At 44.5% G+C, this 69,765-nt stretch overlaps 5 protein-coding genes and 1 long non-coding RNA gene across 8 annotated transcripts; 1 reads left to right on the plus strand and 5 right to left on the minus strand.

Moving 5' to 3' along the window:
* Positions 1-1,769: 1,769 nt before the first annotated feature.
* LOC310701332 (uncharacterized protein) lies at positions 1,770-7,918 on the minus strand. Of its 2 annotated transcripts, XM_083492079.1 has the most exons (3): positions 7,534-7,918; positions 6,298-7,426; positions 1,770-3,900 (listed from the first exon to the last, which is right to left on the minus strand). In XM_083492079.1, exons 2-3 carry the CDS (start codon positions 7,334-7,336, stop codon positions 2,930-2,932), a joined length of 2,010 nt encoding a protein of 669 aa, XP_083348205.1. In that variant the 5' UTR covers positions 7,337-7,426; positions 7,534-7,918; the 3' UTR covers positions 1,770-2,929. The 2 variants fall into 2 exon arrangements, with proteins under 2 accessions (XP_083348205.1, XP_083348206.1); XM_083492080.1 differs by lacking the exon at positions 1,770-3,900 and adding an exon at positions 4,670-5,589 and having other exon boundaries at positions 6,298-7,918.
* A 6,115-nt stretch (positions 7,919-14,033) lies between these two features.
* Positions 14,034-20,722, minus strand: LOC310701796 (uncharacterized protein). 2 transcript variants are annotated; one of them, XM_083493186.1, is made up of 2 exons: positions 18,880-20,722; positions 14,034-15,270 (listed from the first exon to the last, which is right to left on the minus strand). In XM_083493186.1, exon 2 carries the CDS (start codon positions 15,178-15,180, stop codon positions 14,134-14,136), a length of 1,047 nt encoding a protein of 348 aa, XP_083349312.1. In that variant the 5' UTR covers positions 15,181-15,270; positions 18,880-20,722; the 3' UTR covers positions 14,034-14,133. The 2 variants fall into 2 exon arrangements, with proteins under 2 accessions (XP_083349312.1, XP_083349313.1); XM_083493187.1 differs by lacking the exon at positions 18,880-20,722 and adding an exon at positions 15,373-15,406.
* A 503-nt stretch (positions 20,723-21,225) lies between these two features.
* Positions 21,226-25,912, minus strand: LOC310701822 (uncharacterized protein). The gene is made up of 2 exons (XM_083493245.1): positions 25,892-25,912; positions 21,226-23,021 (listed from the first exon to the last, which is right to left on the minus strand). Exon 2 carries the CDS (start codon positions 22,960-22,962, stop codon positions 21,979-21,981), a length of 984 nt encoding a protein of 327 aa, XP_083349371.1. The 5' UTR covers positions 22,963-23,021; positions 25,892-25,912; the 3' UTR covers positions 21,226-21,978.
* LOC310700943 (uncharacterized protein) lies at positions 24,284-36,495 on the minus strand (the record flags this gene model as incomplete). Its single annotated transcript, XM_083490900.1, has 3 exons — positions 36,236-36,495; positions 26,301-27,444; positions 24,284-24,411 (listed from the first exon to the last, which is right to left on the minus strand). Exons 2-3 carry the CDS (start codon positions 27,352-27,354, stop codon positions 24,284-24,286), a joined length of 1,182 nt encoding a protein of 393 aa, XP_083347026.1. The 5' UTR covers positions 27,355-27,444; positions 36,236-36,495.
* On the plus strand, positions 30,239-34,675 carry LOC310700345. The gene is made up of 2 exons (XR_014522574.1): positions 30,239-32,914; positions 33,381-34,675. It is a non-coding gene; the product is annotated as an uncharacterized lncRNA (long non-coding RNA).
* Positions 36,496-48,059: 11,564 nt separating the features above from the next.
* LOC310701519 (uncharacterized protein) lies at positions 48,060-60,782 on the minus strand. Its single transcript, XM_083492524.1, has 2 exons — positions 59,812-60,782; positions 48,060-49,627 (listed from the first exon to the last, which is right to left on the minus strand). The coding sequence occupies exons 1-2, from the start codon at positions 60,647-60,649 to the stop codon at positions 48,819-48,821; spliced, it is 1,647 nt and encodes a 548-aa protein (XP_083348650.1). The 5' UTR covers positions 60,650-60,782; the 3' UTR covers positions 48,060-48,818.
* Between the last annotated feature and the right edge of the window lie 8,983 nt (positions 60,783-69,765).

Consider the following 69,765-nt stretch of genomic DNA (forward strand, 5'->3'; position numbering starts at 1 on the left):
GAATGGAGACAGAAGGTAATGGAATATGCAGAAATAGCCAAACTAAGAGGGAAAATTCGACAACAGGGTGAGGAAACATTTCAAAAAGAATTGGAAAAATTTATGTTGTATAAGGAAAGAAAAGATGAAATAGTAAAACTAGTAGAATTGGAAACAAACCTCATAATGGGAAAGATTAAGAAAAGTGATGGATAATGAAAATAATAAGTAGCAAAATGTATAAGGAAACTAATATAACTAACAGTAGTGGTAAATGAATACAGATTGACAACAAGAATTGTATAAACCTGAGAACTTATTTGTTTATGGATACACTATGCTCAAATGTGGAAAATGATAACAATATATAAAATGGAAGAAAATAATGCGATAAAATTATATGTGATATAAAAAACCAGAAGAAAGAAGGAGGCAAGTCAGCTGTGACGAGCAAGTATAAATGTAAAATGTAGTACAATATGTGTATGTGGAGTATCTAATTGAAAAACCAATAAAAACACAAAAGGCAAGAGGCTGCCTTCCGGACCCCACCCCATCTCAACTTCCCAGGGGAAGAAATCTCTCTCTTGCACCCTTCCTTGCTACCCACATTCTTCCTCCTGCACAGTGAGAAATCCTATGTTTTCACTTTCTCATTCTTCCAAAGGGCTGTCATCCTTTGACTCACCCAGGTCCCCTTGGGGCTAAGGACTCCCCCTTAAGCAATCATTGTGAAATATTTAATTAATGCAAAAGGCAAGGAGAAAGAAGCTACCTGCCCGACCCCACCCCAGTTTACCCATCCATGGGAAGAATTCCCTCTCTTGCACTCTTCCTTCTTTGACTCACCCAGGTCCCCTTAGGGATAAGGAACGTCTGCACTCGAGGCCCAGAGCAGGAGCCCCTTGGGAGATCAAGTCTGCATTTCAAATGCCACAAAGGAGAAGAAAGAGGGGAAAAACAGGGACCCCCAGTTCAGAATTTTCTACCCAATCCCAGCATGTCTTATCTTGAGTTCTTGGTAGGCTCCAGCTCACCCCTTCTGGTAGATATTGGTGAATTCACTGACTTTCCTTCTTCATCTCAAGCCCCTTCACTAACCCACTTGGGTGTTTGCTCAGATAAATGGGGCCAGGTGTTGATCGTTTATGTGGGAAGTGCAAAGGCTGCTGGGAATTGGAGTTCACAGAAAAAGAAACTGTGGCAGGGCGGAAGTGTGATCTGAAAAGAGAAATTATACAGCAGAGAGAGAAAAAGAAATGCCCTCTTTCCCCCTCTTGCACTTTGATTTATAGCTTTCTGCTTTTGTTTTTAAATTGTGGCTTGGTTTCACATATTGTCAACATAATAACATCAACCTTTGTGGTTTTCTTAAAAAAAGACTCCTCCGTGTGCCTCCGACACGAGACGCCAGGAGCCTGGCAACTTGAGAACAGGCCTTTCCTGAGGTGCCTCCTCACTCCTGGAACGCTCTTCCCAGGGAGGTTGTCCTAGTTCCTTCCTTCCTAATTTTTAGGCACCAGCCGTTCAGCCAATGAGTGAATGCAGAGCTGCGAGTGATTTGTAAGTGGTTTAGATACCAGGCAATAGGAATCCCCCGAGGCCTCAAAAGCTGCTTCTCCCTTCCTTTGAGTGTACTTATTCTGATCCTTGTGCCTGCTGTGTAGCAGGCAGAATTTCAACAGGTTAGGCTATTTCTCAAAGGGAAATATAACTTTAGTGAAGCTTTCACATGGTGTCACAATTTCAGTTGCAGGTGCAACCACTGATTTATGGTTGATAAAGTCTTCATCTATACAGAGGACCAAGTCTTACTGAATAAAATCCAGCTTGGCTTCTGCAATTCACCAATCTTTTAGGGTTCTTTGAGCAGCTCGGGCAAAGTGGTTTAACCATCAGTTTCTCCCCACCGCCCCAGTTATTCTGGAAACTGTAGCTCTGTGAGGAGAATACGAGGTCTCCTCTAATCCATATCAGCACTCTTAACAACCTTCAGCTCCCAGACTTCCTTGGGGGAAGCCATGACTGTTTAAAGCGGTATCCCATTGCTTTTACTGCATGGTGTGAATGGGGGCTGAGTGTGCTGGAAACTGCAATCTAAATTGGAAAGCTGCATCCATTTTTGTTCTGAGGAGCCAGTGAAAACAGAAGAGCACAAAGCATAATATTTACACAACTTTATTATTCAGGATCGGTAGTCTCAAAACAAATCTAAAAAGTAGAAGCAGCTACTGTGCCAATTTTACATTTCCAACGGGGAAGCCTCTGAAGCCTTTCAAACTTCCCTTCCTTCCTTGGGTCAATCCTTCTCTTTGGTTTCAAGAGCCTAAATTATCCCCAACTTGGTTAATTCAGCCGGATGAACAGAAGAGCCCTCACATTTATTGGGGTGCCAAGAGAAATTCCCAATGTCAAGAGAGAAAGGTGCTGGTTGAGTGTGCTCTGGCCAAGGAAAGAGCTGAGTTTTCTCTAGATTCTCCCAAGAGCAATTTCCATAGCCTAAATGATTACGATAAAGCAACTTTATTACACACACACACACACACACACACACACACACATACACACACACCTATCACATGGAATCTACACAAAGAATGGACCCAAAACCTGAGGCAATGTATTTTAGCCACTTAAAAGACTCAAGAACCCACCCAAAGCATGGATTATGTGTGTGTATTGGGAGATTCAGGGGGGATGTGGCCTCTGGGTGGCTCCTGCGATGCCCAAGAGATGGACGCCGAGACTGAGGTCACATCCGCACCAAACCTTTACAGCTCCTTTGTAGCTATTATATGGCTTTCTCAAAAGAATTTTGGAAACAGTAGTTTCAACCTCATAGGTCTAAATTCCGTACACCTTTACGAACACCTTTAAGTTCCCAGTATTCTTTAGGGGGCAGCTTTAAATATATTGTGTGGATGCGACTTTCTTAGGATAGTTGAGGAAGTTACATGGTTTCCATCCGTTGTGCGTTCTCACCTTCATGAGGTCTCGATTCATCATCTAAACGCTCACTGAGATTTGAATCCTGGTTGGGTGGCTCCCTTGTGTGGTGCTTTTGATGCCTCTGCAGGTCTGCTTTACGGGTGAAGCTCTTTCCACATTGTTCACACTTGTACAGTTTCTCTCCTGTGTGAGTTCTTTCATGTACTTTAAGGTTCGCGATCTGTGCGAAATGTTTTCCACACACAGAACATTTGTAGGGCTTCTCCCCTGTGTGAGTTCTTTTATGTACTGTAAGGTTTGAGCTGTCAGTGAAGCTTTTATCGCACTGCAAACATTTGTAAGGCTTCTCCTTTGTGTGAGTTCTTTGATGTTTAGTAAGGCTTGAGCTGACAGTGAAGCTTTTCTCACACGCCAAACATTTGAAAGGCTTCTCCCCTGTGTGGATTCTTTGATGTCTAGTAAGGTGTGAGATGTAATTGAAGCTTTTATCGCACTCCAAACATTTGTACGGCTTCTCCCCTGTGTGGGTTCTTTTATGTAGTGTAAGGGTCCATTTCCTGCGGAAGCTCTTTCCACAGTCTGCACATTTATGTGATTTCTGTCCTGTGTGAATCTTCTGATGGGCAGCAAACTGCTTCTGATTCCTGAAGCTCTTTCCATACTGCTTCACCTCTGTAGGGCATGTGGGGCTGTTTCCATTGTTTCTGCTCCCACTGCTTATTTCTCCAGACTCTGCCCTTTGAATTGTTTTCTCCTTTGTGGATGTTCTCAAAGCATCTCTGTTTTCTGGTTGTTCTCCTTGCTCAGTGAAGAAGCTACTTTGAGAAACGATGGATTTGTCTGTCTTCTGTTTTCTGTGGCTTCTCTTTTCCCTCCTTGGTCCATCGTGACTCAGGAGGTTCTGCTCCACCATCTCATCCTGTGCTGTTTTCAAAGTTTTCCTTTTGTTCTGTCTCCACTGCAAAACACCTGCTGGATAAGAGAGAAGGAAAACATGGATGTCAGAGAGAGAGAGATGGAAACTGAGACATTCAATGTAATATGTTTTGTCTTTTTGATTCACTTTTGGGCCATTGCTGTCTAAGCGGGCAGTAAGTTGCCATCATGGGTGACCTTTCTTTCCACTCTGCTCAATATCCTTAGTCAGGTTTTGCCGTTGCCTCAGATTCACCAGCAAATTTCTACCTGTACAGATTTTACTCTCGAGAGGAAATATTTTCTCAGTCTGCAGCTGGAAGCTTACATTAGATTTAGGAAGCAAAGCTATATTGTTTGTCCATCAAAAGGTTAGATCAAGATTTCTAATTCTTGATGTATTGAAACTTTTCTAATGCTCAAGAGCAGACAATACAGCAAAAGTAGCAGACTATGAACATAGGGAAAGTAGTTGTGAACAACAAACAAAACAACAAAAAGTACAAAGCGAAATTGAAAAATTGCTCCACACGGCTTATATATAAATATATACAACTCAAGAGCAGTACAGTTTCCCCAGCAAACAGAACCTACATAGAGTGGGTTCTATGTCCATTACTTTTAGTGGGTCTACTGTAAGTTGGTGTAGCATGGGATGACCTCAAAAATAGCCTTGTGTGCTTGTCATTAAGGCCTGGAGCTAAGAAGCAATTCTGCCTGGGGCTTCCCTCTCCAATATGCATTACCTGGGAGTCCTCCTTTGTAGCTATTATATGGCTTTCTCAAAAGAATTTTGGAAACAGTAGTTTCAACCTTATAGGTTTAAATTCCAGACACCTTTATGAACACCTTTAAGTCCCCAGTATTCTTTAGGGGGAAGCTTTAAATATATTGTGTGGATGCAACTTTCTTAGGATAGTTGAGGAAGTTACATGGTTTCCATCTGTTGTGCATTCTCACCTTCATGAGGTCTCGATTCATCATCTAAATGCTCACTGAGATTTGAATCCTGGTTGGGTGTCTCCCTTGTGTGGTGCTTTTGATGCCTCTTGAGGTCTGATTTACGGGTGAAGCTCTTTCCACATTGTTCACACTTGTACAGTTTCTCTCCTGTGTGAGTTCTTTCATGTACTTTATGGTTTGAGATATGTGCAAAATGTTTCCCACACAGAGAACATTTGTAGGGCTTCTCCCCTGTGTGAGTTCTTTGATGTGCATTAAGGTTTGAGCTGACAGTGAAGCTTTTCTCACACTTTGAACATTTGAAAGGCTTCTCCCCTGCGTGGGTTCTTTTATGTACTTTAAGGTTCCATTTATTGCAGAAGCTCTTTCCACAGTCTGCACATTTATATGATTTCTGTCTTGTGTGAATCTTCTGATGGGTAGCAAACTGCTTCTGATTCCTGAAGCTAATTCCAGACTCCAAACAAGTAAATCGCTTCACCTCTGTAGGGCATGTGGGGCTGTTTCCATTGTTTCTGCTCCCACTGCTTATTTCTCCAGACTCTGCCCTTTGAATTGTTTTCTCCTTTGTTGATGTTCTCAAAGCACCTCTGTTTTCTGGTTGTTCTCCTTGCTCAGTGAAGAAGCCACTTTGAGAAGTGATGGATTTGTCTGTCTTCCGTTTTCTGTGGCTTCTCTTTTCCCTCCTTGGTTCATCGTGACTCAGGAGGTTCTGCTCCACCATCTCATCCTGTGCTTTTTTCGAAGATTTCCTTTTGTTCTGTCTCCATTGCACAACAGCTGCTGGATAAGAGAAAAGAAAAACATGGATGTCAGATAGAGAGATGGAAACTGAGACATTCAATGTAATATGTTTTGTCTTTTTATTATACTTTTGGGCCATTGCTGTCTAAGCGGGCAGTAAGTTGCCATCATGGGTGACCTTTCTTTCCACTCTGCTCAATATCCTGAGTCTGGTTTTGCCGTTGCCTCAGATTCACCAGCAAATTTCTACCTGTACAGATTTTACTCTCGAGAGGATATATTTTCTCAGTCTGCAGCTGGAAGCTTACATTAGATTTAGGAAGCAAAGCTATATTGTTTGTCCATCAAAAGGTTAGATCAAGATTTCTAATTCTTGATGTATTGAAACTTTTCTAATGCTCAAGAGCAGACAATACAGCAAAAGTAGCAGACTATGAACGTAGGGAAAGTAGTTGTGAACAACAAACAAAACAACAAAAAGTACAAAGCAAAATTTAAAAATTTCTGCACAAGGCGTATTATATAAATATATACAACTCAAGAGCAGTACAGTTTCCCCAGCAAACAGAACCTACATAGAGTGGGTTCTATGTCCATTACTTTTAGTGGGTCTACTGTAAGTTGGTGTAGCATGGGATGACCTCAAAAATAGCCTTGTGTGCTTGTCATTAAGACCTGGAGCTAAGAAGCAATTCTACCTGGGACCTCCCTCCCCAATATGCATTACCTGGGAGTCCCATTACTTACCAGCATCCATATCTCTCTGAGCTGTGGCTTCACTGGGGGCTGTTGCTTGAAAAATGGGCTTCTGTCTAACCATTCCCTCATGCACAATGTAGGAGTCTTGTTCCTTGGTGGCATCAACAGCAGGCTGGAAGGTGGATTCATTGGGGCCTTTCCAATCTCTTCCACCAGCAATAGGTTTAACTACATCCTCCCCTGGGTGTGTTTCCTCAGGATACCCAATTCTGATATGGACTGTGTGCTTTTGTAGGACACCTTGGTCATACACAATGCAGATGTCTTGTCCTTTAGCAGCATCACCAACAGTCTGGGCTGGAGGTTCCCTGGGGACACTGGAGTCTAGTTTGCTGTGAACGGTACCCTCCACTGAAAGCGTTTCCTGCAAACACGCTTTTCTCTCACAGATGTTGGGGTTGTGCCAGATGTTTTCCTCACCCACAATGCACACATCCTGCTCCTCAGCAGCACCAGGAACTGTCTCCAACATGATTTCCCAGGGGGATCTGCAACTTCCTCCACGAAGAAGGGGTACATCCTCCTTCTCCTCAACTGGGTGGGCTTCCTGCTGACCCTCAGTTCTCTTATGGATGATGGGCTTTGGCTTGATGGGTTCCCCATAGACAATGCACAGGTCTGGCTCTCTAGAAATATCAAGCACCATCATCTTGGCTGTGGCATCAACAACAGTCTGGGCTGGAGTTTTACTTGGGACACTGGAGTCTCCTTTGCTGTAAACTGGACCCTCCCCTGAGCTGATTTTCTGCAAACACATATTTCTCTTGCAGGTGTTGGAGTACTGCCAGATGTTCTCCTCACCCACAATGCACACATCCTGCTCCTTAGCAGCACTAGGAATTGTCTGTACTGTGATTTTCCAGGAGGCTCCGGAACTTCCTCCATGAAAAAGGGGTTCATCCTCCTCATCAACTGGGTGGGCTTCCTGCTGACCCCCCGTTCTCTTGTGGATGATGGGCTTTGGTCTGATGGGTTCCCCATAGACAATGCACAGGTCTGGCTCCTTGCAAGTATCAAACATCATCATCCTGGCTGTGGTCCAACTGGGCTCCTTGCAACCTTCTTCGTAGGCAAGGGTGTCTTCTGCTTCATTTACTGGCTGCCACTTTCCCTTTGCCTATTTAGGAAAGTAGATTGTTTGAAACAAGGTATCTTGAGAAACAGGAAATACAGAGAATTACAAGCATAAGAAGTATCCTGTTCAGCTCAGCCTTCAAAGGATACATTGTGTGTCCCATATGTACACTAGACACCCTCCATCTTACTGTTTTAGGAAAATAGCTCCCAAATGAATCTTTTCCTTCATGTTCCTTCATGTACACAAAAGAATAGTAACTTTGGCCACTTAGCTCAGTACTGTCTACACTGACTGGAAGCTGCTCTCCAGGGTTTCATACAGGAAGCCTCTCCCAAGCCCTACATGGAGATACTGGGGATTGAATGTGCCACCTATTGCAATGTAAGGGAGGCACTCTACCACTGAGCTGCCTTCCTCCCTCCTAAGACTCTTTTGATCTTTGCTCCAGGAAATGTAGCAACCTCCACCTGCAGAAGCCCTAATACACATCCCGTCCCTCTTTTCCTTTCCGTTGTTGACTTTGGGTTGCAGGTCTGCCTTAAACAAGCTCCCCCTTAGTGAAAAATGTAAATATAAGAGAGACAGAAAGAATTACAGGGATAAAGTGTGGCGAAAAAGAATATAAGGTTAAAGCCTCCGCGGACAATCTAGTCTTGACAGTACAAGAACCTTTAACTTTGACAGCGGAAGCATTAAACGTAATTGAAGAATTTGGCATGTTGGTAGGATTGAAAATTCATAAGGGTAAAACAAAAATGATGGTGAAAAACATGAACATGGAGCAAACATATCACCTGCAAAGTAAAACGGAAATAACAGTTGTAAAGAAAAGAAAATATTTGGGGGTCTGGCTCTCCCCAAAAAACACAAACCTATTCAAGGACAATTATAAAACAGCATGGAAAGAAAGAAAGAAAGACAAATTTGGAAATATGGGACAGATTGAAAGTGTCCTTCGGGGGAAGGATAGCAGCTGTCAAGATGAGTGTCTTACCTATGATGCTTTTTTTTATTCCAAACTGTGCTATTGTTGCTGGATTAGGTCAATTCAATGAGTGGCAAAAAATGATTTCTAGGTTTGTATGGCAAGGGAAGAAACCTAGAATAAAGTTTAAACTTCTGACGGATAAAAAGGAAAGAGGAGGCTTCTCGTTACCGGATCTTAAAATATATTATGAAGCCACTTCTATAACATGGTTAAAAGAATGGCTTAGTTTGAAGAACACAGACGTATTAGATCTAGAGAGGTTTGGAAATAGATACGGGTGGCACACATACCTTTCGTATGACAAGGATGGAGTACACCACGACTTTCTAGATCATATTATAAAAAGATCATTGTATGTTGTTTGGAAAAGATATAAAGAGTGGTTTGAAAGGAAAACACCATGGTGGTTGTCACCCCAAGAAGCCTTCTCAGTGAAAAAATCAAATATGAAAGGAGAATGGCTAGTTCTCAGAGACATATTTATAGAAGAAAATAATGTAATAAAGATCAGGCCTTACGAGGAACTGAAAGATAAATTATCAGGTTGGATGGAGTATCACCAAATGAATGACATTTTCTCAAAAGAAAAAAAAGCAAGAGGTTTCGAACAAACCAAATCAATATTAGAAACTGCAATATTACAAAACACAAAAATATTGTCAAAGGTCTGTGAGTTTTTATTAGAATGGTGTACAAAAGATGAAGAAATCAAGAGCGTCATGATTAAGTGGGCAATGGACGTTGGCCGTAGCACTGAATATGAGAAGTGGATAAAACTATGGAACACTGGGCTAAAATTCACAGCATGTACTTTGTTAAAAGAAAATCTGTTAAAAATGATGTACAGATGTTACCTCTCTCCAATTAAACTGTTAAGGATGTACAAAACAGGAAACAAGAATTGCTGGAAGTGTGGGGTGAAAGAAGGTGATTTCTTTCTCTTGCAGTGGTCATGTGATAAGGTAAAAATGTACTGGGAAAATATATACAACGAGCTAAAGAAGATATTTAGATATATGTTTTTGAAAAAGCCAGAGGCATTCTTGTTAGGAATGTTAGGAGAAGATCTGGTTAAGAACGACCAGAAACCGTTTTTATATGCAACAAAAGCGGCGAGGTTCCTGTTAGCGTAGTTTTGGAAACAGAAGCAATTACCAACAGTAGAAGAATGGAGACAGAAGGTAATGGAATATGCAGAAATAGCCAAACTAACAGGGAAAATTCGACAACAGGGTGAGGAAACATTTCAAAAAGAATTGGAAAAATTTATGTTGTATAAAGGAAAGAAAAGATGAAATAGTAAAATTAGTAGAATTGGAAACAAACCTCATAATGGGAAAGATGAAGAAAAGTGACGGATTATGAAAATATTAAGAAGCAAAATGTATAAGGAAACTAATATAACTAACAGTAGTGGTAAATGAATACAGATTGACAACAAGAATTGTATAAACCCGAGGACTTATTTGTTTATGGATACACTATGCTCAAATATGGAAATTGATAACAATATATAAAATGGAAGAAAATAATGCGATAAAATTATATGTGATATAAAAACCAGAAGAAAGAAGGAGGCAAGTCAGCACTGAAAAGCAAGTATAAATGTAAAATGTAGTAGAATATGTGTATGTGGAGTATCTAATTGAAAAACTAATAAAAACACAAGAGGCAAGAGGCTGCCTTCCGGACCCCATCCCATCTCAACCTCCCAGGGGAAGAAATCTCTCTCTTGCACCCTTCCTTGATACCCACATTTCTCCTCCTGCACAGTGAGGAATCCCTTGTTTTCACTTTCCCATTCTTCCAAAGGGCTGTCATCCTTTGACTCACCCAGGTCCCCTTAGGGATAAGGACTCTCCCTTAAGCAATCATTGTGAAATATTTAATTAATGCAAAAGCCAAGGGGAAAGAAGCCACCTGCCCGACCCCACCCCAGTTTACCCATCCATGGGAAGAATTCCCTCTCTTGCACTCTTCCTCCTTTGACTCACCCAGGTCCCCTTAGGGATAAGGAACATCTACACTCGAGGCCCAGAGCAGCAGCCCCTTGTGAAATCAAGTCTGCATTTCAAATGCCACAAAGGAGAAGAAAGAGGGGAAAAGCAGGGACTCCCAGTTCAGAATTTTCTACCCAATACCAGCATGTCTTATCTTGAGTTCTTGGTAGGCTCCAGCTCACCCCTTCTGGTAGATACTGGTGAATTCACTGACTTTCCTTCTTCATCTCAAGCCCCTTCACTGTCCCCCTTGGGTGTTTGCTCAGCTGAATGGGGCCAGGTGTTAATCATTTATGTGGGAAGTGCAAAGGCTGCTGGGAATTGGAGTCCACAGAAAAACAAACTGGTGCAGGGCTGAAGTGTGATCTGAAAAGAGAAATTATACAGCAGAGAGAGAAAAAGAAATGCCCTCTTTCCCCCTCTTGCACTTTGATTTATAGCTTTCTGCTTTTGTTTTTAAATTGTGGCTTGGTTTCACATATTGTCAACATAATAACATCAACCTTTGTGGTTTTCTTAAAAAAAGACTCCTCCGTGTGCCTCCGACACGAGACGCCAGGAGCCTGGCAACTTGAGAACAGGCCTTTCCTGAGGTGCCTCCTCACTCCTGGAACGCTCTTCCCAGGGAGGTTCTCCTAGTTCCTTCCTTCCTAATTTTTAGGCACCAGCCGTTCAGCCAATGAGTGAATGCAGAGCTGCGAGTGATTTGTAAGTGGTTTAGATACCAGGCAATAGGAATCCCCCGAGGCCTCAAAAGCTGCTTCTCCCTTCCTTTGAGTGTACTTATTCTGATCCTTGTGCCTTTAACAGCTGTGTAGCAGGCAGAATTTCAACAGGTTAGGCTATTTCTCAAAGGGAAATATAACTTTAGTGAAGCTTTCACATGGTGTCACAATTTCAGTTGCAGGTGCAACCACTGATTTATGGTTGATAAAGTCTTCATCTATACAGAGGACCAAGTCTTACTGAATAAAATCCAGCTTGGCTTCTGCAATTCACCAATCTTTTAGGGTTCTTTGAGCAGCTCGGGCAAAGTGGTTTAACCATCAGTTTCTCCCCACCCCCCCAGTTATTCTGGAAACTGTAGCTCTGTGAGGAGAATACGAGGTCTCCTCTAATCCATATCAGCACTCTTAACAACCTTCAGCTCCCAGACTTCCTTGGGGGAAGCCATGACTGTTTAAAGCGGTATCCCATTGCTTTTACTGCATGGTGTGAATGGGGGCTGAGTGTGCTGGAAACTGCAATCTAAATTGGAAAGCTGCATCCATTTTTGTTCTGAGGAGCCAGTGAAAACAGAAGAGCACAAAGCATAATATTTACACAACTTTATTATTCAGGATCGGTAGTCTCAAAACAAATCTGAAAAGTAGAAGCAGCTACTGTGCCAATTTTACATTTCCAACGGGGAAGCCTCTGAAGCCTTTCAAACTTCCCTTCCTTCCTTGGGTCAATCCTTCTCTTTGGTTTCAAGAGCCTAAATTATCCCCAACTTGGTTAATTCAGCCGGATGAACAGAAGAGCCCTCACATTTATTGGGGTGCCAAGAGAAATTCCCAATGTCAAGAGAGAAAGGTGCTGGTTGAGTGTGCTCTGGCCAAGGAAAGAGCTGAGTTTTCTCTAGATTCTCCCAAGAGCAATTTCCATAGCCTAACTGATTACGATAAAGCAACTTTATTACACACACACACACACACACACACACACACACACACACCTATCACATGGAATCTACACAAAGAATGGACCCAAAACCTGAGGCAATGTATTTTAGCCACTTAAAAGACTCAAGAACCCACCCAAAGCATGGATTATGTGTGTGTATTGGGAGATTCAGGGGGGATGTGGCCTCTGAGTGGCTCCTGCGATGCCCAAGAGATGGACGCCGAGACTGAGGTCACATCCGCACCAAACCTTTACAGCTCCTTTGTAGCTATTATATGGCTTTCTCAAAAGAATTCTGGAAACAGTAGTTTCAACCTCATAGGTCTAAATTCCGTACACCTTTACGAACACCTTTAAGTTCCCAGTATTCTTTAGGGGGAAGCTTTAAATATATTGTGTGGATGCGACTTTCTTAGGATAGTTGAGGAAGTTACATGGTTTCCATCCGTTGTGCGTTCTCACCTTCATGAGGTCTCGATTCATCATCTAAACGCTCACTGAGATTTGAATCCTGGTTGGGTGTCTCCCTTGTGTGGTGCTTTTGATGCCTCTGCAGGTATGATTTACAGGTGAAGCTCTTTCCACATTGTTCACACTTGTACAGTTTCTCTCCTGTGTGAGTTCTTTCATGTACTTTAAGGTTCGAGATATGTGAGAAATGTTTTCCACACACAGAACATTTGTAGGGATTCTCCCCTGTGTGAGTTCTTTTATGTACTGTAAGGTTTGAGCTGTCAGTGAAGCTTTTATCGCACTGCAAACATTTGTAAGGCTTCTCCTTTGTGTGAGTTCTTTTATGTACTGTAAGGCTTGAGCTGTCAGTGAAGCTTTTCTCACACTCCAAACATTTGAAAGGCTTCTCCCCTGTGTGGATTCTTTGATGTCTAGTAAGGTGTGAGCTGTAATTGAAGCTTTTATCGCACTCCAAACATTTGTACGGCTTCTCCCCTGTGTGGGTTCTTTTATGTAGTGTAAGGGTCCATTTCTTGCGGAAGCTCTTTCCACAGTCTGCACATTTATGTGATTTCTGTCCTGTGTGAATCTTCTGATGGGCAGCAAACTGCTTCCGATTCCTGAAGCTCTTTCCATACTGCTTCACCTCTGTAGGGCATGTGGGGCTGTTTCCATTGTTTCTGCTCCCACTGCTTATTTCTCCAGATTCTGCCGTTTGAATTGTTTTCTCCTTTGTGGATGTTCTCAAAGCACCTCTGTTTTCTGGTTGTTCTCCTTGCTCAGTGAAGAAGCCACTTTGAGAAGTGATGGATTTGTCTGTCTTCCATTTTCTGTGGCTTCTCTTTTCCCTCCTTGGTCCATCGTGACTCAGCAGGTTCTGCTCCACCATCTCATCCTGTGCTGTTTTCAAATATTTCCTTCTCTTCTGTCTCCACTGCAAAACACCTGCTGGATAAGAGAGAAGGAAAACATGGATGTCAGAGAGAGAGAGAGATGGAAACTGAGACATCCAATGTAATATGTTTTGTCTTTTTGATACACTTTTGGGCCATTGCTGTTTAAGCGGGCAGTAAGTTGCCATCATGGGTGAACTTTCTTTCCACTCCGCTCAATATCAGGTTTTGCTGTTGCCTCAGTTTCACCAGCAAATTTCTACCTGTAGAGATTTTACTCTCGAGAGGATATATTTTCTCAGTCTGCAGGTGGAAGCTTACATTGGCTTTAGGAAGCATAGCTATATTGTTTGTCCATCAAAAGGTTAGATTAAGATTTCTAATTCTTGATGTATTGAAACTTTTCTAATGCTCAAGAGCAGACAATACAGCAAAAGTAGCAGACTATGAACGTAGGGAAAGTAGTTGTGAACAACAAAACAACAAAAAGTACAAAGCAAAATTGAAAAATTTCTGCACAAGGCATATATATAAATATATACAACTCAAGAGCAGTACAGTTTCCCTAGCAAACAAAAGCTACATAGAGTGGGTCCTATGTCCATTACTTTTAGTGGGTCTACTGTAAGTTGGTGTAGCATGGGATGACCTCAAAAATAGCCTTGTTTGCTTGTCATTAAGACCTGGAGCTAAGAAGCAATTCTGCCTGGGACCTCCCTCCCCAATATGCATTACCCGGGAGTCCCATTACTTACCAGTATCCATACCTCTCTGAGCTGTGGCTTCACTGGGAGCTCTTCCTTGAAAAATGGGCCTCTGTCTAACCATTTCCTCATGCACAATGCAGGAGTCTTGTTCCTTGGTGGCATCAACAGCAGGCTGGAAGGTGGATTCATTGGGGCCTTTCCAATCTCTTCCACCAGCAATAGGTTTAACTACATCCTCCCCTGGGTGTGTTTCCTCAGGATACCCAATTCTGATATGGACTGTGTGCTTTTGTAGGACACCTTGGTCATACACAATGCAGATGTCTTGTCCTTTAGCAGCATCACCAACAGTCTGGGCTGGAGGTTCCCTGGGGACACTGGAGTCTAGTTTGCTGTGAACAGTACCCTCCACTGAGAGCGTTTCCTGCAAACATGCTTTTCTCTCACAGATATTGGGGTTGTGCCAGATGTTTTCCTCACCTACAATGCACACATCCTGCTCCTTAGCAGTACCAGGAACTGTCTCCAACATGATTTCCCAGGGGGATCTGCAACTTCCTCCATGAAGAAGGGGTACCTCCTCCTTCTCCTCAACTGGGTGGGCTTCCTGCTGACCCTCAGTTCTCTTATGGACGATGGGCTTTGGCCTGATGGGTTCCCCATAGACAATGCACAGGTCTGGCTCTCTAGAAATATCAAGCATCATCATCCTGGCTGTGGCATCAACAACGGTCCGGGCTGGAGTTTTACTTGGGACACTGGAGTCTCCTTTGCTGTAAACTGGACCCTCCCCTGAGCTGATTTTCTGCAAACACATATTTCTCTCGCAGGTGTTGGAGTACTGCCAGATGTTTTCCTCACCTACAATGCACACATCCTGCTCCTTAGCAGCACCAGGAATTGTCTGTACTGTGAATTTCCAGGAAGCTCCGGAACTTCCTCCATGAAAAAGGGGTTCATCCTCCTCATCAACTGGGTGGGCTTCCTGCTGACCCCCCGTTCTCTTGTGGATGATGGGCTTTGGTCTGATGGGTTCCCCATAGACAATGCACAGGTCTGGCTCCTTGCAAGTATCAAACATCATCATCCTGGCTGTGGTCCAACTGGGCTCCTTGCAACCTTCTTCGTAGGCAAGGGTGTCTTCTGCTTCATTTACTGGCTGCCACTTTCCCTTTGCCTATATAGCAAAGTAGATTGTTTGAAACAAGGTATCTTGAGAAACAGGAAAAACAGAGAATTACAAGCATAAGAAGTATCCTTCTCAGCTTTCAAAGGATACATTGTGTGTCCCATATGTACACTAGACACCCTCCATCTTACTGTTTTAGGAAAATAGCTTCCAAATGAATCTTTTCCTTCATGTTCCTTCATGTACACAAAAGAATAGTAACTTTGGCCACTTAGCTCAGTACTGTCTACACTGACTGGAAGCTGCTCTCCAGGGTTTCATATGGGAAGCCTCTCCCAAGCCCTACATGGAGATACTGGGGACTGAACTTGCCACCTTCTGCAATGCAAGGCAGGCATGCCACCACTGAGCTGCCTTCCTTCCTCCTAAGACTCTTTTGATCTTTGCTCCAGGAAATGTAGCAACCTCCACCTGCAGAAGCCCTAATTCACATCCTATCCCTCTTTTCCTTTCCGTTGTGGACTCTGGGTTGCAGGTCTGCCTTAAACAAGCCACCCTCTCATCTTTGTGCTTTGATTTATGAGGTGAGCGGCAGCCCTTTTTGTACATTCTTTATATTTGCTATTTCATGATATGGCGAACCTCACCAGGAAAGAATCAAATATCTAAAGGAATTGCAGGAGAAACTGTAAATATTAATTGGATACATGGCTGCGTAGTCCCCGGTAGAGAGCCCCAATTAGAACTGCCAAAACAAGATCAGATATGAAAGCGGCTCAGGCTGAGGGGAAAAAAAATGGAGATGGCTGATGTGCAGGAAGAAAAAAATAATGGCCTCCCCTACCGGGCGTGGGGGGGGGGGGCTGGAGCTATTTGATGGACTATAAAAGGGGGGTATTTCACACAAAATTGGATTTGTCTGAATGGATTATTCTCATATATGGATTAAGGAGAAAGTGAGGTGACTCTTGGATTTCTGCTGGCTTTCCTAAGGCCTGTGGAAAGCTGGCTTGGATTTTAGAGGTACTGAAAACAGTCTCTGCATAGGAACTTCCGGGTTGACGCGATCTGGAAATGGCGGATTCCCTCCGAGCTCCGGAGGGAATCGGCTCCACTGAGGATGGGTCTTTGCCGCGCCGGCGACGCGGGGACCCTTAAAAACCGCAGGCGCGGAAGCCTGCGGACTGAAGACTCGGCGGGTGCCTTAAGCGCCCCCCCTGATTCGCAAAGAGCCTTTTTAAAGGCTGCGGAGGGGATACGGGGGTGGCGTGGCACTGAGAGTCGATCGCTACCTCGGTGGAGCGAAGCCGCGAGCCATGACCGGAGAGCGCTGACTTCCTTCCTTGAAAATTTGGACTGAAAGAATCACCCGTGAGTAAGACGGATTGGGACTTTATAAAAATTTTACCTTTAATTGGAGACGACCGGGGGGTGTGCTAAAAGGAAGTCCGCACCCCCCCTCTTGCAGACCATCTAAGCAACGACACAAGAGATAAGCTGGAGAGCCTACCCTTGGTGGGGTGAGTTAAAAAGGACACTAACTTTCAAGATTTTGCTAAAGGAAATTTTGTGCAGGAGAGTGGAGTTTTGGAAACCTTCCTTTTGTTTTAAACAACCCCCCCTCCCGGGCTCGGGAACGTCCTGCCTTTGTGCCTGCGTTAGAGCTGCGGAGTTTGACAGCTGTCAAAGCTGCCAAACGGGCGGTTTAAGTGAGAAATTGCCATTTAAGATTTCTATGGACTAAGACGAGTTATAATTGAGTTGAAACTGTTGGAAACAAAGTAATGATACTCAGTTAAAGGATTGTTGGTGAAAAGGCAAATAAGTAACCAGATTCCCCCTAGGGGGAACTCTGTGAAACTACAATGGATACAATGGCTGTGGAAGGAAAGTTACTAGTGGAAATCGAAAGGATGTTTCAATTGGTGGGAATCTTACAGGAGCAGAGCTTGGCCATGAACAAACAACTTGAGACTATGACCTTGGGAACAGGCAACTCTGCTCTTTGTATTGAGGACCTTAATGAGAAAGAATCCACAGCTGATTGGGAAACAATATCTACAGAGCTGGAAGAGACTAAACAACAAGAAAAAGAAGAAGTAATCCTGGGAAGCAACAACCAAAAGTTGACATCTGTGGAATACAAGCAAGGAGACGCTGGGAACATATCCACCACAAGTCTGCGAGAGATACAGAAGAAGAAGGAGGAGGCCCCAAGACAAAATGGAGTACAGGAATTTAAAATAAAGAAATATGATTGGGGCCTCCGTTTGGACTTAGACTTGGAAGAGATAGACTTTGTGGAAATACTTCAGCAGCTACCTTTGAATCTTTTTGTCGGAAGAGGACATACTTTGATGGTGAAAGAACTTTTCCCAGATCTGACGACTGCTATAAAGGACTACCAACAGGACAGGCGGAGAGGAACGGAAATAGATTTGAAAGCCTCGGACGTGAGGAACCCAGGCTGAGAACTTCGAACTTGGATTTTTATTGGGAAGGGACAAAAACCGGGGATGGGAGGGAGGGAAGAAGAGACTCTTAAAAACTCTTAAGACTTTTAGGTTTGGTTAAGATGACTCTTAATTAAGATAAAATGAAAATCGATGGAAGAGAACTTAAGTCCAACTTATGAAAATTAATTTTTATTATAAAAAAGGAAATAAGATGAATAAGATTGTTAAGAGGAGAAATATCAACTTGCTGACATAATCTTGAAACTGGGATGCATGGGGGGGGGTGGGGGGAAGTCAGGGAACAAGGTTATGAAATGGGGATTTGCTGATTTTATACATGTTTTTGTCTTTTGTTTTTTCTTTGTGTATGTGTTGTCTTTATAAAAGCAGAAAACCAAATAAAAATTTTATAAAAAAAAAAGAAAACAGTCTCTGCATAAATACTGATTGTGAAGTATGCTCCATGGCATTGTTTTTTACTGAAACATTGGCCCGTTAAGAGATCAGAAAGATCGCCGTGCCATAAAGTTTATCAGTTGACGGAGTCTTGGAAGAGAGCCCAGAGTCTTTGGAGCTAAAAGCAGTGGAGCGGAAGAAGGGGCCATTGGGAGGACTGTGTTTTATAAGCAACTGAAAGAGAACAACATGGCATAAAATTTGCCTCTTGCATGTTAACAGATATATGGACTTTGTTAAACAATATTGAGAGTCATACACCAGTGATTGTGAGATAAGGATGGTTAAGATCGGAAATATGAAACTGGAAAACAACAAGAGAGAAGAAAGCAGAAAATAAAAGACATTTTCTCTTGAGATCCAGAACATAGGAGGTCCCCTTCTGAATTTTTTTACAGTTGCACTGTATAATTGGCTGTGCTGTTTGTATTATGATTTGGCAAGATTTGATTTGTCACCAATTGGAAGGTTTTTAATTGAAAATGAATTAACAAAAAACAAGCCCCCCCTTAGGGAAATATTTCATTAATGCAAAACACGAAGGCAAGAGACGCCCTTGCCAAGCCCCACCCCATCTTAACCTCCCAGGGGAAGAAATCTCTCTCTTGCACCCTTCCTTGATACCCACATTCCTCCTCCTGCACAATAAGAAATCCCTTGTTTTCACTTTCTCATTCTTCCAAAGGGCTGTCATCCTTGGACTCACCCGGGTTCTATCTTGAGTTCTTGGTAGACTCCAGCTCACCCGTTCTGGTAGACATTGGTGAATTCACAGACTTTCCTTCTTCATCTCAAGCCCCTTCACTGACCCACTTGGGTGTTTGCTCAGCTAAATGGATCCAGGTGTTGATCGTTTATGTGGGAAGTGCAAAGGCTGCTGGGAATTGGAGTTCACAGAAAAACAAACTGTGGCAGGGCGGAAGTGTGATCTGAAAATAGAAATTAAACAGCAGAGAGAGAAAGACAGAAATGCCCTCTTTCCCCCTCCTGCGCTTTGAGTTGCAGCTTTCTTGTTTTTTGTTTTTGTTTAAATTGTGGCCTGGTTTCACATACTGTCAATATAATAACATCAACTTTTGTGGTTTTCTTAAAAAAAATTTTTGACCCTGGTAATGTTAGCTTGACCACAAGCTAGTCCAGCATTCTATTTTCAACAGTGGCTAATCGGATAGCTCTAGGAAGACCAGTTACTGGACGTAGAAGACCCAGAATCTGGTGTTCAGAAGTTGAGGGGTCCTGAACATGATGGTACTATTGTGCATCAAACCTTTTCTAGCAATGAATTTTATACACTGTAGGGTTGCCATATGTCTGGGGAAACCTGGACATGTCCTCTTTGGGGGCGCAACATGCCCACCTGGGCAGACTTTTTCTTTTTAAAGGAAATGTCTAGGTTTTGGGAGGGTTATTTGGGCTCAGGCAGCTGGAGACAGGCCTGCTGCTCCAATGGTTTTAACTGTTTTACATTTGTGTGTGTTTGGTTGTTCTCTGTTATTATTGAGGGAGTGGAGATGTGTCTGGAAGGAGAGGAGCTGGGAAGAATAGCAGAGTCCCCCATCACAGTGGTTCAGGGTAGGGGGAGGTGAGGGAGACCGGGTTATGCCCAGATGGCACACCCCCTGCTGGTGTTAACCCTTGCCAGTCCTCAAGCCATCAGGCTGAAGCCGGATAGACGGATAGGACCAGTGCCTAAGCCAATACCGCTCTTAAGTAAAGGTAAAGGTACCCCTGCCTGCACGGGCCAGTCTTGACAGACTCTGGGGTTGTGCGCCCATCTCACTCAAGAGGCCGGTGGCCAGCGCTGTCCGCAGACACTTCCGGGTCACGTGGCCAGCATGAGAAAGCTGCATCTGGCGAGCCAGCGCAGCACACGGAAACGCTGTTTACCTTCCCGCCAGTAAGCGGTCCCTATTTATCTACTTGCACCCGGGGGTGCTTTCGAACTGCTAGGTTGGCAGGCGCTGGGACCGAGCGACGGGAGCGCACCCCGCCGCGGGGATTCGAACCACCGACCTTTCGATCGGCAAGCTCTAGGCGCTGAGGCTTTTAACCACAGCGCCACCCGCGTCCCTGTACCACTCTTACCTGTAACCAATAAAGTTGTGACCAATTTTAGCCCATTACCCTTAATTATGGTGTCTTGTGTTGTTATTTACCACTGGTGGGAGGCGGGAACTCGCCACGCAAAGCCACTTCCGACCTTGGGAGGAGGTGGTGTTGCAGGCTCACGCCCCCAACACGTGCGCGGTGGCTGGCTTGCAGCCCCACGTGAACTGGGGAATCCTCGGGCCGCGTCATCCTCTGAGCCAGCCAATTGGCTGGCTCGGGGTGTGTGGTTTGCCCCATTTAAGGCAAGCGCAGCCCGGGGATCGCCCTCTTTCAGATCGCTCAGCTGACCGGTTTCCCACCCGCCCGCCCTTCAAGGTTTCCTTCTGACCTTGCTATGGACTTTGGTTGGTCGCCGTTAAGGGGCCTGGGAGGAGTTTTTTCCACTTAGCAAATTGGCACCGGCCATGTGGTTTTTTGCCTACCTTGTAGCAAATCGCCACAACTTCTCTGGTCTTGGCAGTTAGGCATTGGTAGGGGGATTGTTATGTAGATGAGATGGGGGGAGGAGTGCCATCCCCCAAATATTGAAGGGTAGTTCGGTGAAGGATTCCGGGGGGCGTTGCCTTGTCTGAAGCCTATGGAGGTCAGGGCCTAAAGTACACCCCCAAGCAGTGACCCCGGGGGGAGTGCCTAGTTGATGTGCATCAGTTCCTCTCCCCTAGTAATGCTGGAAACTGTAGCTCTGTGAGGAGAATAGCAGGTCTCCCCTAACCCATCTCAGCACTCTTAACAGCCTTCAGCTCCCAGAATTCCTTGGGGGAAGCCATGACTGTTTAAAGCAGTATCACATTGCTTTCACTGTATGGGAAACCCAGCAATATGGGTGGGGTATAAAGAATAAATTATTATTATTATTATTATTATTATTTATAATTATTATGTTGTGAATGTGCGCTAAGTGTGCTGGAAACCGCAACCTAAATTGGAAAGCTGCATCCATTTTTGTTGTGAGGAGCCAGAGAAAACAGAAGAGTACAAACTGTAATATTTATACAACTTTATTATTCAGGATTGGTAGTCTCAAAACAAATCTAAAAAGCAGAAGCAGCTACTGTGCCAATTTTACATTTCCAACGGAGAAGCCTCTGAAGCCTTTCAAACTTCCCTTCCTTCCTTGGGTCAATCCTTCTCTTTGGTTTCAAAAGAATCACGTAAATTATCCCCAACATGGTTACTTCAGCCGGATGAATTTATTGGGGAGAAATTCCCAGTGTCAAGAGAGAAAGGTGCTGGTTGACTTTGCTCTGGCCAAGGAAAGAGCTGAGTTTTCTCTAGATTCTCCCAAGAGCAATTTTCATAGCATAACTTATTAAAATGAAGGCACTTTATTATATGTAAAAAAACTTTTCAACTATCACATGGAATCCACACAAACAATAAACAACAAGCCAGTTGAGGCAATGAGTTTTAGTCACTTAAAAGACCCAAGAACCTGCCCAAAGCATGTATTATGTGTGTGTATTGGGAGGTTCAGGTGGGGACAGGCCTCTGGGTGGCTCCTGCGACGCTCAAAAGATGGAAACCGAGGCTGAGGTCACATTTGCACCACCCCTTTAAAGCACATTTATAGCTTTTCTATGGTTTGTTAAAAGAATTCTGGAAACAGTAGTTTGTACTTCATAGACCTACAATTGCCAGCTCCCTTAAGAACTGAAGTTCCCAGGCTTCCTTGGGGGGGAAGCTTTAAAAGTATTGTGTGGATGTGACCTTCTTACCATAGTTGAAGTTACATGGTTTAAATCCGCTGTGTGTTCTCACCTACATAAGGTCTCGATTCATCATCTAAACTCTGACTGAGATTTGAACCCTGGTTGGGCGTCTCCCTTGTGTGGTGCTTTTGATGCCTCTTGAGGTTCGATTTACGGGTGAAGCTCTTTCCACATATTGAGCATTCATGGGGTCTCTGCCCTTTGTGAATGCTCTGATGACTAGTAAGGTTTGACTTCTGAGCAAAACATTTATTACAGACTGAACATTTGAAAGGTTTCTCCCCTGTGTGAGTTCTTTTATGTTTAGTAAGGTTTGAGCTGTAACTGAAACTTTTCTCACACTTTGAACATTTGAAAGGTTTCTCCCCTGTGTGAGTTCTCTTATGTACTTTAAGGTATGAGCTGTGTGCGAAACGTTTCCCACACTGAGAACATTTGTAGGGCTTCTTATTTGTGTGAGTTCTTTGATGTGCATTAAGGTATGAGCTGCTTGTGAAACGTTTCCCACACACAGAACATTTGTACGGCTTCACCCTCGTGTGAGTTCTTTGATGTGCAGTAAGGTTTGATCTCACATTAAAGCTTTTCTTGCACACTGTACATTTGAAAGGCTTCTCCCCTGTGTGGGTTCTTTTATGTACTTTAAGGTTCCATTTCTTGCGGAAGCTCTTTCCACAGTCTGCACATTTATGTGATTTCTGTCCTGTGTGAATCTTCTGATGGGCGGCAAACTGCTTCTGATTCCTGAAGCTCTTTCCATACTGCTTCACCTCTGTAGGGCATGTGGGGCTGTTTCCATTGTTTCTGCTCCCACTGCTTATTTCTCCAGATTCTGCCGTTTGAATTGTTTTCTCCTTTTTGGATCTCAAAGCATCTCTGTTTTCTGGTTGTTCTCCTTGCTCAGTGAAGAAGCTACTTTGAGGAACGATGGATTTGTCTGTCTTCCGTTTTCTGTGGCTTCTCTTTTCCCTCCTTGGTCCATCGTGACTCAGGAGGTTCTGCTCCACCATCTCATCCTGTGCTTTTTTCGAAGATTTCCTTCTGTTCTGTCTCCACTGCACAACACCTGCTAGATAAAGAGAGAAGGAAAACATGGATGTCATAGAGAGATGGAAACAGAGTGATTCAATCTAATATATTTCGTATTTTGTTACACTTTTGGGGCCATTGCTGCCAAAGCGGGCAATGAGTTGCCATCATGGGTGACATTTCTTTCCACTCTGCTCAATATCCTGAGTCTGGTTTTGCCATTGCGTCAGATTCACCAGCAAGTTCCTAATCTTTAGAGCAAATATTTTCTCAGTCTGCAGGTGGAAGCTTACATTGCCTTTAGGAAGCATAGCTATATTCTTTGTCCATCATGAGGTTAGATCAAGATTTCTAATTCTTGGTGCTTTGAAACTTTTCTAGTGCTCAAGAGCAGACAATGCAGCCAAAGTAGCAGACTACGAACATAGGGAAAGTAGTTGTGAAGAAATAACAAAAAATCAAAAAGTACCCAGCTAAATTGAAAAAAAATGTCTACAAGGCTTACCGTATTTTTCGCTCTATAAGGCGCACTTTTCCCCTCCTAAAAAGTAAGGGGAAGTGTGTGTGTGTCTTATGGAGCGAATGCAGGTGGGAGGCTCTGCTCAGCACTCCCCTTAAAGAGCTGTGTGGAGCGTGTGTGCGGCTCTTGGGGGCTTTTCCCGAGGAGGAAAAGCGCTGCGATCCCGCTGGCTGTCCTGGCTTCTGGGATTCAGATTCCCGCCCCTTGTTTTCCTCTTCCAAAAACTAGGTGCATCTTATGGTCTGGTGCGTCCTATAGAGTGAAAAATATGGTGTGTGTGTGTGTGTGTGTGTGTGCGATCCCGCTGGCTGTCCTGGCTTCTTGCAGCCTCTCTCAGGCAGAGGTTGTGCGTGGCTACCCCATAAGCCAGGGCTGCACAGTGATCCCACTTACTTTCCTGGCTTCTGGGATTCAGAATTTTTTGCCTCTTGTTTTCCTCTTCCAAAAACTAGGTGTGTCTTATGGTCTGGTACATCTTATAGAGCGAAAAATACGGTGTGTATACACACACACACACACACACACACACTGTGTACAACCCAAGAACAGTACAGTTTCCCCAGCAAAGAGTCCTGCTGTTTCCCAGCAAGCAGAACCTAAATAGAGTGGGTTCTATGACAGAGCCAAAGTTTCATCAGTCTCCAGTTGCAAGTTTAGATTGGCTTTAGGGAGCATAGCTATGTTGTTGGTCCTGGTTAGAGCAAGATTTCTGATTCTTGATGCATTGAAACTGTGAGGGAACTGCCATCAGCTCAGAGGCGAGTGGTGGAAGAGCATTTGTGTTACAGGGAGCCTCCGAAGATCTTGCGAAACAGTTCTTCCTCTGCGAGGAGGGAAGCCCTGCTTCCAGTGGGGAAGGGGCGCAGGGCGCAGGGATCAGAAGATGCTAGGAAGAGCCCCAATACTGAGCCTGAGCAAAGGGGAGGGGAGGCAAGTACCCCTTTGCCAGTGTCCACGTTGTGCAGTAGGTTTGCACACACACAGAGAGGAGAAGGATGGGGGTCACATGACTGTTATGCTGGGTAAGGTATAAGGACCGCCCACTCCCAGATTCTGCTAGCGACTGAGCAGACATGGACTTGTGACGCTCTGCACTGTAAGATAGGTTGTACAGATAATAAAGCCTGGAAAAGACAGGTTGGAGTCTTGCTTGTTTGCTCTCGAGCAACCACACCATCACCTGACAGAAACTTTTCTAGTTCTTAAGAGTAGAATATACAGCAAAATACTATGAGCAACAAATGAAACATCAAAAAGTACATAGTTAAATTGAGAAATTTCTGCACAAGCCTTTGTTAGCAATTTCACTCTTCCGAGGCTGCATTTTGTGATTAGTGGAAATCACACGGTCTGTCGGAAAGGAAGCGTGAGAACCGGATATAATCCTATCTATATGTATTATGTGATGTACTTTCACTTTTGCCTGTTCTCTTTTGGAGCTGAATGAGAGAGAGCGTCATGATTCTGTGTCTGTGTAATATAGTGTAAATAAATACATAGTTTAGATCTACGGATGGTTCATTCTTCTTGCTGTGCATTGCCAGAAGATTAGCGTGCATAAATCAAGTTGGTTTATGTCGCTGGAGCGCCCTGGAGAAGAAGGGAATGCCTTTCCAGAGCTATGCTCTCCGAAGGACGCTCGGAGATCGGGGGGGGGGGGGGCTGCAGATAGCCCGGAACGCTCTCCCAGCAGCCTTACATATATATAAAACTCAAGATCCTGTTTTTATTCCAAATGATTCTGGTAATTAAAGGACCAGGGCAATTTATGGAATGACAAAAAGTACTACCGAGGTTCATTTGGCAAGGGAAAAAACCAAGGATAAAATCTAAACTTTTAATAGATAAAAAAAGAAAGAGGTGGATTCTCAATGCCATATATGAAACTCTATTACGAGGCATCCTGCCTGTGTTGGTTGAAAGAGTGGATAACATTGGAAAATACGGATTTACTAGACTTGGAAGGTTATGATAACAGATTTGGGTGGCATTCTTATCTTTGGTATGACAAAGTAAAGTTTATAAAGGTTTTCTAAATCACGTGATAAGAAAGTCAATTTATGAAGTTTGGGACAAATATAAAAATCTGTTAGAACGAAAAACACCATGGTGGCTATCTCCAGTAGGGGCACTGACTGTTAAAAAATTAAATATTGAGGGAAGGTGGGCCACCTATGGTGAGATATGGATGGAAACCGATAAAGGATTAAAACTTCAATCATATAATCAAATAGAAGAAGTACTTAGGGGTTGGTTGCAATATCATCAAGTAAATGATATATTTAATGGAGATAAAAGCAATTTAGATTTCGAAAATAAATAATCTAGATTTCAAACTGAATTGTTGGAGCTCAAAGTTAAATTGCTATCAGAGATGTATACAGTGGTACCTCGAGTTGTATACGCTTCAGGTTACAAACTCTGCTAACCCAGAAATAGTACCTCGGGTTAAGACGTTTGCTTCAGGATGAGATCAGAAATTGCTGTGTGGCGGTGCAGCGGCAGCAGGAGGCCCCATTAGCTAAAGTGGTGCTTCAGGTTAAGAACAGTTTCAGATTAAGAATGGACCTCTGGAACAAATTAACTACTTAACCTGTGGTACCACTGTATATAATTTCTTTTTTAAAATTTCTGCACAAGCCACACACAAACACACACAACTCAAGAGCAGTATTGTTCCCCCAGCAAAGAGTACCTACATAGAGTGGGTTCTATGACAGTCAAGGCCTGGAGCTCAGAAGGAATTCAGCCTGGGACTTCCCTCCCCAATATGCATTACCCAGGAGTCCCATTACTTACCAGTATCCATATCTCTCTGAGCTGCGGCTTCACAGGGGGCTCTTCCTTGAAAAATGGCCTTCTGACTAACCATTTCCTCGTAACCAATGCAGGAGTCCTGTTCCTTGGTGGAATTAAGAACGGCTTGGAAAGTATATTCATTGGGGCCTTTCCAATCTCCTCCGCCAGCAACAGGCTTAACTACATCCTCCCCTGGTTGTGTTTCCTCAGGAAACCCAATTCTGATATGGACGGTGGGCTTTTGTAGGACACCTTGGTCATACACAATGCAGATGTCTTGTCCCTTAGCAGCATCAACAACAGTCTGGGCTGGAAGTTCACTGGGGACCCTGGAGTCTAGTTTGCTGTGAATGGGACTCTCCACTGAGAGGGTTTTCTGCAAACACGCTTTTCTCTCACAGATGTTGGGGTTGTGCCAGATGTTTTCCTCACCCACAATGCAGACGTCCTGCTCCTTAGCAGCGTCAGGAACTGTCAGCACCGTGATTTCCCAGGGGGATCTGCAACTTCCTCCACGAAGAAAGGGTACATCCTCTTCCACCTCGACTGGGTGGGCTTCCTGCTGACCCTCAGTTCTCTTATGGACGATGGGCTTTGGCCTGATGGGTTCCCCGTAGACAATGCACAGGTCTGGCTCCCTAGAAGTATCAAGCATCATCATCCTGGCTGTGGCATCAACAACGGTCCGGGCTGGAGTTTTACTTGGGACACTGGAGTCTCCTTTGCTATCAACTGGACCCTCTACTGAGTGGGTTTCCTGCAAACATACCTTTCTCTTGCAGGTGTTGGGGTACTGCCAGATGTTTTCCTCACCTACAATGCACACATCCTGCTCCTTAGCAGCACCAGGAATTGTCTGTACCGTGATTTCCCAGGGGGATCTGCAACTTCCTCCAGGAAAAAGGGGTACATGCTCCTCCTCCTCCTCGACTGGGTGGGCTGGGTGGCCTTTCTTCTGACCCTCCGTTCTCTTATGGGTGATGGGCTTTGGCCTGATGGGTTCCCCATAGACAATGCACAGGTCTGGCTCCTTGCAAGTATCAAACATCATCATCCTGGCTGTGGTCCAACTGGGCTCCTTGCAACCTTCTTCTTAGCCACAGGAGTCTTCTGTTTCATCTACTGGCTGCCGCTTTCCCTTTGCCTGTTTAGGAAAGTAGATTGTTAGAAACAAAGCGTCTTGAGAAACAGGAAATACAGAGAATTAGATGTTCAGTTTCTGTTAATTGATTCTCATGGGAAACTTGCAGATTCTGGCGTCACACAATTAACTCAAGGCAGTGTCAATTTACTCTTGGCAGAAAGCCCAGGTCTGCTTGACCTAGAAACTGCTTACTCTGATTGGTTAACGACCAGCACTCAACTCTTATCTAGGGATTGCTAGCTCAGTTTGATGTGAGGTGTGTTAGGAGTAGAAGTGCTGTGTATGGTTTTGAGAGAGAGAGAAAGAGAGGATTTATTTTGCTTTTATTTGTATGCAGAAACTCTGCTGGTTTTATTTTCTCCTTTTAATAAATCCTGTAAATAGTTATTCTGAGTCTAGCTGACTAGTCATTACCGCCGCAACTAGCTTCTTTGCTGTGCAGGAAAACTCTGCTACGTTTGGGCTAAAGCCAATAGGGCTATGCCTGACACTCCAAAGTTCCATGAGGTTATGGGCATTGTGCTGCCAGCCTGAGTTGCGGTGGTGTCAGCATCAACGGCGTTGGTTCCAGTAGTTCCAGAGGTTGTTGTTCCTGGCTGGTTCCTGACCGTGGTGAGCTGGTGACGCAGCGGACAGAAGGACAACAGCTGCTGGGGAATGACTTTCTCAATGGGATAAAAGCAATCTATACGGAGCAAAAAGCGAAGCTAATAGTGAATAATGTGATCACGGAAGAGATAAAGATCTCTAAGGGAACTAGACAGGGATGCCCACTGTCTCCACTATTATTCATCATGGTCCTAGAGGTGTTACTGGATTCAATCAGAAAGAAGGAAAGTATAAAGGGGGTGACAGTGGGCCAAAATCAATACAAAGTTAAAGCCTTCGCCGACGATTTAGTTTTGATGGCGGAGGAACCGTCGGAAACTGCAACAGAGATACTGGAGGAAATTGAAAAATTTGGAGAGGTGGCTGGCTTTATAATTAACAGGAAGAAAACCAAAATCTTAGCAAAAAATATGGGAAAAATAGAGATGGAGTGCCTGCAACAAAAAACGGGAATAGAAATAGCCAAAAAAGTGAAATACTTGGGAATATGGCTTATGCCAAAGAATATTGATCTGTACCAAAATAACTATGTTTCGGTGTGGAAGGGAATTAAGAAAGATCTGGAAATATGGAACAGGCTTAAATTGTCTTTCTGGGGAAGAATCTCAATGATCAAGATGTCAGTACTACCGAAGATGTTGTTTCTTTTCCAGATGCTACCAATCTTAAAAGGAGTAGCGATTTTTAAAGAATGGCAGAGAATGATCTCTAGATATATCTGGCAGGGCAAAAAGCCGAGAATTAAATACAAACTACTAACAGATGTAAAAGAAAGGGGAGGCTTTGCCCTGCCGGATCTAAAGCTATATTACGAAGCGGCTTGTCTCTGCTGGCTAAAAGAATGGATTAAATTAAAGAATACAAAGCTCCTAGATTTGGAAGGATTCAATGCCAGGTTTGGATGGCATGCGCATCTCTGGAAAGAAAAGAAGAAAGGATACAGCTCATTTGAAAACCACATCTTTCGTAAATCGCTACTGGAAGTTTGGGACAGATACAAAAATATATTGGAAACAGGGGTCCCACATTGGTTATCCCCGTTAGAGGCTATGGGAGTTAAGAAAATTAATATGAGAAGTGACTGGGCCACTTATGCAGATTTGGTGAGGAAGGAAGGGGATAAGTGGAAGATTAAACCATATGAACAAGTAAAAGAATTAGTCTATGATTGGCTACACTACCGCCAAGTAAACGAAATGTTTAAAAAGGAAGAGAAAGAAAAAGGGTATAAAGAAAAAGACTCAAAATTTCAAACAGAAATTGTAAACAACGACGGTAAAATAATCTCTAAAATGTACAAAATCTTGCTGGAATGGCATACAATGGATGAGGAGGTGAAGGGAGTTATGATTCAGTGGGCTAAAGATCTAGGTTATAATATAGATTTGGACGATTGGCAAAAAATTTGGAATGAAAATTTGAAGTTTACCGCATGTGTCACATTAAGAGAGAATACAATGAAGATGGTCTATAGGTGGTATATGACACCAGTAAAATTATCAAAAATGTACAAGACTTGTAACAAGTGTTGGAGATGCAGGGAGAAGGAAGGCACATTCATGCATATGTGGTGGGACTGCAGAAAAGTAAGGGGGTTCTGGGAGAAGATATATGAGGAACTAAAGAAAATGCTAAAATATAGCTTTGGTAAGAAACCAGAAACCTTCTTGCTGGGGATAACAAGAAGGGATATAAGTAAGGGAGACTGCAAATTGTTTCAATATGCGATCACCGCAGCAAGGACACTGATAGCTCAAAGGTGGAAACAGGAAGAGGTCCCGAACCTGGAAGAATGGAGGTCAAAATTAATTGAGTATGCAGAACTGGACAAATTAACGGGGAAAATTAGATATCAGAAAGATCATAGATTCCTAAAGGACTGGGGAAAATTTACGGAGTATTTGGAAAACATATGTGAGGATGGTACAACGCTAGTGTGTTTTAAAACAGCTTTGTGAATAATAGGGAATATTACCAGAAGGTAAAGAAGATTAAAAATATAAAATATAATGGAAATATTGTTATAAAGGAATGTGTGGATAAGGTCTAAACTACGAATGATTGCCAGAAAAGTTGTGGGAGGTCCAAACAAGACAAACAATGTGATATGTAAACGGAGATGTTGAGTGTGTTTTTTTTGTGGAAAACCTTAATAAAAATTTAAATGCAAAAAAAAAAGAAGGACAACAGCTGCAGCGTGTGAGTGCTGGGTGCTGTGGTTCCTGTTTTCTCTCTCGGTGGTCGTGAGTAGCTGGTTCCGGGTTCCAGGGACATCGCTCTCAAGATGGCCTCACAACCAGTTCAGATGGCTTTTGAGCGTCTGAATGACTCCAATTACTTGCTGTGGTCGGAACGCATGCAGGCAGTGCTGCAGAGGGATCGTCTCTGGCAAGTGGTGAGTAAGTTTCCTGCGAAGCCTGATGATGAAGACCTCGATAAAGACCAAAGAGCAAGGGCCACAATTGTCTTGGGGCTGGAAGATTCCCAGTTGCCGTATGTGAGGGGAATCAATACAGCTAGAGGTGTGTGGCAAGCACTTAAAGAACTCCATGTGCGTGGGACAGCGGTTTCCAAGCTGTTCATTCACAAGGCATTGTACAAGGCAATGTTACAGCCTGGGGTTACAATGCAGGAACACCTACACAGTTTACAGTTAAAGTTTGCAGCGCTACAGGAAAAAGACTGTGCGTTAGACCAGCAGGAGAAGGTGGCTATTATTTTGAGTTCTCTCCCGGAAAGCTGGGATAATTTAGTTTTGTCTCTAGAAGGCATACAGGAGCATGATTTATCAGTCAGTTACGTTACTGGGCGTTTGATTGAAGAATGGCAGAAGAGACAAGAAAGGTCGTTGGCTGCAGAGGCTTCTACAGGCGGGCGGTTTGGAAGGAGTTCTCATGCCGTGCCAGAGGTGAAGCAAAAGCAGCGTACCGGTGAGGAGTCAGCGTTTGCTGTTAGGCGTTGTTTCCGATGTGGGTCCTCAGCGCATCTAAAATGACAATGACCGGAGTTGGTCAAGTCTCAGTGGCCGGTGCAAGAGCAGAGACGAGATCAGCAGCAGCAGCAGCGTAAAAAGAAATTCTTCAAACGAAAACAGTCGGCTCAGCTGGTGACCGGCGAGGTGAAGATTGCTGATGAGAAACAAGCTGTCTGGGTGGTCGATTTGGGAGCATCTCGCCACATCGTGAACTCAGATGACTTGTTTGTTTCCAAGAACTCAGCACAGCGCAGCCAGGTGGCTCTAGCAGATGGAAGTACTTCCGAAGTGATTTCAGGGGGTGCAGTTTTTGTTCCTTGTCTTCGTGAATGCCTGCAAAATGTACTGTGTGTGCCTTCATTAAGGAGCAATCTGATGTCTGTAGATTGTTTGCTAAAAGCTGGGTTTAAAGTGCATTTTGAAGGAGACAGTTGCATGATTAAGAAGGCTGGTGAGATTTTAGGCACTGCTAAGTCAGAGGGAGGCTTGTTTTGGCTTAAAGCAGGATCTCAAGTTGCAGCAGTAGTCAGTAAATCTCAGCCTGCAGTGAACAACAAAGCTATACATGACAACTGTGTGCACTTATTGCATAGGAAATTGGGGCATGCTGGCTGGAAAAGTGTACTAAAAATGTCTGAATTGGCTGATGGGGGTAATTTAAAGAGTTGTAACAAGTACCTTGATTGTAATGTGTGTAAAAAGGTTAAAACCCACAGAGTCTCTTACCCCAGAAGTGACAGAGATAGTGAGTCACCGCTACAGCTGGTTCACATGGACGTAATTGGTCCATTTGCTGTAAGCAGGGGTGGATCGCGTTTTTCACTAACAATTGTGGATGACGCTACACGTTATTCTTGGGTTTTTCCCATGAAGAATAAGGGTGATGTGTTCACTAAGTTTAAAGGCTGGGTGGCATCTGTGGAAAGATTTCTATCCACTAAACTTAAAAGGATTCAGACGGACAGAGGTGGCGAATTTATGTCAAATGCCTTTAGAGATTGGTTACAGAAGCGTGGCATTGGGCATAGAAAAACGAACGTTTTTCCCCCAGAGGAGAATGGCGCTGCAGAGCGAAAAAACAGATCTTTACAAGATATGATGTTTGCCATGCTTGAAGATGCTGATTTGCCCATGTCTTATTGGGGGGAGAGCATGCTCACCGCGTGTTATCTCCAAAATAGGCTCTTTCATCAAACAATAGGTACAACCCCGTACTTTAAATTGTTTCAGAAAAAACCCAAAATTGACCATTTGCATGTGTTTGGATCAAAGGCCTGGGTATTAATTCCGAAACAAATGAGGAAGAAGGGAGATCCTAAGACCAAACAGTTAGTGTTTGTGGGTTACCAGGAGCTGGGAAAAGGTTTCCGCTTTGCTGAAGGGACAAATGGCATTGTGATCTCCAGGAATGCCAGTTTTTGTGAACATAGTGGCTGGGAGAGACTACATGCCAATACTGAGGTTTGGTTTGAACCTTCCCAGGAGCTTCATGACTCTAAAGGTAGACACAGGGAGTCAGAGTCTGAGGGGGAGGAAAGTTCAGATAAGAGCTCTCAGGAAAGTGAAGTTAGCCAAAGACCAGTTGCTAAGCAACAAAAGAGAGGTCGTAGTTCTGAGGAGGAAAGTGGGTCAGAAGAAAAATTTTCTCCCAGAAGATCTAAAAGACAAAACAAAGGAGTGCCTCCGGTGCGTTTTTCTCCAGATACTGCAAATGTGTTTAGTGTGATTGCAGAGCCCAAGAGTTTTCAGGAAGTGTTAAAGTTACCAAAAGAGGAGGCAGAGTGCTGGAAACAGGCAATGGAGGAAGAGATGTCCTCTCTGAATGAGCACAAGGTTTTTACACCAGTAGCAGCGCCTGAGGGGGCAAAGATTGTAGGCTGCAGGTGGGTGTACAAACTTAAACCTCTGGTGACAGGAGAGTACAAATACAAAGCTCGTTTAGTGGCTCAAGGATATTCTCAGAGGCCTGGAAAAGATTATGACGAGATTTTTTCCCCTACTGCCAAGGGGGACAGTGTAAGGCTGATCCTAACGCTTGGAGCAAAGAGAAAACTCCTGTTAAACCATTTTGATATCCAGACTGCATATTTACATGCATCAATATCAGAAGACCTGTATCTAGCCGAACCGCCTGGTTATGAGACAGGTTCCAATAGAGTGTTGAAATTAAACAAAGCTCTATATGGTCTCAAACAGGCTGCAAGATCTTGGAACAAATGTTTCCATGAGGCCTTAGTGTCATTTGGTTTCAAGCAGAGTACAGCTGACAATTGTGTTTATGTACGTGGTACAGGCAGTGATCAAGAGTTTTGTCTGATTTATGTAGATGATGTATTGTATGCCTGCAAAACAGATAAACAAACTAAAAGGTTTGCCAAGCAATTGTCCAGTAAGTTCAAAGTGAAAGACTTAGGCCCGGTTAGGACATATCTAGGGTTGGAAGTGTGCTGGGCCCAAGATGGCAGCTGTCTAATTAGTCAGCAGAACAAAGTTAAACAACTACTGACTACATACAGGATGCAGGATTGCAAAGGGGCAGTGGTGCCTATGGATCCAGGTTTCATAAAAACACTTCATGTAGATGAGAGTCCTGAATTTGAACATCCTGATGTATATCACTCTGTAATTGGAAGTTTATTGTATCTAGCACAGTGGTCCAGACCTGATATTAGTTATGCAGTAGGCATATTAAGTAGATTGGTCTCAAAACCCACACTAAATGCCTGGAAAGGGGTAAAACAAGTTCTGAGGTATCTCAAACAGACAATTGGCTATATGTTACAATTAAATTCTTCAGAGGATGAAATGTTGAGTTGCTTCTGTGATAGTGACTGGGGAAATTTGCCGGATAGAAAATCTGTCACAGGACTAGTCATAATGGTCGGTGGAGCTTTAATCAGCTGGCGGTCACGCAAGCAAGACGTTGTAAGTGTGTCATCAACGGAATCAGAGTACGCCGCATTGAGTGAATTGTGCAACAAGGTGATTTATTTCAAGCATTTGTTAGCAGATTTAAATGTAAATTGTGGAGAACCAGTACAAGTTTACATTGATAATCAAGCTTGTATAACCTTAAGTAAAACAGAGGGTTTCAAATCGCGTTCCAAACATATCTCTGTAAAATACCAAAATGTACGTTGCTGTGTACAGGACAATATAATCACATGTACTTATGTATCAAGTGAAGAAAATGTAGCAGATGTATTAACTAAACCATTGGCAAAGGTAAAGAACAAGCGAATGTGCAAAGGTTTAGGTTTGCTGGAAAAATGATCTCCTACATAGGTGTATTTGATGTTAATTGTTCAGCAGAATCTGTGAGGGGGTGTTCAGTTTCTGTTAACTGATTCTCATGGGAAACTTGCAGATTCTGGCGTCACACAATTAACTCAAGGCAGTGTCAATTTACTCTTGGCAGAAAGCCCAGGTCTGCTTGACCTAGAAACTGCTTACTCTGATTGGTTAACGACCAGCACTCAACTCTTATCTAGGGATTGCTAGCTCAGTTTGATGTGAGGTGTGTTAGGAGTAGAAGTGCTGTGTATGGTTTTGAGAGAGAGAGAAAGAGAGGATTTATTTTGCTTTTATTTGTATGCAGAAACTCTGCTGGTTTTATTTTCTCCTTTTAATAAATCCTGTAAATAGTTATTCTGAGTCTAGCTGACTAGTCATTACCACCGCAACTAGCTTCTTTGCTGTGCAGGAAAACTCTGCTACGTTTGGGCTAAAGCCAATAGGGCTATGCCTGACACTCCAAAGTTCCATGATTAGAAGCACAGGAGCATCCCCGTATGCACACTGGACACTCACTGGTTTAGGAAAACAGCTCAGAAATGAATCTTTTCCTTCATGATCCTCATGTACACAAGAGAATAGTAACTTTGGCCACTTAGCTCAGTACTGTCTACACTGACAGGCAGCAGCTCCCAGGGTTTCATATGGGAAGCCTCTCCCAAGCCGTCCATGGAGATACTGGGGACTGAACTTGCCACCTTCTGCAATGCAAGGCAGGCACGCCACCACTGAGCTGCGTTCCTTCCCCCTAAGACTCTTTCAATCTTTGCTCCAGGAAATGTTGCAACCTCCACCTGCAGAAGCCCTAATACACATCCTGTCCCTCTTTTCCTTTTTGTTGTGGACTCCAGGCTGCAGCTCTGTCTTAAGCAAGATCCCCCTTCTTAGTGAAAAATGTGAATAACACAAAACACAAATGGCAAGAGGCTGCCTTCCGGACCCCACCCCATCTCAACCTCCCAGGGGAAGAAATCTTTCTCTTGCACCCTTCCTTGATACCCACATTCCTCCTCCTGCACAATTAGAAATCCCTTGTTTTCACTTTCTCATTCTTCCAAAGGGCTGTCATCCTTTGACTCACCCAGGTCCCCTTAGGGATGCTGCCGAGGGCAGTGTTGTGTCCGTGTGATTTGAAGTTTGAAGTAAAACAGACAAAGGAAGATCCCTAATCGTTAATAGGGAGAAATCTGTGCTTTCTACAAGGGACAGAGTGATTAAACGTGAGATTGTATATAAATGATCTTCTCAGTTACGTTTCTGAAAGTAAAGCTATTTGGAATATAAATAGTCTGGATATTGCACATGATCAACACACAAACACGCCAACCTTTTTTCACGATCCCCGCCTATCGCTGAACTTCATTCCTTCTGCCTAAGACTCTGATGATATTTGCTCCTGAAATGTAGCAACCTTTACCTGAAGAAGCCCCAAAACACACCCTGTCCCTCTTTCCTCTTCTGTTATTGACTCTGGGCTGCAGCTCTGCAAGGACTCTCCCTTAAGCAATCATGCTCCTACATGGACACTGCCCCTTAGTGAAATATTTAATTAATGCAAAAGCCAAGAGGCTACCCTCTTGACCCCACCCCAGTTTACCCATCCACGGGGAGAATTCCCTCTCTTGCACTCTTCCTTGCTGACCATTGTCCTCCTCCCACAAAACTGGAGAGCCCCTTGTTGTCACTTTCTCATTCCTTCAGAGGAATGCCAGCCTCCTTTGACACACCCAGGTCTTCTTAGGACTAAGGCAGGTTTACATTTGAGACCCAGAGCATCAGCCCCTTGTGAGATCAAGTCTGCATTTCAAATGCCACAAAGCGGAAGAAAGAGGGGGAAAAGGGGACCCCCAGTTCAGAAATTTCTACCCAATTCCAGCATGTCTTATCTTGAGTTCTTGGTAGGCTCCAGCTCACCTGTTCTGGTAGACACTGGTGAATTCACAGACTTTCCTTCTTCATCTCAAGCCCCTTCACTGTCCAACTTGGGTTTTTGCTCAGCTAAATGGATCCAGGTGTTGATCGTTTATGTGGGAAGTGCAAAGGCTGCTGGGAATTGGAGTTCACAGAAAAACAAACTGTTGGAGTGAGGAAGCATGACCTGAAAAGAGAACTCAGACAGCAGAGATAGATAGATAGAGCAATGGATAGATGATAGATAGATAGATAGATAGATAGATAGATAGATAGGTAGATAGAGATCCTCTTTTCCCTGTGCACTTTGATTTATTGCTTTCTTGTTTTGTTTTGTTTTGAATTTGTTGTTGCCTGGGCTATTGTCCTCCATCTTAGGATGATGCAGCATTCAGCCATCTAATTGGACATGTAGATGGCGCTACTTAACTGGCCAGCTCACCCCTTCAGACAGGCAGTGGTGAATTAACAAAATTTCCTTCTTTATCTCAAGCCCCTTCACTGTCCCTCTTGGGTGTTTGCTCAGAGAAATGGGGCCGGCTGTTAATCGTTTCTGTGGGAAGTGCAAAGTTTGCTGGGAACTGGAGTTCACAGAAAAGCAAACTGCAACAGGGAGGAAGCGTGATCTGAAAAGAGAAATTAAACAGCATAGAGACAGACAGAAATGCCCTCTTTTCCCCTCCTGCCCTTTGAGCTATAGCTTTCTTGTTTTTTGTTTTTGTTTAAATTGTGGCCCGGTTTCACATATTGTCAATATAATAACATCAACTTTTGTGGTTTTCTTAAAAAAATTTTTTGACCCTGGTAATGTTAGCTTGACCACAAGCTAGTCCAGCATTCTATTTTCTACAGTGGCCAATCGGATAGTTCTAGGAAGACCAGTTACTGGACGTAGAAGACCCAGAATCTGGTGTTCAGAAGTTGAGGGGTCCTGAACATGATGGTACTATTGTGCATCAAACCTTTTGTAGCAATGAATTTTATACACTGTAGAGTTGCCATATGTCTGGGGAAACCTGGACATGTCCTCTTTGGGGGCGCAACATGCCCACCTGGGCAGACTTTTTCTTTTTAAAGGAAATGTCTAGGTTTTGGGAGGGTTATTTGGGCTCAGGCAGCTGGAGATAGGCCTGCTGCTCCAATGGTTTTAACTGTTTTACATTTGTGTGTATTTGGTTGTTCTCTGTTATTATTGAGGGAGTGGAGATGTGTCTGGAAGGAGAGGAGCTGGGAAGAATAGCAGGGTCCCCCATCACAGTGGTTAAGGGTAGGGGGAGTGGAGGGAGACCGGGTTATGCCCAGATGGCACACTGCCTGCTGGTTTTAACCCTTGCCGGTCTTCAAACCATCAGGCTGAAGCCGGATAGACGGATAGGACCAGTGCCTAATCCAATACCGCTCTTACCTGTAACCAATAAAGTTGTGACCAATTTTAGCCCATTAACCTTAATTATGGTGTCTTGTGTTGTTATTTACCACTGGTGGGAGGCGGGAACTCGCCATGCAAAGCCACTTCCGACCTTGGGAGGAGGTGGTGTTGCAGGCTCACGCCCCCGACACTGGTGGGAGGCGGGAACTCGCCACACAAGGGAGATGCCTTTTCCAGAGTTGGGTGTACTGGAGGACACTCAGAGTTCCCCAACCTGGGGAATTGATGATGGTTGAGAGAACTGCTGGTTTTGGGGGACATCAATGTGAGCAATTTCACTCCTCCGATACTGCAGATGAGATTGTTGTAAATCACATGCCTGTTTGGGACGATGGTGGGAAAGGAAGACAGTCTTATCTCTTCTGCTGTGGATCCTATTATACTGTACTTTCACTTTTATTTCTTTCTGTTTGTTCTCTCAGAGCTGGAGAGAACAGACGTCATTATGCTTTTGTCTGTACCTAGTGTGTAAATAAATAGTAGATTAGCTCTACGATGTCTCACGCTTCTTGCCGTGTTTTGCCAAAAGCTTAGTGTGCATATATCATTATGATGCATGTCGCTAGAAGCACACTGGAGAGAAGAGAGATGCCTTTTCCAGAGCTGAGCGTACCGGAGGACGCTCAGAGTTCGGGGGGCTTGCAGGCACCCCCAGGGCATTTTCCAACCATCAGCACCAAGGTGACTGGCTGTGGATATCATGATGACCGTGGGTCTGTCTCCACATGTCACCACCCGAGGCATGTGGCCGGCCACACTCTGGTCCTTGCTTAATCAATTGGGGTTTAAGAGGGGGTTGCAAAAATGGGGAACCTGAGAACAGGCCTTTCCTGAGGAGCCTCCTCACTCCTGGAACGCTCTTCCCAGGGAGATTCTCCTGGTTCTTTCCTTCCTTATTTTTAGGCACCAGCCGTTCAGCCAATGAGTGAATGCAGAGCTGTGAGTGATTTGTGAGTGGTTTAGATACCAGGCAATAGGAATCCTCTGAGTCCTCAAAAGCTGCTTCTCCTTTCCTTTGAGTGTACTTATTCTGATCCTTGTGCCTTTAACAGCTGTCTTACTAAATAAAATCCAACTTGTCTTCTGCAATTCACCAATCTTTTAGGGTTCTTTGAGCAGCTAGGGCAAAGTGGTTTAACCATCAGTTTTGCTCCCGCAGTAATGTTGGAAACTGTAGCTCTGTGAGGAGAATAGCAGGTCTCCCCTAACCCATCTCAGCACTGTTAACCTTTAGCTCCCAGAATTCCTTGCGGGAAGCCATGACTGTTTAAAGCAGTATCACATTGCTTCCACTGCATGGGAAACCCAGCAATATGGGCGGGGTATAAAGAATAAATTATTATTAATATTATTATTTATAATTATTATGTTGTGAATGTGTGCTAAGTGTGCTGGAATCTGCAACCTAAATTGGAAAGCTGCATCCATTTTTGTTGTGAGGAACCAGAGAAAACAGAAGAGTACAAACTGTAATATTTATGCAACTTTATTATTCAGGATTGGTAGTCTCAAAACAAATCTAAAAAGCAGAAGCAGCTACTGTGCCAATTTTACATTTCCAACAGGGGAGCCTCTGAAGCCTTTCAAACTTCCCTTCCTTCCTTGGGTCAATCCTTCTCTTTGGTTTCAAAAGCCTAAAGAATCACGTAAATTATCCCCAACATGGTTACTTCAGCTGGATGAATTTATTGGGGAGAAATTCCCAGGGTCAAGAGAGAAAGGTGCTGGTTGACTTTGCTCTGGCCAAGGAAAGAGCTGAGTTTTCTGTAGATTCTCCCAAGAGCAATTTTCATAGCATAACTTATTAAAATGAAGCCGCTTTATTATATGTAAAAAAACTTTTCAACAATCACATGGAATCCACACAAACAATAAACAACAAGCCAGTTGAGGCAATGAGTTTTAGTCACTTAAAAGACCCAAGAACCTGCCCAAAGCATGTATTATGTGTGTGTATTGGGAAGTTCAGGTGGGGACAGGCCTCTGGGTGGCTCCTGCGACGCCCAAAAGATGGAAACCGAGGCTGAGGTCACATTTGCACCACCCCTTTAAAGCACATTTATAGCTTTTCTATGGTTTGTTAAAAGAATTCTGGAAACAGTAGTTTTTACTTCATAGACCTACAGTTGCCAGCTCCCTTAAGAACTGAAGTTCCCAGGATTCCTTGGGGGGAAGCTTTAAAAGTATTGTGTGGATGCGACCTTCTTAGCATAATTGAAGTTACATGGTTTAAATCTGCTGTGTGTTCTCACCTACATAAGGTCTCGATTCATCATCTAAACTCAGACTGAGATTTGAACCCTGGTTGGGCGTCTCCCTTGTGTGCAGCTTTTGATGCCTCTTGAGGTTTGATTTACGGGTGAAGCTCTTTCCACATATTGAGCATTCATGGGGTCTCTGCCCTTTGTGAATGCTCTGATGTCTCGTAAGGTTTGACATCTTAGCAAAACATTTATTACAGACTGAACATTTGAAAGGTTTCTCCCCTGTGTGAGTTCTTATATGTTCTGTAAGGTATGAGTTGTGTGCGAAACGTTTCCCACACTTTGAACATTTGAAAGATTTCTCCGCTGTGTGAGTTCTTTGATGTGCACTAAGGTATGAGCTGCGTGCGAAACGTTTCCCACACACAGAACATTTGTAGGGCTTCACCCCTGTGTGGGTTCTTTTATGTACTTTAAGGTTCCATTTGCTGCAGAAGCTCCTTCCACACTCCAAACAAGTAAATCGCTTCACCTCTGTAGGGCATGTGGGGCTGTTTCCATTGTTTCTGCTCCCACTGCTTATTTCTCCAGATTCTGCCGTTTGAATTGTTTTCTCCTTTTTGGATGTTCTCAAAGAATCTCTGTTTTCTGGTTGTTCTCCTTGCTCAGTGAAGAAGCTACTTTGAGGAACGATGGATTTGTCTGTCTTCCGTTTTCTGTGGCTTCGCTTTTCCCTCCTTGGTCCATCGTGACTCAGGAGGTTCTGCTCCACCATCTCATCCTGTGCTTTTTTTGAAGATTTCCTTCTGTTCTCTCTCCACTGCACAACACCTGCTGGATAAAGAGAGAAGGAAAACATGGATGTCATAGAGAGATGGAAAGAGAGTGATTCAATCTAATATATTTCGTATTTTGTTACACTTTTGGGGCCATTGCTGCCAAAGCGGGCAATGAGTTGCCATCATGGGTGACCTTTCTTTCCACTCTGCTCAATATCCTGAGTCTGGTTTTGCCATTGCGTCAGATTCACCAGCAAGTTCCTAATCTTTAGAGCAAATATTTTCTCAGTCTGCAGGTGGAAGCTTACATTGCCTTTAGGAAGCATAGCTATATTCTTTGCCCATCATGAGGTTAGATCAAGATTTCTAATTCTTGGTGCTTTGAAACTTTTCTAGTGCTCAAGAGCAGACAATACAGCCAAAGTAGCAGACTACGAACATAGGGAAAGTAGTTGTGAAGAAATAACAAAAAATCAAAAAGTACCCAGCACAATTGAAAAATTTGTCTACAAGGCTTACCGTATTTTTCGCTCTATAAGACGCACTTTTCCCCTCCTAAAAAGTAAGGGGAAGTGTGTGTGCATCTTATGGAGCTAATGCAGGTGGGAGGCTCTGCTCAGCGCTCCCCTTAAAGAGTCGTGTGGAGAGTGTGTGCGGCTCTTGGGGGCTTTTCCCCGAGGAAGAAAAGCGCTGCGATCCTGCTGGCTGTCCTGGCTTCTTGCTTAGCCGCACGCAGCATCTCTCAGGCAGAGGTTGTGCGTGGCTACCCCATAAGCCAGGGCTGCACAGTGATCCCACTTGCTTTCCTGGCTTCTGGGATTCAGAATTTTTTGCCTCTTGTTTTCCTCTTCCAAAAACTAGGTGTGTCTTATGGTCTGGTACATCTTATAGAGCGAAAAATACGGTGTGTATACACACACACACACACACACACACACACACTGTGTACAACCCAAGAACAGTACAGTTTCCCCAGCAAAGAGTCCTGCTGTTTCCCCAGCAAGCAGAACCTAAATAGAGTGGGTTCTATGACAGAGCCAAAGTTTCATCAGTCTCCAGTTGCAAGCTTAGATTGGCTTTAGGCAGCATAGCTATGTTGTTCATCCTGGTTAGAGCAAGATTTCTGATTCTTGATGCTTTGAAACTGTGAGGGAACTGCCATCAGCTCAGAGGCGAGTGGTGGAAGAGCAGTTGAGTTACAGGGAGCCTCCGAAGATCTTGTGAAGCAGTTCTTCCTCTGCGAGGAGGGAAGCCCTGCTTCCAGTGGGGAACGGGCGCAGGGCGCCGGGATCAGAAGATGCTAGGGAGAGCCTCAACACCGAGCCTGAGCAAAGGGGGGGGGAGGCAAGTACCCCTTTGCCAGTGTCCACGTTGTGCAGTAGGTTTGCGCACAGAGAGAGAGGAGAGCGATGGGGATCACAGGACTGTTATGCTGGGTAAGGTATAAGGACCGCCCACTCCCAGATTCTGCTAGCGACTGAGCAGACATGGACTTGTGACGCTCTGCACTGTAAGATAGGTTGTACAGATAATAAAGCCTGGAAAAGACAGGTTGGAGTCTTGCCTGTTTGCTCTCGAGCAACCACACCATTACCTGACAGAAACTTTTCTAGTTCTTAAGAGTAGAATATACAGCAAAATACTATGAGCAACAAATGAAACATCAAAAAGTACATAGTTAAATTGAGAAATTTCTGCACAAGCCTTTGTTAGCAATTTCACTCTTCCGAGGCTGCATTTTGTGATTAGTGGAAATCACACTGTCTGTCGGAAAGGAAGCGTGAGAACCGGATATAATCCTATCTATATGTATTATGTGATGTACTTTCACTTTTGCCTGTTCTCTTTCGGAGCTGAATGAGAGAGAGCGTCATGATTCTGTGTCTGTGTAATATAGTGTAAATAAATACATAGTTTAGATCTACGGATGGTTCATTCTTCTTGCTGTGCATTGCCAGAAGATTAGCGTGCATAAATCAAGTTGGTTTATGTCGCTGGAGCGCCCTGGAGAAGAAGGGAACGCCTTTCCAGAGCTATGCTCTCTGGAGGACGCTCGGAGATCGGGGGGGGGGGGGGCTGCAGATAGCCCGGAACGCTCTCCCAGCAGCCTTACATATATATAAAACTCAAGATCCTGTTTTTATTCCAAATGATTCTGGTAAATAAAGGACCAGGGCAATTTATGGAATGACAAAAAGTACTACCGAGGTTCATCTGGCAAAGGAAAAAACCAAGGATGAAATCTAAAATTTTAATAGATAAAAAAAGAAAGAGGTGGATTCTCAATGCCAGATTTGAAACTCTATTACGAGGCGCCCTGCCTGGGTTGGTTGAAAGAGTGGATAACATTGGAAAATACGGATTTATACTTGGAAGGTTATGATAACAGATCTGGGTGGCATTCTTACCTTTGGTATGACAAAGTAAAAGTTTCTAAAGGGTTTCTAAATCACGCGATAAGAAAGTCAATTTATGAAGTTTGGGACAAATATAAAAATCTGTTAGAATGGAAAACACCATGGTGGCTATCACCAATAGGGGCATTGAGTGTTAAAAAATTAAATAGGGAGGTAAGGTGGGCCACCTATGGTGAGATATGGATGGAAACCGATAAAGGACTAAAACTTCAATCATATAATCAAATAGAAGAAGTACTTAGGGGTTGGTTGCAATATCATCAAGTAAATGATATATTTAATGGAGATAAAAGAAATTTAGATTTTGAAAATAAAAAATCTAGATTTCAAACTGAATTGTTGGAGCTCAAAGTTAAATTGGTATCAGATATGTAATACAGTGATACCTCGTGTTGCATACACTTCAGATTACAGACTCCGCTAACCCAGAAATAGTACCTCGGGTTAAGACGTTTGCTTCAGGATGAGAACAGAAATTGCGGTGCGGCGGTGCAGCGGCAGCAGGAGGCCCCATTAGCTAAAGTGGTGCTTCAGGTTAAGAACAGTTTCAGGTTAAGAACGGACCTCCGGAACGAATTAAGTACTTAACCTGAGGTACCACTGTATATAATTTCTTTTTTAAAAGTTCTGCACAAGCCACCCACCCACCCACCCACCCACACACACACAACTCAAGAGGAGTATTGTTTCCCCAGCAAAGAGAACCTACATAGAGTGGGTTCTATGACAGTCCATTACTTTTAGTGGGTGTACTCTAAGTTGGTGTAGCATGGGATGACCTCAAACTAGCCTTCTGTTCTTGTCATTAAGGCCTGGAGCTCAGAAGGAATTCTGCCTGGGACTTCCCTCCCCAATATGCATTACCTGGGAGTCCCATTACTTACCAGTATCCATACTTCTCTGAGCTGTGGCTTCACTGGGGGCCCTTCCTTGAAAAATGGGCTTCTGACTAACCATTTCCTCGTACCCAACGCAGGAGTCTTGTTCCTTGGCGGCATTAGGAACGGCTTGGAAAGTAGATTCCTTGGGGCCTTTCCAATCTTCTCCGCCTGCAACAGGCTTAACTACATCCTTCCCTGGGTGTGTTTCCTCAGGATACCCAGTTCTGATATGGATGATGGGCTTTTGGAGGACACGTTGCTCAGACACAATGCAGATGTCTTGTCCCTTACCAGCATCAACAACAGTCTGGGCTGGAGGTTCACTGGGGACACTGGAGTCTAGTTTGCTGTGAACGGGACTCTCCACTGAGTGCGTTTCCTGCAAACACGCCTTTCTTATACAGTTGTTGGGGTTCTGCCAGATGTTTTCCTCACCCACAATGCACACATCCTTCTCCTTAGCAGCACCAGGAATTGTCTGCACTGTGATTTCCCAGGGAGATCTACAACTTCTTTCATGAAGAAGGGATACATCCTCCTCCTCCTCCTCGACTTGGTGGTCTTCCTGCTGACCCTCAGTTCTCTTATGGATGATGGGCTTTGGCCTGATGGGTTCCCCATAGACAATGCACAGGTCTGGCTCCCTAGAAATATCAAGCATCATCATCCTGGTTGTGGCATCAACAACAGTCTGAGCCGGAGTTTTACTTGGGACACTGGAGTCTCCTTTGCTATCAAGTGGACCCTCCACTGAGTGGGTTTCCTGCAAACACACCTTTCTCTCGCAGGTGTTGGGGTACTGCCAGATGTTTTCCTCACCTACAATGCACACATCCTGCTCCTTAGCAGCAGCAGGAATTGTCTGTACCGTGATTTCCCAGGAGGCTCTGTAAATTCCTCCAGGAAAAAGGGATACATCCTCCTCATCAACTGGGTGGGCATCCTGCTGACCCCCCGTTCTCTTGTGGATGATGGGCTTTTGCCTGATGGGTTCCCCATAGACAATGCACAGGTCTTGCTCCTTGCAAGTATCAAGCATCATCATCCTGGCTGTGTCCAACTGGGCTCCTTGCAACCTTCTTCGTAGGCACGGATGTCTTCTGCTTCATCTACTGGCTGCCACTTTCCCTAGGTCTGTTTAGGAAAGTAGATGGTTTGAAACAAGGCATCTTGAGAAACAGGAAATACAGAGAATTAGAAACAGAAGAAGTATCCTGTTCAGCTCAGCCTTCAGAGTATACATTGTGTGCCCCATATGCACACTAGACACTCTCCATCTTACTGTTTTAGGAAAATAGCTCACAAATGATTCTTTTCCTTCATGACCCTCATATACAGAAGAGAATAGTAAGTTTGGCCACTTAGCTCCGTACTGTCTACACTGAGTGGAAGCAGCTCTCCACGGTTTCATACGGGAAGCCTCTCCCAAGCCCTACATGGAGATACTGGGGACTGAAGATGCCACCTTCTGCAATGCAAGGCAGGCACACCACCATTGAGCTGCGTTCCTTCCCCCTAAGACTCCTCTGATCTTTGCTCCAGGAAATGTCACAACCTCCACCTGCAGAAGCGCTAATACACACCCTGTCCCTCTTTTCCTTTCTGTTGTGGACTCCAGGCTGCAACTCTTTCTTAAGCAAGATCCCCCTTCTTAGTGAAAAATGTAAATAACGCAAAACACAAATTGTAAGAGGCTGCCTTCCGGACCCTACCCCATCTTAACCTCCCAGGGGAAGAAATCTCTCTCTTGCACCCTTCCTTGCTTCCACATTCCTCCTCCTGCACAATGAGAAATCCCTTGTTTTCACTTTCTCATTCTTCCAAAGGGCTGTCATCCTTTGACTCACCCGGGTTCTATCTTGAGTTCTTGGTAGGCTCCAGCTCACCTGTTCTGGTAGACATTGGTGAATTCACAGACTTTCCTTCTTCATCTCAAGCCCCTTCACTAACCCACTTGGGTGTTTGCTCAGCTAAATGGGGCCAGGTGTTGATCGTTTATGTGGGAAGTGCAAAGGCTGCTGGGAATTGGAGTTCACAGAAAGACAAACTGTGGCAGGGCGGAAGTGTGATCTGAAAATAGAAATTAAACAGCAGAGAGAGAAAGACAGAAATGCCCTCTTTTCCCCTCCTGCGCTTTGAGTTATAGCTTTCTTGTTTTTTTGTTTTTGTTTAAATTGTGGCCTGGTTTCACATACTGTCAATATAATAAATAATAAAATAAATAATATCTTTATTGTCATTACCCCCTCTCGGGGACAACGAAATTACTTAACTTTTGTGGTTTTCTTAAAAATGTTTTTGACCCTGGTAATGTTAGCTTGACCATAAGCTAGTCCGGCATTCTATTTTCTACAGTGGCCAATCGGATAGCTCTAGGAAGACCAGTTACTGGACGTAGAAGACCCAGAATTTGGTGTTCAGACGTTGAGGGGTCCTGAACATGATGGTACTATTGTGCATCAAACCTTTTGTACCAATGAATTTTATACACTCTAGGGTTGCCATATGTCTGGGAAAACCTGGACATGTCCTCTTTGGGGGCGCAACATGCCCACCTGGGCAGACTTTTTCTTTTTAAAGGAAATGTCTAGGTTTTGGGAGGGTTATTTGGGTTCAGGCAGCTGGAGACAGGCCTGCTGCTCCAATGGTTTTAACTGGTTTACATTTGTGTGTGTTTGGTTGTTCTCTGTTATTATTGAGGGAGTGGAGATGTGTCTGGAAGGAGAGGAGCTGGGAAGAATAGCAGAGTCCCCCATCACAGTGGTTCAGGGTAGGGGGAGGTGAGGGAGACCGGGTTATGCCCAGATGGCACACCCCCTGCTGGTGTTAACCCTTGCCAGTCTTCAAGCCATCAGACTGAAGCCGGATAGACGGATAGGACCAGTGCCTAAGCCAATACCGCTCTTACCTGTAACCAATAAAGTTGTGGCCAATTTTAGCCCATTAACCTTAATTATGGTGTCTTGTGTCGTTATTTACCACTGGTGGGAGGCGGGAACTCGCCACGCAAGGGAGATACCTTTTCCAGAGCTGCGCGTACCGGAGGACACTCAGAGTTCGGGGGGCTTGCAGGCACCCCCAGGGCATTTCCCAACCATCAGCACCAAGGCGACTGGCTGTGGATGCCATGATGACCATGGGTCTGTCTCCACATGTCACCGCCCGAGGCATGTGGCCGGCCACACTCTGGTCCTTGCTTAATCAATTGGGGTTTAAGAGGGGGTTGCAAAAATGTGGGCTATTGACAGCAGTCCCATTTAGGGAACCTGAGAACAGGCCTTTCCTGAGGAGCCTCCTCACTCCTGGAACGCTCTTCCCAGGGAGGTTCTCCTGGTTCCTTCCTTCCTTATTTTTAGGCACCGGCCTTTCAGCCAATGAGTGAATGCAGAGCTGTGAGTGATTTGTGAGTGGTTTAGATACCAGGCAACAGGAATCCCCCGAGTCCTCAAAAGCTGCTTCTCCCTTCCTTTGAGTGTACTTATTCTGATCCTTGTGCCTTTAAGAGCTGTGTAGCAGGCAGAATTTCAACAGGTTAAGCTATTTCTCAAAGGGAAATATAACTATGGGGAAGCTTTCTCATTCTCTCTGTCACAGTTTCAGTTACAGGAGCGGACAATGATTTATGGTTGATAAAGTCTTCATATATACAGAGGACCGAGTCTTCCTGAATAAAATCCAGTTTGGCTTCTGCAATTCACCAATCTTTTAGGGTTCTTTGAGCATCTAGGGCAAAGTGGTTTAACCATCAGTTCCTCTCCCTCAGTAATGCTGGAAACTGTAGCTCTGTGAGGAGAATAGCAGGTTTCCCCTAACCCATCTCAGCACTCTTAACAGCCTTCAGCTCCCAGAATTCCTTGGGGGAAGCCATGACTGTTTAAAGCAGTATCACATTGCTTTCACTGCATGGGAAACCCAGCAATATGGGCGGGGTTTAAAGAATAAATTATTATTAATATTTATTATTATTATTATTATTATTATTATTATTATTATTATTATTATTTATAATTGTTATGTTGTGAATGTGTGCTAAGTGTGCTGGAAACTGCAACCTAAATTGGAAAGCTGCATCCATTTTTGTTCTGAGGAGCCAGAGAAAACAGAAGAGTACAAAATGTAATATTTATACAACTTTATTATTCAGGATTGGTAGTCTCAAAACAAATCTAAAAAGCAGAAGCAGCTACTGTGCCAATTTTACATTTCCAACAGGGAAGCCTCTGAAGCCTTTCAAACTTCCCTACCTTCCTTGGGTCAATCCTTCTCTTTGGTTTCAAAAGCCTAAAGAATCACGTAAATTATCCCCAACATGGTTACTTCAGCCGGATGAATTTATTGGGGAGAAATTCCCAGGGTCAAGAGAGAAAGGTGCTGGTTGACTTTGCTCTGGCCAAGGAAAGAGCTGTGCTTTCTCTAGATTCTCCCAAGAGCAATTTTCATAGCATAACTTATTAAAATGAAGGCACTTTATTATATGTAAAAAAACTTTTCAATTATCATATGAAATCCACACAAACAACAAACAACAACCCAGTTGAGGCAATGAGTTTTAGTCACATAAAAGACTCAAGAACCTGCCCAAAGCATGTATTATGTGTGTGTATTGGGAAGTTCAGGTGGGGACAGGCCTCTGGGTGGCTCCTGCGACGCCCAAAGGATGGAAACCGAGGCTGAGGTCACATTTGCACCACCCCTTTAAAGCACATTTATAGCTTTTCTATGGTTTGTTAAAAGAAATCTGGAAACAGTAGTTTGTACTTCATAGACCTACAATTGCCAGCTCCCTTAAGAACTGAAGTTCCCAGGATTCCTTGGGGGGAAGCTTTAAAAGTATTGTGTGGATGCGACCTTCTTAGCATAGTTGAAGTTACATGGTTTAAATCCGCTGTGTGTTCTCACCTTCACGAGGTCTCGATTCATCATCTAAACTCTGACTGAGATTTGAACCCTGGTTAGGCGTCTCCTTTGTGTGGTGCTTTTGATGCCCCTTGAGGTTTGATTTACGGGTGAAGCTCTTTCCACATATTGAGCATTCATGGGGTTTCTGCCCTTTGTGAATGCTCTGATGACTAGTAAGGTTTGACTTCTGAGCAAAACATTTATTACAGACTGAACATTTGAAAGGTTTCTCCCCTGTGTGAGTTCTTTTATGTTTAGTAAGGTTTGAGCTGTATTTGAAACTTTTCTCACACTTCGAACATTTGAAAGGCTTCTCCCCTGTGTGAATTCTTTGATGTCTAGTAAGGTGTGAGCTGTAAGTGAAGCTTTTATCGCACCTCAAACATTTGTACGGCTTCTCCCCTGTGTGGGTTCTTTTATGTACTTTAAGGTTCCATTTGCTGCAGAAGCTCCTTCCACACTCCAAACAAGTAAATCGCTTCGCCTCTGTAGGGCATGTGGGGCTGTTTCCATTGTTTCTGCTCCCACTGCTTATTTCTCCAGATTCTGCCGTTTGAATTGTTTTCTCCTTTTTGGATGTTCTCAAAGAATCTCTGTTTTCTGGTTGTTCTCCTTGCTCAGTGAAGAAGCTACTTTGAGGAACGATGGATTTGGCTGTCTTCCGTTTTCTGTGGCTTCTCTTTTCCCTCCTTGGTCCATCGTGACTCAGGAGGTTCTGCTCCACCATCTCATCCTGTGCTTTTTTCGAAGATTTCCTTTTGTTCTGTCTCCACTGCACAACACCTGCTGGATAAAGAGAGAAAGAAAACATGCATGTCAGAGAGAGATGGAAACAGAGTGATTCAATCTAATATATTTTGTATTTTGTTACACTTTTGGGGCCATTGCTCTGCTCTGCTCAATATCTGCTCAATATCCTGAGTCTGGTTTTGCCATTGCGTCAGATTCACCAGCAAGTTCCTAATCTTTAGAGCAAATATTTTCTCAGTCTGCAGGTGGAAGCTTACATTGGCTTTTGGAAGCATAGCTATATTTTTTGCCCATCACGAGGTTAGATCAAGATTTCTAATTCTTGGTGCTTTGAAACTTTTCTAGTGCTCAAGAGCAGACAATGCAGCCAAAGTAGCAGACTACGAACATAGGGAAAGTAGTTGTGAAGAAATAACAAAAAATCAAAAAGTACCCAGCTAAATTGAAAAATTTGTCTACAAGGCTTACCGTATTTTTCGCTCTATAAGACGCACTCCCCCCCCAAAAAAGTAAGGGGAAGTGTGTGTGTGTCTTATGGAGCGAATGCAGGTGGGAGGCTCTGCTCAGCACTCCCCTTAAAGAGCTGTGTGGAGCGTGTGTGCGGCTCTTGGGGGCTTTTCCCGAGGAGGAAAAGCACTGCGATTCCGCTGGCTGTCCTGGCTTCTTGCAGCCTCTCTTAGGCAGAGGTTGTGCGTGGCTACCCCATAAGCCAGGGCTGCACAGTGATCCCATTTGCTTTCCTGGCTTCTGGGATTCAGAATTTTTTTCCTCTTGTTTTCCTCTTCCAAAAACTAGGTGCGTCTTATGGTCTGGTACATCTTATAGAGCGAAAAATACGGTGTGTATACACACACACACACACACACACACACACTGTATACAACCCAAGAACAGTACAGTTTCCCCAGCAAAGAGTCCTGCTGTTTCCCCAGCAAGCAGAACCTAAATAGAGTGAGTTCTATGACAGAGCCAAAGTTTCATCAGTCTCCAATTGCAAGTTTAGATTGGCTTTAGGGAGCATAGCTATGTTGTTCGTCCTGGTTAGAGCAAGATTTCTGATTCTTGATACATTGAAACTGTGAGGGAACTGCCATCAGCTCAGAGGCGAGTGGTGGAAGAGCAGTTGTGTTACAGGGAGCCTCCGAAGATCTTGCGAAACAGTTCTTCCTCTGCGAGGAGGGAAGCCCTGCCTCCAGTGGGGAATGGGCGCAGGGCGCAGGGATCAGAAGATGCTAGGGAGAGCCTCAACACCGAGCCTGAGCAAAGGGGAGGGGAGGCAAGTACCCCTTTGCCAGTGTCCACGTGTGCAGTAGGTTTGTGCACAGACAGAGAGAGGAGAAGGATGGGGGTCACACGACTGTTATGCTGGGTAAGGTATAAGGACCGCCCATTCCCAGCTTCTGCTAGCAACTGAGCAGACATGGACTTGTGACGCTCTGCACTGTAAGATAGGTTGTACAGATAATAAAGCCTGGAGAAGACAGGTTGGAGTCTTGCCTGCTTGCTCTTGAGCAACAACACCATCACCTGACAGAAACTTTTCTAGTTCTTAAGAGTAGAATATACAGCAAAATACTATGAGCAACAAATGAAACATCAAAAAGTACATAGTTAAATTGAGAAATTTCTGCACAAGCCTTTGTTAGCAATTTCACTCTTCTGAGCCTGCATTTTGTAATTAGTAGAAATCACACGGTCTGTCGGAGAGGAAGTGTGAGAACCGGATATAGTCCTATCTATATGTATTATGTTATGTACTTTCACTTTTGCCTGTTCTCTTTCGGTGCTGAATGAGAGAGAGCGTCATGATTCTGTGTCTGTGTAATATAGTGTAAATAAATACATAGTTTAGATCTACAGATGGTTCATTCTTTTTGCTGTGCATTGCCAGAAGATTAGCGTGCATAAATCAAGTTGGTTTATGTCGCTGGAGCACCCTGGAGAAGAAGGGAATGCCTTTTCCAGAGCTATGCTCTCCAGAGGACGCTCGGAGATCGGGGGGGGGGGCTGCAGATAGCCCAGAATGCTCTCCCAGCAGGCTTACATATATATATAAAACTCAAGATCCTGTTTTTATTCCAAATGATTCTGGTAAATAAAGGACCAGGGCAATTTATGGAATGACAAAAAGTACTACCGAGGTTCATCTGGCAAAGGAAAAAACCAAGGATGAAATCTAAAATTTTAATAGATAAAAAAAGAAAGAGGTGGATTCTCAATGCCAGATTTGAAACTCTATTACGAGGCGTCCTGCCTGGGTTGGTTGAAAGAGTGGATAACATTGGAAAATACGGATTTATACTTGGAAGGTTATGATAACAGATCTGGGTGGCATTCTTACCTTTGGTATGACAAAGTAAAAGTTTCTAAAGGGTTTCTAAATCACGCGATAAGAAAGTCAATTTATGAAGTTTGGGACAAATATAAAAATCTGTTAGAATGGAAAACACCATGGTGGCTATCACCAATAGGGGCATTGAGTGTTAAAAAAATAAATATGGAGGTAAGGTGGGCCACCTACGGTGAGATATGGATGGAAACTGATAAAGGATTAAAACTTCAATCATATAATCAAATAGAAGAAGTACTTATGGGTTGGTTGCAATATCATCAAGTAAATAATATATTTAATGGAGATAAAAGAAATTTAGATTTTGAAAATAAAAAATCTAGATTTCAAACTGAATTGTTGGAGCTCAAGGTTAAATTGCTATCAGAGATGTAATACAGTGGTACCTCGTGTTGCATACACTTCAGATTACAGACTCCGCTAACCCAGAAATAGTACCTTGGGTTAAGAACTTTGCTTCAGGATGAGAACAGAAATTGCGGTGCGGCGGTGCAGCGACAGCAGGAGGCCCCATTAGCTAAACTGGTGCTTCAGGTTAAGAACAGTTTCAGGTTAAGAACGGACCTCCGGAACGAATTATGTACTTAACTCGAGGTACCACTGTATATAATTTCTTTTTTAAAATTTCTGCACAAGCCACACACACACACACACACACACAACTCAACTCAAGAGCAGTATTGTTTCCGCAGCAAAGAGAACCGACATAGAGTGGGTTCTATGACAGTCCATTACTTTTAGTGGGTGTACTCTAAGTTGGTGTAGCATGGGATGACCTCAAACTAGCCTTCTGTTCTTGTCATTAAGGCCTGGAGCTCAGAAGGAATTCAGCCTGGGACTTCCCTCCCCAATATGCATTACCTGGGAGTCCCATTACTTACCAGTATCCATACCTCTCTGAGCTGTGGCTTCACCCCTTCTGGTAAACACTGGTGAATTCACAGACTTTCCTTCTTCATCTCAAGCCCCTTCATTAACCCACTTGGTTGTTTGCTCAGATAAATGAGGCCAGGTGTTGATCGTTTATGTGGGAAGTGCAAAGGCTGCTGGGAATTGGAGTTCACAGAAAAGCCAACTGCAGCAGGGAGGAAGTGTGATCTGGAAAGAGAATTCAGACAGTAGAGATATAGAGATAGATAGAGATATAGATATAGCTATAGATAGATGATAGATAGATAGATAGATAGATAGATAGATAGATAGATAGATATAGGTAGAGATCCTCTTTTCCCTGTGCACATTGGTTTATGGCCTTCTTGTTTTGTTTTGAATTTGTTGTTGCCAGGGCTATTGTTCTCCACCCTAGGATGATGCAGCATTCAGCCATCTCATTGGACATGTAGATGGCGGTACTTAACTGGCCAGCTTAGTCCATTACCTTAGAAACAGAGTGGTCTGACTGGTTCAGCAGCGGCAGCAGCTTCTACTAGATTTTAAACTCACAGATACAGGATCGTAGACCTGAAAGGCACTCATGGGTTAATATGTGGAACAAAGCAATTCGAAACTTGGAGAAAGCGGATATCTAAATTTATCTGGCTGGGAAAAAAGCCCACGATTAAATATAAAATCCTGACTGATGCAAAAGAAAGAGGCGGCTTTTCCCAGCCAGATCTAAAAATTTATTACGAAGCAGCTTGTCTGAGTTGGTTGAGAGATTATATGACATTTGACAATGAGGAGATATTAGATCTAGAAGGTTTTGATAACAGGTTCGGATGGCATGTGGTACGGGAAAGTGAATGTACATAAAGGAGTTCTGCACCATTTTATTAGAAAATCCCTGTATGAAGTATGGAATAGACATAAAAACCTGTTAGAAAGAAAAACTCCATGGTGGATTTCGCCATTGGAGGCATTTGCTGTAAAAAAGAAGAATATGGGGAAGGAGTGGGCGACATATAGAGACTTAGGGGAAGAAGTTGACGGCAAACTAAAACTAAAATCATTTGAAGAATTGAGGGGAAAACTAACTGATTGGCTACAATATCATCAATTACAAGATGTTTTCAGGAAGGATTACAAAAGTAATGGATTTAGCAATACTAAATCCAAAATAGAAACAGAATTGTTGGGCAGTAAAAAGAAAGTGATGTCAAAAATGTATAAAGTATTATTAGAATGGAACACATAGGATGAGGAGGTAAAAAGCACAATGATAAGATGGGCACAAGATTTGGGACCCAATATTGCTTTTGAGAGATGGGAGGTAATGTGGAATAAAACAATTAAATTTACTGCATGTGTGGCTCTTCAAGAGAATCTAATGAAAATGATGCACCATTGGTACATCACCCCGGGTAAGCCGGCCAAAATGTATAGGCGCCAGGACAAATGATGTTCGAAATGTAAGGTGAAGGAAGTGAACTTCCTACATATGTGGTGGTCCTGTGCTAAGGTTAAGGCTTTTGGGGACATTATTTACAATGAACTAAAAAAGCTACTAAAATATAACTTCAGTAAAAAACCAGAGGCATCTTTATTAGGGCTAACTGAGGAAGAAATTTATAAAAAAAGATGTAAATTTATTTATGTATGCCACAACAGCAGCGAGAACCCTCCTGGCTCAAAGGTGGAAGCAGCAAGAACTCCCTACACTGGAAGACTGGAGAATAAAAATGGTAGAATTTGTGGAGTTGGTGAAGCTGACGGGGAGAATCAGGAATTGGCCCGAAGAAAAATATCAAAAGGACTGGAGCAAATTTATTATTTACCTGAAAGAAAATTGTACTCATTTAAAAACATTTGTAGCATTAACGTGAAATGTGTTGTAATATGAAATTAAGATGTTGATTTGTAAACATGAATGTGATATTTTAAGGTGACTATACGATAAAGAAATGACTTCGGGAATGCGAAAAATAACTTATAGACTATAGGGATGTCAGAAAGAGAGATAGAAGGAAGTCTAAGCTCATTTTGAGCAAATAATACAAGTTGTGAATATGTGTATTGAATTAAATGAAATATGGAAAAATTCAATAAAAATTATTCTAAAAAAATGAAAGGCACTCATGGGTATCATCCAGACTGACTTCCGCAAAGCCTGTAACAGTACATACAGTACGAGCGTAAACATATATACTTGTGTTGAGGGACCTGTGGCTCTTCCAATGTTTGTATGACCACAACATCCATCATTCTAACATTCATTAATTTTACAATATTTCTGTAAATAGTCTTTAAATTTCTTCCAATCTTCTTCCACCGACTCTTCTCCCTGGTCTCGGATTCTGCCAGTCATTTCCGCCAGTTCCATATAGTCCACCACCTTCATCTGCCATTCTTCCAGGTTGGGTAAATCTTGTGTCTTCCAATATTTTGTGATAAGTATTCTTGCTGCTGTTGTGGCATACATAAAGAAAGTTCTGTCCTTCTTTGGCATCAATTGGCCGACTATGCCCAGGAGAAAGGCATCTGGTTTCTTCAAGAAGGTATATTTAAATACCTTTTTCAATTCATTATAGATCATCTCCCATAAAGCCTTAATCCTTGGGCACGTCCACCAAAGGTGAAAGAATGTACCTTCAGTTTCTTTACATTTCCAACATATATTATCGGGCAAACGATAGATTTTTGCAAGCTTGACTGGGGTCATGTACCGCCTGTATACCATTTTCATAATATTCTCTCTTAAGGCATTGCATGCCGTAAACTTCATACCTGTGGTCCATAAATGTTCCCAGTCAGCCATCATTATGTTATGTCCAACATCTTGTGCCCATTTAATCATAGCAGATTTCACCATTTCATCCTGAGTATTCCATTTCAACAGCAAGTTATACATCTTTGACAAAATCTTAGTTTTGGGTTCTAGCAGTTCTGTTTCTAATTTTGATTTTTCCACCTGGAAGCCAATTTTCTTGTCCAAATTGTATGCCTCCATTATCTGATAATAATGAAGCCAGTCTCGCACTTTGTTTTTTAATTTCTCAAAACTCTGCAATTTCAGTCTATCTCCCTCTTGTTCCAGAATTTCCCAATATTTCAGCCACTTGGCCTCCATATTGAGCTTTTTCTGTGCTTTTGCTTCCATCGGTGACAACCACCTTGGAGTTTTGTTTTCCAATAAATCCTTATATCTTATCCAAACATTAAACAATGCTTTCCTAACAATATGATTCTTAAATGCTTTATGTGCTTTGACCTTATCATACCACAGATATGCATGCCATCCAAATACATTGTTAAAACCTTCTAGATCCAAAATATCTGTATTTTCAAGAAGCAGCCAATCTTTCAACCAGCAGAAAGTTGCTGATTCATAGTAAAGTTTAAAGTCTGGCAGGCCAGAGGTTGTGCAGCCATGTGCTATGAGAAAAGCCGTACCAAAAACCCCAAACTAACAATTTAATAAACGCTGCAGCAGCATATTTAAAACTGCAACCTTGACAGGAGGCAAGAGTAATAAAAAGAGAAGCAAAAGGAATAAAAAACATACAAAATTTATTGATGAATAGAGCAAACACATTAAAATACTTATTGAAGCAAGTCCCAAATAAAACATGCATTTAAAAAGAAGTACCATGACAGGGAAAATACACTGAAGTAGAAGAATGGAGAAACAGAAGCATTTGCAACATTTCTCTGCCTCTCCATTGCTGTCTTGTGCCGATTAAACTGACGTGAAATCATAAAAGCTTTCCCCATACTTGTGGGTTATTCAGTGGGAATTGCCTTGTGCTGATTAATTGGATATTTTAAAAAGAGTCTTGGATCAGCCTGAGAAGCTCTGCGATATCTCCTATTTATGCTTCAGTTGATGTAACCAAGGCTTCCGCAGGAACACTTGAAACATTCAAAACATTTCTTTTCAGGGCGGGTTACATTATGCTCAACAAGACTTGGTTCAGAAGCATGGCTCAGGCCCAAATCTGGCTCCTCTCCTCTATGAATTCTCTGATGTTCCCTAAGGGAGGTGGTGCACCTGAAGCTCTCTCCACATTCTGAGCATTTGTGAGGTCCTTCTTCAATGTGCATCCTGTTATGTTTAATGAGATCAAACGGAGAAGTAAAGTCCTTGTCGCATTTTGAGCATTTGTATGTTTTCCCTACTTCATGGGTTCTCTGGTGTGCGTTGAGCTGCGTGCTGAACTGGAGGCCCTGCTCACATTTTGAGCATTTAAAATGCTTCTCTTTCTTGTGGATTAAGCTTCTTTTTTATAAAAAAAAAGGCACAAGAAATCCACAGCACAAATGGACAACAAAACCTGAGGCAATGAGTTCTCGTCACTAAAAAGACCCAAGAACCCTCTCAAAGCATGGATTATCTGTGTGTATTTGAAGGTTTGGGGAATGTAGCCTCTGGGTGGCTCCTGTGATGCCAAAAAGATGGGTGCCGAGACTGAGGTCACATTCACACCATACATTTATAACTGTTGCCATGGCTTTATCCAAAGAATGATGGGAAAAGTAGTTTGTACTTCATAGACCTACAATTGCCAGCTCCCTTAAGAACTGAAGTTCCCAGGATTCCTTGGGGGGAAGGTTTAAAAGTATTGTGTGGATGCGACCTTCTTAGCATAGTTGAAGAAGTTACATGGTTTCCATCCGCTGTGCGTTCTCACCTTCATGAGGTCTCGATTCATCATCTAAACTCTCAGTGAGATTTGAACCCTGGTTGGGCGTCTCCTTTGTGTGGTGCTCTTGATGCCTCTTGAGGTCTGATTTACGGGTGAAGCTCTTTCCACATTGTTCACAATTGTACAGTTTCTCCCCTATATGGGAAGACCTTGTATGTCTGGAAAGACCTCCGCTCTCACTGAAGCTTTTTCTACACACCGGGCATTTGTAGGGTTTCTCTCTTGTGTGAGTTCTTTGATGTTTAAGGAGATTTGCCTCCTGACTGAAGGCTTTTCTACACTCCGAGCATTGAAAAGGTTTCTGTGCTGTGTCGGTTCTTTGATGTGTGTCCCCTTGAACTGAAACATTGACTGCACTTGGAAAATGCATAGACTTTGTTCCATCTGTGTATGATTCTCTTATGTCTAGTAAGGACTGACCTGCTGCTGAAACATTTTCTGTACCCTGAGCATTAATAAGGTTTCTCTGCTTTCTGTGGTATTCTTTATGTTTGGTAAGGTATGTCCACTTAGTATAGTTTTTCCTGCAAGCTGAACATTTATACCTTTTTTGTGTGAATTATCTGTTGACTAAGAAGATTTGAGCTCTTACTAAAGCTTTCTCTACCCAGTGATTACTTAAAAGGTGTCTTCCTCCTGTGAAGTTTTAGATATTTAGTAAGGTTTGATTTCTGACTGACACACGTACCACACACTGAGCATTCACGGGGTTTCTGCCCTTTGTGAATCCTCTGATGTCTAGTAAGGTTTGATATCTTAGCAAAACATTTATTACAGACTGAACATTAGAAAGGTTTCTGCCCTGTGTGAGTTCTTTTATGTTTAGTAAGGTTTGAGCTGTCAGTGAAGCTTTTCTCACACTCTGAACATTTGAAAGGTTTCTCCCCTGTGTGAATTCTCTTATGTACTTTAAGGTTTGAGATATGTGTGAAATGTTTCCCACACACAGAACATTTGTAGGGCTTCTCCCCTGTGTGGGTTCTTTTATGTACTGTAAGGTTTGAGCTGTCAGTGAAGCTTTTATCGCACTGCAAACATTTGTAAGGCTTCTCCTTTGTGTGAGTTCTTTCATGTACTGTAAGGCTTGAGCTGTCAGTGAAGCTTTTCTCACACTTTGAACATTTGAAAGGCTTCTCCCTTGTGTGGATTCTTTGATGTCTAGTAAGGTGTGAGCTGTAAGTGAAGCTTTTATCGCACTCCAAACATTTGTACGGCTTCTCCCCTGTGTGGGTTCTTTTATGTAGTGTAAGGGTCCATTTCATGCGGAAGCTCTTTCCACAGTCTGCACATTTATGTGATTTCTGTCCTGTGTGAATCTTCTGATGGGCAGCAAACTGCTTCTGATTCCTGAAGCTCTTTCCATACTGCTTCATCTCTGTAGGGCATGTGGGGCTGTTTCCATTGTTTCTGCTCCCACTGCTTATTTCTCCAGATTCTGCCATTTGAATTGTTTTCTCCTCTGTGGACGCTCTCAAAGAGTCTCTGTTTTCTGCTTGGTCTCCTTCCACAGTGAAGAGGCTACTATGAGGAAGGATGGATTCAGCTGTCTTCTGTTCTGTGTGGCTTCTCTTTTCCCTCCTTGGTCCTTTGTGACTCAGGAGGTACTGCTCCACCATCTCATCCTGTGCTTTCCCCAAAGATTTCCTTCTCTTCTGTCTCCACTGCACAAGGCCTGCTGGATAAGAGAGAAGGAATTCATGGATGTCAGAGATGGAAACAGAAAGATTCACTCGAATATGTTTTGTGAATTTGTTACACTTTTTGGGAAATTGCTGTCTATGCGGGCAATGAGTTGCCATCATGAGTGACCTTTCTTTCTACTCTGCTCAGTAGCCTTAGTCTGGTTTTCCATTCTGTCAGATTCACCAGCAAGTTCCTACCTGTAGAGATCCTATTCTTTAGAGCAAATATTATCTCAGTCTCCAGGTAGAAGCTTAAATTGGCTTTAGGAAGCATAGCTATATTATTTGTCCATCATTAGGTTAGATCAAGATTTCTAATTCTTGATGCATTGAAACTTTTCTAGTGCTCAAGAGCAGACAATACAGCCAAAGTAGCAGACTACGAACATAGGGAATGTAGTTGTACACAACAAACAAAACAATTTCTTCACAAGATTGGGTTCTATGTCCCTCCATTACTTTTAGTGGGTCTACTGTAAGTTGCTGTAGCATGGGATGACCTCAAAAATAGGCTTGTATTCTTGTCATTAAGACCTGGAGCTAAGAAGCAATTCTGCCTGGGACCTCCATCCCCAATATGCATTACCCAGGAGTCCCATTACTTACCAGTATCCATACCTCTTTGAGCTGTGGCTTCACTGGGGGATGTTCCTTGAAAAATGGGCACAATGCAGATGTCTTGTCCCTTAGCAGCATCAACAACATTCTGGAATGGAGGTTCACTGGGGACTCTGGAATCTAGTTTGCTGTGAATGGGACTCTCCACTGAGTGGGTTTCCTGCAAACACGCTTTTCTCTCACCGATGTTGGGGTTGTGCCAGATGTTTTCCTCACCCACAATGCACACATCCTTCTCCTCAGCAGCACCAGGAACTGTCTCCAACATGACTTCCCAGGGGGATCTGCAACTTCCTCCACGAAGAAGGGGTACCTCCTCCTCCTTGACTGGGTGGGCTTCCTGCTGACCCTCAGTTCTCTTATGGACGATGGGCTTTGGCCTGATGGGTTCCCCATAGACAATGCACAGGTCTGGCTCTCTAGAAATATCAAGCATCATCATCCTGGCTGTGGCATCAACAACATTCTGGGCTGGAGTTTTACTTGGGACACTGGAGTCTCCTTTGCTGTAAACTGGAGCCTCCCCTGAGCTGATATTCTGCAAACACATATTTCTCTCGCAGGGGTTGGGGTAGTGCCAGATGTTTTCCTCACCTACAATGCACACATCCTGCTCCTTAGCAGCACCAGTAATTGTCTGTACTGTGATTTTCCAGGAGGCTCCAGAATTTCCTCCATGAAAAAGGGGTTCATCCTCCTCCTCCTCCTCGACTGAGTGGGCTTCCTGCTGACCCCCCGTTCTCTTGTGGATGATGGGCTTTTGCCTGATGGGTTCCCCATAGACAATGCACAGGTCTGGCTCCTTGCAAGTATCAAACATCATCATCCTGGCTATGGTCTAATTGGGCTCCTTGCAAGCTTCTTCATAGGCACGGGTGTCTTCTGCTTCATTTACTGGCTGCCAGTTTCCCTTTGCCTATTTAGGAAAGTAGATTGTTTGAAATAAGGCATCTTGAGAAACAGGAGATGCAAAGAATTATAAAACCTAAGAAGTATCCTGTTCAGCTCAGCCTTTAAAGTATACATTGTGTGTCCCATATGCACACTAGACACTCCATCTGTTTTAGGAAAATAGCTCCGAAATGAATCTTTTCCTTCATGTTCGTCACGAACACAAGAGAATAGTAACTTTGGCCACTTAGCTCAATACTGTCTACACTGACTGGCAGCAGCTCTCCAGTGTTTCATAGAGGAAGCCTGTCCAAAGCCCTACATGGAGATACTGGGGATTGAACTTGCCACCTTCTGCAATGCAAGGCAGGCACTCTACCATTGAGCAGCTTCCTTCCTCCTAAAACTCTTTTGATCTTTGCTCCAGGACATGTCGCAACCTCCACGTGCAGAAGCCCTAATGCACATCTTGTCCCTCTTTTCCTTTCCTTTGTGGATTCTGGGCTGTAGCTCTGCCTTAAACAAGCCACCCTCTTGGAATTCTAGTTTCCTGGCCCTGGGAAATGGCTGCTTTCCTTATAACATCGGACCTCAACTGTGCAGGTTATAAGGGTTGATATGGCAGTAATTATCTCTGCTGACACCCCAGCGTAAGGGGGGACAGGCATGACCCACAGATCATCCGTTATCTGCCACTCGCTTCAGAATGTGGGGCCAGGGCCGCTGGGTGTGCCCTGCGTTTACTGGGAACTCTCCAGAGCCAGCCTGCATGAGCCAGGAGATCCCTGTTTTTAAAAATTATTGAATTTGGACTAAGAAACAGGCGTGTTCTGGAAAGAAAGAGATAGAAAAGATCTGCTAAACTAACCAATCACTGGATGCCAAGGTTTGGACTTGAAAAGGACTGTCATCTTTGTGCTTTGATTTATGAGGTGAGCGGCGGCCATTTTTGTACATTCTTTATAATTTTTATTTCATGATATGGCGAACCGCGCCAAGAAATAATCAAATATCTAAAGGAATTGCAGGAGGACGTGTAAAAATTAGTTGGATACATGGCTGCCCAGTCCCCGGGAGAGAGCCCCAATTAGAACTGGCAAAACAAGATCAGATATGAAAGCGGCTCAGGCTGATGGGGAAAAATGGAGACTGCTGTTGCACAGGAAGAAAAATAAACGGCCTTCCCTATTGTGGGGTGTGTGTGTGCGCTCGAGATATTTGATGGACTAAAAAAGGGGGGGGGGTATTTCACACAAAATTCGATTTATCTGAATGGATTATTCTCATATATGGATTAAGCAGAAAGTGACGGTGACTACTGGATTTCTGCTGGCTTTCCTAGGGTCTGGGAAATACTGGCTTGGATTTTAGAGGAACTGAAAACAGTCTCTGCATAAATACTGATTGTGAAGTATGCTCCATGGCATTGTTTTTTACTGAAACATCGGCTAGTTAAGAGATAAGAAAGACTGCCGTGTCATAAATTTTATCAGTTGAAGGAGTCATGGAAGAGAGCCCAGAGTCTTTGGAGCTAAAAGCAGTGGAGCGAAAGAAGGGGCCATTGGGAGGACTGTGTTTTAAAAGCAACTGAAAGAGAACAACATGGCATAAAATGTGCCTCTTGCATGTTAACAGATATATGGACTTTGTTAAACAAGATTGAGAGTCATACACCTGTGATTGTGAGATAAGGATGGTTAAGATCGGAAATATGGAATTGGAAAATAACAAGAGAGAAGAAAGCAGAAAATAAAAGACATTTTCTCTTGAGATCCAGAACATAGGAGGTCCCCTTCTGAAATTTTTAAAAGTTGCACTGTATAATTGGCTGTACTGTTTGTATTATGATTTGGCAAGATTTGATTTGTCACCAGTTGGAAGGTTTTTAATTGAAAATGAATTAACAAAAAACAAGCCCCCCCTTAGGGAAATATTTCATTAATGCAAAACACAAAGGCAAGAGACGCCCTTCCCAAGCCCCACCTCATCTCACCCTCCCAGGGGAAGAAATCTCTCTCTTGCTCCCTTCCTTGCTTCCACATTCCTCCTCCTGCACAGTGAGAAATCCCTTGTTTTCACTTTCTCATTCTTCCAAAGGGCTGTCATCCTTTGACTCACCCAGGTCCCCTTAGGACTAAAGCAGGTCTACATTTGAGACCCAGAGCAGGAGCCCCTTGTGAGATCAAGTCTGCATTTCAAATGCCACAAAGAGGATGAAAGAGGGGGGAAACAGGGACCCCCAGTTCAGAATTTTCTACCCAATCCCAGCATGTCTTATCTTGAGTTCTTGGTAGGCTCCAGCTCACCCCTTCTGGTAGACATTGGTGAATTCACAGACTTTCCTTCTTCATCTCAAGCCCCTTCACTGACCCACTTGGGTGTTTGCTCAGCTAAATGGGGCCAGGTGTTGATCGTTTATGTGGGAAGTGCAAAGGCTGCTGGGAATTGGAGTTCACAGAAAAACAAACTGTGGCAGGAAGAAAGTGTGATCTTAACAGAGAAATTAAACAGCAGAGAGAGAAAGACAGAAATGCCCTCTTTTCCCCTCCTGCGCTTTGAGTTATAACTTTCTTGTTTTTTGTTTTTGTTTAAACTGTGGCCCAGTTTCACATACTGTCAATATAATAACATAAACTTTTGTGGTTTTCTTAAAAATTTTTTTTGACCTTGATAATGTTAGTGTTAAGTCGTGGGTTGACATAGCAGCTGGCACAGCGATTTCTTCAAGTAGCTCTTTATTATGGTAAGCTGGAATAGAACTGACTGCGAACAGCTCAGCCGGCCTGTATTTATAGGCAGCCGGCTGTCAACATTGTAACCACAACAGCCCAGAGTTCCCGCCTAAAATAACTGCCGCGGACCTGAGTGAAAACTATCTACAGACCTGAGTGAAAACTATATACAGTATCCCCCTGTTGGCCCAGGGTGAAACTACACTACATAACACCCCTCCCCACCGAGATAAGGTGTTAGTTACAATCGTAATGGTTTCCTTATATACAGCACTACGCGTAATGGTTCAATTAAGCACAAAAGCATATCGGTTACATTTCCCATACTTAGACCAACAGTGATACCTGTCCAACAACATAGTCCTTTAAATAAGTTGGGCGCTTGGAAACTCTGCCAGACCGCCGGGGACTGGTAGCCAAGTCCGGAGGGCCACACAGTTCTCGCTGAGGCTGTGGTGCGACCCTAGGTGGCGTTGGAACCAACTCCCCTGGATCCGCTGCTGTGGGTGGAGCCTCCGCAAGTGGAGTGGTCTGAGTCTGTTCTGAAACGGCTTGGTTCGGCTCCACGCTGGCAGTTTGCGAGGGAGGTGTAGGTGGGGCCTCGCCATCTGTACGTGTCTCTTCTGGAGCCGCAAGCGCAGTTGGGGGCACCTCGGTAGTGTCCAAGTCCCCAACCCTGCGCCTAAGCTGGTCTATGTGCCGTCGCCACAAGCGTCCGTCTTCGAGTGCCACCTGGTACGAGCGAGGTCCAGTGACTCCCACTACTGTGGCTGGCACCCAAGGGATGTCCCCCACATAGTTCCGGGCAAAGACCTGGTTTCCTGGGACAAATGACCGTGGTGCGTTGGCACAGCCTGGGGGTTCAGCCACGGCAAAGTCTGGGTGTAGCCGGTCGAGCGGTGACCTGAGGCGGCGGCCCATAAGCAGTTCAGCAGGACTCCTCCCTGTGGCCGCATGAGGGGTGATGTGTTGCACGAACAAGTATTCGGCGACCCGCTCATGCCAGTCTCCCCGGTCCAGGCGTGCCAGTGCCTCTTTTGTCGAGCGCACCATTCTTTCCGCTTGCCCGTTGCTGGATGGATGAAAGGGTGCCGTTAGGGCATGGCGGATGCCCAGTCCCAAAAGATACCGCTCAAACGTGCCTGACGTGAACTGCGGTCCGTTGTCAGAGACAAGGACATCAGGACACCCATGCGTTGCAAACAGGCCTCGCAGCACCCGGATGACAGCTTCGGTAGTGGTGGAGGGCATCAGGGCGACCTCCAGCCATTTGGAATAGGCGTCCACCACTACCATAAAGGTCCGGCCGTGAAAGGGGCCAGCCAGATCGATGTGCACCCTCGACCAGGGTGTCTTTGGCGTCTCCCAGGTGTGTCCCTTAGCTGCCGGTGGTGCAGGCCACGACTCCTGGCACGCTTGACAGGCGGACACCCAGGCAGTGATGGCATCGTCCATATTAGGCCACCAGACGTAACACCGAGCCAACGCCTTCATTTTGACCATTCCCGGGTGGCCAACGTGCAGAGCCTCCAGGACGCGCTGACGGAGTCCCTGGGGAATCAAGACGCGGTCTCCCCACAGCAGGCAGCCGCGATGAGCTGAGAGTTCATGTTGTCTGGTTGCGAAGGGCTGGAACTCCGATGCAAAAGGCCCTTGTGGCCACCCCCTCCACACCCAGTTGAGCACCCGGCTGATGGTGCGATCCTGGGCAGATGCGGAGGCCACAGTGGCAGCCGATACAGGCGCTGCCGGAAGATCCTCAATCAGAAGGAGCGATGAAGCTGGAGCCGGGTCTTCCACAAATGCTGGAAGAGGGCAACGGCTGAGGGCGTCGGCATGGCCCATCGATTTCCCCGGGCGATGGATGAGCCGGTAGTGGTAGGCAGCCAGGAAAACAGTCCATCGCAGCATGCGTGGTGAGAGGACCGGTGGAGTTGGACGATCACCGGCGAGGAGGCCCAGGAGTGGCTTGTGGTCAGTGATGAGGTCAAAAGTCCTGCCATAGAGGTATTCATGGAACCTCTTCACTCCAGCCACAAGTGCCAATGCCTCCTTGTCGAGCTGGCTGTAATTCCGTTCCGTCGGAGATAGTGTCCTGGAAAAGTAGGCGAGCGGTGCTTCTCTTCCATCTGGAAAACGGTGACTAAGGACAGCACCGACGCCAAAAGGTGAGGCGTCACAGGCAAGGACCAGCGGCCTGGATTCACTGTACTGTACCAGCACACTGTCTGAAGAAAGGAGAGCCTTGACCGCGTTGAAGGCCGCCGTCTCCCGATGACCCCAGGCCCAAGGCGTCTTAGTGCTAAGGAGTCGGTGAAGAGGCTCAGCCACTGTGGCTTTGTGGGGCAGGAACATGTTATAAAAGTTCAGCAGCCCCAGGAATGCCTGCAACTCCATTTTGTTCTTTGGGGTGGGGGCCTGCTGGATAGCGCGGATCTTGGATGTGGTTGGATGAAGACCGGAGGCATCGATAAGATAGCCCAGGAATTCTACCTGTGGAACGGCGATCTGGCACTTCTCCCTCTTTACCTTGAGCCCGGCCTCCTGGAACCTGGTCAGCACGGCACGGAGGCGCTCGAACAGCTGCTGGTGTGAGTCTGCAGACACCAAGACGTCATCAAAATATGGTACCACGCCCGGAAGCCCTTGCAGGAGACGCTCCATAAGGCTTTGGAAGATGCCAGGAGCCACACTCACCCCGAACTGCAACCGGCGGCAACGGAATGCCCCCCGGTGGGTGACGATCGTCTGGGCTTCAGCAGTGGTATCATCGACTGGCAGTTGTTGATAGGCTTGGGCAAGGTCCAGCTTAGCGAAGACCTTACCCTCACCCAGGGAATGCAGCAGGTGTTGGACAACAGGAACCGGATAAGCGTGCTGCTGAAGTGCCTTGTTGATCGTGCACTTGTAGTCAGCGCAGATTCTCACCGACCCATCTGGCTTGACAGGCGTGACGATGGGGGTTTCCCACTTTGCGTGGTCAACCGGCTCCAAAACTCCTTGGGCGATCAGTTTGTCCAGTTGTTCGTCCACCTTAGCCTTGAGAGCAAAGGGAACCCGGCGTGGCTTTAGCTTGATGGGGGCGACTTGTGGATCAAGGCTAAAGGAGATGGGCGTACCTGTATATTGTCCCAAGGTGCCGTCAAAAACCTCGGCAAAGTCTTTGACCAGACCCTCAGTCTCTGCGTTAGAGATGCAGTTGATGCCGGTGACTTCCAGGCCGAGGGCATCAAACCAGTCTAGCCCTAGGAGGCTTGGCCGCTGACCTTCGACCACCACCAACCGGAGCAGGCCCGAAAAATCCTTGAAGGCGATCCGGAACCGGCCAACGCCTACCACGGGAATGTCGTTTCCCTGGTAGTCTCTCAGGTGTACGCGGTGAGAGTCGAGTTGCCTTTTGGACACTCTGGGTACCAGTCTTTTGATGGTGCTCCATGACACGATGGACAGTGCAGACCCGGTGTCAATCTCCATGTCACATGGAGCTCCTTCAATGAGCACCGTGACGTTCAGCTTGCGTCGCGTAGGCGAGTCGGTTTGGCCAATCGTGGTTCCAGACGGGTAGCGGCAGTTGGTGAGAGCGAAACAACTTTCCTTGGCAGACTGGAGTGAAGACTTGGACTTGCGAGTCGATGAAGGGGGGGTGTCAGACGGAGCCGATCGGCAGACCTTAGCGATGTGGCCCCTTCTGGAACACTTCCTACAGATGGCGTCTCTGAATCGACACTTGGCACGGGAATGGTTGCCTCCGCAGCCAGCACATTCCGGTTGGCCCTTGGACTTCTGTTGGAACTTCCTGCGCTCCCGCTTTGTCTGGTGCACGTCATCGTCTTCACTGGAGGATGCCTCCTCACTGCTGGCCTCTTCATGATGCACCGGAACTGGCTCCCTAGCAAGACGCGGGCTGCTGGACTTGCGGATCTCCTGGGCGGAGCGTTCAGCAGCTTCTGAGGCCACAGCCTCCTCAATGGCTTTCTGTAGCGTGAGGTCTGGCTTGGCTAGGAGGCGCCGTTGCAGATGGATGTCCCGGACCCCGCAGACAATTCGATCCATCAGGGCATCGTCTAAGTCTCGGAACTCACAGTGCATTGCAGCCTGTCGCAGGGCGGTGGTGTAGTTGTTGATTGACTCCCCCTCTGCCTGGTTCCGGTGGTAGAACGCATGGCGGGCAGCAATCTTGGACGGCTTTGGTGCGTAGTGGTTGCGGAGCTTATCTTGGATCGTGTCCCATGGTGTTGCCTGGACTGCTTCAGGCGCAACCAACGCTCGGGCCGTCTCAAACACCTCAGGCCCACAGAGGCTGAGGAATAGGCCCCGCTTCCGATCCTTTGATACTGCTGTCAGCTCGTTGGCTTGGAGGTAGCAGTCGAACCGAGCGAGGTAGGAGTCCCATGATTCAGAGGCTGGCGCAAACGGCGGTAGAGGCACAAGTGAAGCCATGATTCCGATGCCGGCGTGAAGGGCGATGGATGGAACACAGTGCTCTAGCCAGAACAGTCAGCTCTGAATTGATTCTGCCCAGTGATTTCGCTCAGTGATTTCGCTCTGTGATTCAGCTCAGTGATTCAGCTCAGTTCAGAGGCTGGCCGCATCTGGCTGTGCTCTGATGTCCATCAATCCCATCCTCGTCGCCAGTGTTAAGTCGTGGGTTGACATAGCAGCTGGCACAGCGATTTCTTCAAGTAGCTCTTTATTATGGTAAGCTGGAATAGAACTGACTGCGAACAGCTCAGCCGGCCTGTATTTATAGGCAGCCGGCTGTCAACATTGTAACCACAACAGCCCAGAGTTCCCGCCTAAAATAACTGCCGCGGACCTGAGTGAAAACTATCTACAGACCTGAGTGAAAACTATATACAGTATCCCCCTGTTGGCCCAGGGTGAAACTACACTACATAACAGTTAGCTTGACCATAAGCTAGTCCAGCATTTTATTTTCTACAGTGGCCAATCGGATAGCTCTAGGAAGACCAGTTACTGGACGTAGAAGACCCAGAATCTGGTGTTCAGAAGTTGAGGGGTCCTGAACATGATGGTACTATTGTGCATCAAACCTTTTGTAGCAATGAATTTTATACACTGTAGGGTTGCCATATGTCTGGGAAAACCTGGACATGTCCTCTTTGGGGGCGCAACATGCCCACCTGGGCAGACTTTTTCTTTTTAAAGGAAATGTCTAGGTTTGGGGAGGGTTATTTGGGCTCAGGCAGCTGGAGACAGGCCTGCTGCTCCAATGGTTTTAACTGTTTGACATTTGTGTGTGTTTGGTTGTTCTCTGTTATTATTGAGGGAGTGGAGATGTGTCTGGAAGGAGAGGAGCTGGGAAGAATAGCAGAGTCCCCCACCATAGTGGTTCAGGGTAGGGAGAGGTGAGGGAGACTGGGTTATGCCCAGATGGCACACTCCCTGCTGGTGTTAACCCTTGCCGGTCTTCAAGCCATCAGGCTGAAGCCGGATAGACGGATAGGACCAGTGCCTAAGCCAATACTGTTCTTACCTATAACCAATAAAGTTGTTACCAATTTTAGCCCATTAATCTTAATTATGGTGTCTTGTGTCATTATTTACCACTGGTGGGAGGCGGGAACTCACCACGCAAAGCCACTTCCAACCTTGGGAGGAGGTGGTGTTGCAGGCTCATGCCCCCAACACATGTGCGGTGGCTGGCTTGCAGCCCCGCACGAACTGCGGAATCCTTGGGCTGCGTCATCCTCCAAGCCCAGGGAATCGCCCTCTTTCGGATCGCTCAGCTGACCGGTTTCCCACCCACCCGCCCTTCAAGGTTTGCTGTGGACTTTGCTATGGACTTTGGTTGGTCGCCGTTAAGGGGCCTGGTAGGAGTTCTTTCCACTTAGCAAATTGACACCGGCCATTTGGTTTTTTGCCTACGTCGTAGGAAATCGTCACAACCTCTCTGGTCTTGGCAGTTAGGCATTGGTAGGGATATTGTTATGTAGATGAGATGGGGGAGGAGCGCCATCACCTCTCCCAAATATTGAAGGGTAACCCATCTCAGCACTCCTAACAAACTTTAGCTCCCATAATTCCTTGGGGGAAGTCTTGACTGTTTAAAGCAGTATCACATTGCTTTCACTGCATGGGAAACCCAGCAATATGGGTGGGGTATAAATAATAAATTATTATTAATATAATAATAATGCACAAAGCATAATATTTACACAACTTTATTATTCAGGATTGGTAGTCGCAAAACAAATCTAAAAAGTAGAAGCAGCTACTGTGTCAATTTTACATTTCCAATGGGGAATCCTCTGGAGCCTTTCAAACTTCCCTTCCTTCCTTCCTTTGATCAATCCTT

The sequence above is a fragment of the Podarcis liolepis genome, assembly GCF_965112155.1.
Source record: "Podarcis liolepis genome assembly, chromosome: 2".
In the NCBI taxonomy this organism is placed as follows: Eukaryota; Metazoa; Chordata; class Lepidosauria; order Squamata; family Lacertidae; genus Podarcis; species Podarcis liolepis.

Excerpts from the sequence above, each read along its gene's own strand:
- LOC310701519 (XM_083492524.1), bottom strand. The coding sequence starts at position 60,649 with ATGATGATGTTTGATACTTGCAAGGAGCCAGACCTGTGCATTGTCTAT. Across the intron at positions 49,628-59,811 it reads TCAAAGAGGTATGGATACTG|CAGGTGTTGTGCAGTGGAGA; the intron begins GTAAGTAATGGG and ends CTCTTTATCCAG.
- LOC310701332 (XM_083492079.1), bottom strand. The coding sequence starts at position 7,336 with ATGATGATGTTTGATACTTGCAAGGAGCCAGACCTGTGCATTGTCTAT. Across the intron at positions 3,901-6,297 it reads TCAGAGAGATATGGATGCTG|CAGGTGTTTTGCAGTGGAGA; the intron begins GTAAGTAATGGG and ends TCTCTTATCCAG.
- LOC310701822 (XM_083493245.1), bottom strand. The coding sequence starts at position 22,962 with ATGGTGGAGCAGAACCTCCTGAGTCACGATGGACCAAGGAGGGAAAAG.
- LOC310701796 (XM_083493186.1), bottom strand. The coding sequence starts at position 15,180 with ATGATGATGTTTGATACTTGCAAGGAGCCAGACCTGTGCATTGTCTAT.